Consider the following 72,089-nt stretch of genomic DNA (forward strand, 5'->3'; position numbering starts at 1 on the left):
TGAATTCATTCCCTAATTGTTTATCCCAGACTACTCTAGACCATGTAGACATATTAGTAAGAGGCAAGCCAGGCCTCAACTTTGCCCATCTGGAGTTTATGTACGGCACTGGTGTTACAAGTTTATGCATTAGACCTGGGGGGTACAATGAAAAGACGTATAATACACAGACACTGCTAAGCTTGGGAGCCTTTGCTTCAAGGGACTTAGAGCTAAGTTTGGAAAGAGAAAATACATGTACCAGTCCTGCAGCCGCCAGACCTCTTTTGTTCTGCTATATCTGACCCTCTTTGTAAAATATTTTATTTATTTATTTCTTTATTGGAAAAAGCAAGAAATCAAGAGGGTTGAGGGAGATAGAGGAGACACCTGCAGCACAGCTTCACCACTCATGAAGCTTGTGGTTGTGGACTAGGGGCCTGAATCTGGGTCCTTGTGCATGTTCACATGTGTGCTCAATCAAGTGCATCCCTTCTGGGGACCATATAACTGACCTTTTTGTTAATTTCATAGTTGGTAAATCCTGGAAGGTTGTGCAGTGGTAGAATTCTGGATTTGCTAACATGAGGTCCTGAGTTTGATGTCTAGCATGTGACAAAATGACACTCTATTCTTTTTTATCTCTTTATATCTTGTGAAATAAATACAACAACAACAACAACAGCAGCAACGACAACAACAATAATTGTTATTGTTAACCAAAGCACTGCTCAGCTCTGGCTTATAGTGGTACTCCATATTCAACTTGGAACATTGTAGCCTTAGAATCTGGCATGAAAGTGTTTTCACAGAATTATTATGCTGTTTTCCCCAGAGCAAAAGTTTTTTTTTTTGGGTAATTAAATTTTAATGAAGAAACAAAACATAACAGCACAAAAGAAAATCATAAAAATGATGAAATTTCATCAGAAAATGACGAAAAATGAGAATTATGGAATTTGATGTATGTGAATACTAGATATATTAAACTAGAAATCTTTTGGAAGGAAGAGCATCACAAGATACAGCTTTAGTACATTTTGTCAACCCTTTGCATTGTGTTGCTACACAGATTGTATGTCAATGTCAGAAAATTCAACTGACATAAATACTTTACATGCTGAAGAAGAAGTATAAAATTTAAGTGGCCCAAGATCTTTCTTTTTTAAGTGCACATTTTAACTTTTATAGTTGGGGTAGGACAAAATGTAGTTGGACATGTATGTCTCTTTGTGAACCTAAATTTTATTTGATATTTGTTGAACTCTGTGCATGTTGGACCTTCTTTGGTTCCTGGAGTTCAGGGGAACTAAAGACTTGGATGAGCAGAGGAGTTCTGACACTAAGTGGTTTCACTGCATCTGCTGTACACTTTCCTGTATAGACAAGTGACTCTGAACCACTCCTGGCAAAAAAAAAAAAAAAATGAAGCAGCCTGAGTGACTGGAGTTCAAGTAGAAGAAACATGACATAAGGACATTGAGTTCTGGGCCCGGACAAGGCAGGAAGAGGCAGTGGGCTTTCTGTCAGAAGAGATTTGGGGTGGACAGAAATCAGGTTATTCTGAGGCTATCTACTATGGAAGTATTTCCCAAACTTTGTTGTATTACAAACCAATTATTTAACATTTTTTTTTTATTGAGAGAGAGAATCTCAGAGTGAAAGAAATAGTGGGTCATTCTTGCATAAGTGATGCCAAAGATTGAACTTGACGTGCAAGTCCTGATTTCTGCCTCTGAGTCACGAAACCATTCTTCCCTATTGTCAGCATTATTGTTATTTAAAAAAAATACTCATCTATTTGCCACTTTTCGCACCAGGATTTTTACTGGGGCTTGGTACCTCCAAAATTCTTTTGTTATTAGAATTCATTTTTTCCCTTTTGATAGAGGGTGAGAGAGAGAGAGAGAGAGAGAGAGAGAGAGAGAAAGACAGAGGAGGGTAAGAGACAGAAGGAGAAAAAGAGAGGCACCTGTAGCATTACTCCACGATTGTTAAAGCTTCCCTCCTGCAGGTGAGGGCTGAGGGCTTGAACTCAGTTCCTTGTGTACAGTAGTGTTTATGTTCTGTTTGTTGTGGTATCACCTGGCCTCTATTATCATCAACACTGTTACATATATAGTAAATCTTATTTAAAGTTGATTCACGAACAGTTTCTAAGACTTTGTGAGAACTGTGACCTTTTTGGTTGGGAGGGTGGGGCCACAGAACTTTTTAAGAAAGGAGACATTAACAAAGCCGTAGGGTAGGAGGGGTACAGCTCCACACAATGCCCACCACCCAATCTCCTCATCCCATCCCCTTCTCAGCACTGGCTTATGGTGGTAGGGGGAATTGAACCTAGGACTTTGGAACCCCAGGCATGAAAGTCCCTTTGCCTAGCCATTATGCTATCTCCCCCACCCTATATTCCCACTTCTATAGTGGTAATTTGACAATTAACCTTTACAACTCACATGGAGGACAAGAGTATGCAATTCATCCATTACCACTATTGTCTTTGTCCTTGTGATGATCTTTCTATTGTGCTAAGGGGGCTAAAGACCTGCTCCTTAAAATCCCCCCAGTGTTATTTTTGTAACTACTGATTTATTACATTAATGGTCCTTTGATAGTGTAGAATATCTTCTACTTATCATTGTAAAAATATTTCCATCTCTTGTGATCCCTGTTATAGTCAATAATTTGTCCTTACCTATAAATTGATCGTTTTATAATTCAATTCTTCTTTATGATTCTTTTCACTTACACTTTATTATGGAAAAGAATATTAACACACCCCTCTATAGAAGAAAAATTTTATTTTACTACTACTTCTTAAACATTTAATTCAAACCTAATCAATTTTAAATGAGGGTTCTTTGGACAAATGAGCTCACCAATGTACCCCAGGAACCCCATCTTCCAGACCCTGACCCACTAGGGAAAGATAGAAACAGGCTGGGAGTATGGATCAACCTGCCAACACCTATGTCCAGCGGAGAGGCAATTACAGAAGTCAGACCTTCCACCTTCTGCACCCCAGAAGGACCTTGGGTCCATACTCTCAAAAGGATAAAGAATAGGAAAGCTTCCAGTGGAGAGGATGGGATGCGAAACTCTGATGGTGGAAATTGTGTAGAATTGTAACCCTCTGACTGTCCTCAGGTCTTGTTGATCATTATTAAATCAATTCTTTAAAAAAAAGAAAGAAAATGATGGCTGGTCCTCCTGTCTGTAGATATGATGGGCTTTCTACATAGACCTCATACCAAAACCGCACTGTCCCATTCCACAAGTGTTCTTTTCTCCTGTTGACACTCTGTGAATAGGGTGGCCTTCCACATCTGAGTTTCAGAGCGTACACACACTAAAAAGTAAGCCCCAGTGATTTCCTTAAGATTTAATTCAGCGTAAACTTTTCAGTAATAACATGTCACAAATAGTGTGCTTACTCCCTGTCACAACCCACACTAGACCAAGAATGTGTCTATCACTGTTGTGGTGACTTTATTCTCCAGATTATTTACAGTTGTGATGATCTTGGGGGCTTTGTTGAGGAAATAAAAAACTGTTCACTGTAAAGACCCACCCTTTCCATTCTATAACTATTAAGTCATTTCTTGAATGGTACCCTCATATCCTAAACATTTCCTCTAACAATGGAATTTCTGTAAAAAAAAAAAAAAGCAAATCATCATCACTTTCCATTCCCAAGAAAGCCAACTGTTATTTTTCTATGCTTACATTTTTACATTTATACATTTGTAATTTACTAATTTTATTCTTTATAATTATACTTACTGGTATTGTGCTATGATAAAGAACACTCTTCCTCTCTTCCTCCTCAATAAAAGCTTTGTTTACTTGACTGTGACTCCGAAATATTTTAAATCCACTGCTAGAATCCATTCTTGTCACTAAAATAACCACTGAATTGGTCTCCTGATTGCAGACTTGAGATTCCTTCTTCACAGTCTGTGTGCTAGCAACACCGGGGCCTGTTACACTCTCATCTACCTCACAGAGTGGACCTGGGAGCCTAGCACTCATTATTCTTTCCCCATCCTGTATACAAACTTTCAGAGAAATTTAGGACTTCTTAATGGAGTTATGGTAGGAAAGGTGGTATGATTTCTAGTCCATGACTCCAAGCAGACCATCTAAAAAATGAAAAGCTCCGCAGCCCTATTTCTGGCCATTATTACAGTACTCTGGAGCTTAAGTGTTCAGAGCTCATGCTCCACACACACCAAGCACACAGGCCTCGATCTGTGCTGGAGCTGCTGACCCTCTGCAAAGAGTATGGCTCTCCACATCTGAGCCTCAGACACTCAACAGCCTAAATAAAATAAAAGCCCTGCTGGGAACATTGCACAAAAGTAGTTAGTTCTGGGCACCTTGAGACACAAGTTCAGCTTTATAATTATGAATCAGGCAACTGTAATGTTTGTCTTTAAACAAATTAGGGAACTCCAGGAGCATAGCAACACATTAGTGACAGAAAAAAGTTGATCACAGGCAGAGACTCCCTATATAGCCTTGATCTGACTCCATCATCCAGGCACATCAGCAAATGAAATACGTAATTTTAAAATCAGTTTGAACCAGTTGATCCAGAACTTTGTAATATATATTTTCACAGTAACACAAGTAAGCACATCTTTAAAAAGTAATAATAAAGGAAAGGTGACATGTGGAGCAATATTTCCTATCAGCCATTTTTGATGGAAGACTTTCCAATCAGGATACAAGAACACTGAGATAAAAGCAAGAGCTAGATTTGGGAGACAGCATGATAGTTATACAAAAGACTTCCATGACTAAGGCTCTGAGGTCCCCCTGGTTTGATCCCCAGGCAGAGATGAGTAGTGGTCTGGTTTGTCTCATTATAAATAAATGCATAAAAAAATTTTAAGTGAGAAAGAAAAAAAAAAAGGATGGCGAAAAGTAAATAAGAGAGAGGGATGGAGAGGGAGAAAGAGAGAGAGAGAGAGAGAGACTTGGGCTGAGTGACTAACTGGCTCTTTGCCCTGGAGATGTGGTCTCTGTAGAGGAAAAGCACAATCTGCCCCCCACCCCAGCAACCTCCCAAAACAACACAGAATGAGGAGGCAGACATTGCCTCCAGCATTTCCCTTTTTGCCCCCACTCCCAGATACCCCCCACCCCCAGGGATTCCTCAGAGGAGTAGCCTGTTCTCAACACTGTCCTCGTGAGTGGCCAGCTCCACTGACAAGATGGTTCTTTCCCCCAGCTGGATCTCACAGTCCAGATACCCTAAAAAGGATGCTGGCATCCATCATCAAACCCCGCAGACCTCCCATGCATGTGGAGGGAGAGCTGTTCCCCCTGGCTGGCTTCCCTAGGCTGAACCCCGTCACCTACCTATGGATCTCCCTGACATATGGGGTGTGGGGGAGCTGGCCCTGCCTAGCCATGACAGTCACTTCCCATTGCTCTTCCTCCTGCCCCAACACGTCCTTAGCTGGGAGGAGGGAAAGCAGGTCACTATACTCCATGTCTGTGAAGGAGAGAAGAGACCTGAGGGTCAGAGTCTAGCTACACAGCAACCACACCTCCTTGAAGAAACTCCACCACCAGTTTCCAGCTGGGTGTCACCGAGGTGTGTCTGAGGTGTCACTGATCCTCCTGACACTCTTCCCTTCTCCTCACACCAATGTCAGAGGATGAGGCAGAGGGGAGCTGGGCTCCAGGACTGTTTCCCTGTCTCCAATGCCCCCAGCCAGGCAGCTTCCCTGCCTCCACCTCATGTTCCTACCCTCTACAGCCACCCGGGCTCCACTTTCTTCACCTCTCCATTCGTTATTTCTTTTTTTTAATTATTGATTTAATAATGACCAAGAAGACCAAGGATAAGAGAGGTATAATTCCACACTGTTCGCACCACCAGAATTCTGTATGCCAACCTCTCTATTGGAAGCTTTCCCTTTTTCCCTCTGGGAGTATGGACTCAGGATAATTATGGGGTGCAGAAGATGGAAGCCTTCTGTAAACGCTTCTCCTCTGGACATGGGTATTGACACGTTGATCCATAGCTCAATGTTGAGGGAGCACTCAGGGAAAGGAGCTCCTGAGGATTATTTTTTTCTAAGTTCACACACTTGGAACAGGGACACACCCTTATAGCATAGAGATTTGTACAAGAAAAGTGAATTTTTCATTGGTGGAGAGCTACTTTTGCACTATAGAAAGAGTGAGGAGCCAAAGAAAAGAGTGTGCCTGAGTGACGTCAGAAGGGATATAACTGGGGGACAGAAGGATGAAGAGAGGTCTTTTGTTTCCCTGCTTCTCTCACTTTGTTTTTGGGTCCATAGGCCCTTTGGGCATCCTTTTCCTGAGTCTCTTTTCTTTTTCCTAAAATCTATACTTGGCACAGCTAAATAAATGATCCAGAAATTGCACCCTTGAATTTGTGTCCTGTGAAAATTTCTATACATCGAAACTACAAAGAACCTTAGGAAGACCTTTGCAAGTGGCCACGTTGGGTCCCCAAAATATTATCCTGTCTCTCTCTTTCCCTAGTAGGGCAGGGATCCGGAGAGGTGGGGTTCCAGGACACATTGTTGAGGTCATTTGTCCTGTGAAGTCCGTTGGTGTCAATGTAGCATCTGCAACCTGGTGGCTGAAAAAGCCTTAAGATATAAAACAGAATAAATTATTTAATAATCAGGAACCTAAAGGCAAGAATAGAGCAGCTGAGATTTGGGGTCTCCATTCTGGAGAAAGTAGGTCAATTTTAGGTATATTCCAAGGGGCCCACGACTTCACTAACTTTTGCCTGAGTCCAACAGCTAACATGCAGGTGGACCAAAGATATTGTCTGAGGAGATGGTGTCAGAGTTTTAAATAGGACTAGAAAGCTCCTTTCTGTCCCAAGATTCTTTGAAGATCTGTTCTGAAGCTTGAGCTAATATTCCCCTCCTAATATATATATTATAATAGACACAGAGAAATTGAGAGGGGAGAGGGAGAGAGAGAGAGAGAGAGAGAGAGAGAGAGAGAGAGAAAGAGAGCAAGAGAGAGAGAGACTTCACTATTTGTGAAGCTGTCCCCTTGTACATAAGGATTGAGCCTTCAGTGTGGCTTCTTGAATGGAGTATTATGTTCATCAACTGAGTGGATCATTGCCTAGCCCCTACAATATTTTATTTATGTTATGTTAATGACAGAAACAGAGCACTGTTCAGTGTGGCATATCTTGGTGCTGTGTTTTAACTTGATACTTCAGAGCCTCTCATGCATGAAAGTTATTTGTATAAGCATGCTATATTCCCAGCCCTGTCTTCCTCTGTTTAAGATAAAACAAAACTCAGGCCAAGGAAGTGATTTTGTGATGGCGTGATCGCTGCCCTTCATGAGTCCTTGGGTCTGCACTAGCCCCACATGTAATAATGACAATAGCTCAGCCAGCAATATTTCATTTCTGTGTTCTTTCTTGTTGCTTTTCACAATGAAGGAGGCTCATACATCCTTGATCCCCATCTGGTGTGACACTGGCTCTCTTTCTGCTGAGCATCCCCTTGAGTTGTGAGGGCTGGAAGGGCCGTCTCTAGGTGTCCTCATGGCTTTGGAAGCAAACCCAAAAAACAGGAGGTGCTCCTCTCAGACTGCTTCTCCACCAGAACCAGAGCAGGACCTGTGGGAGGAATGGCCCAGACATGCACACCCTGAGGAGTAAAGGCCCAAGGGTTGGGATGTCCTGGAGGATTGGCTCAGGCCTGTGAACATCCTGTACCTGAGCCCTGGGTGTACAGGCAGATTCCCTGAGACACCGGAAGCTCATGCTGACCCTGAGTGTCTGCAGCAGCTCTGCTGGTTCCCCAGGACTAAGCACAGACGTGGGGTATCCTGTCCTCAGTGCCCATGCCAGACTTGAGTGACCCCTAGTCATGGTGCACCCACCAGACTCCCATTGGCCAAGGACATCACCTATTGTCCTTAGCAGCATCTGTTTTCTGGTGTCTGCAGGCTCTGGACCTTGCTAACCTACTGCTGTGTTGAGAGAACCCCGGGAACAGAGATGCGGTGGTCACAGCAGTGGGCAGCTGTTTTCAAGCTGGAGCTCAGTCTGTATCTTCCTGAGGCACAAAATTACTGTCAGTAATTTTCCACTAAGCCCTGCAGTCTGAAAATTGAACACCATATGTTTTTTTTAAAATATTTTATTAGGGAATTGATTTCTTACATTAAATATAATTATTGATACATGTGTGAAATTTCTCAATTTTCTGCAGAATGCTTTCACCTCCAGCCTAGGTCCTCCTCCAACATCATGTGCCAGGACCTGAAAGTTCCCCCCTGCCACATATCTTTTCACTTTGGTACAATACACCACCCACATAGGCTTTGTCGCCCACAATCTCTAACCTGTCTGCCCCTCCTTCCTCATCCTCAGTTCTGAGTTACTGGATCCTCAGAGGCACAAGAGCACTGTGGACCCTCAGCCATCCCTGACTCATGACTCAGATGTCCCCTGTCCTATAGCGGAGCACACTTGCAGACCACAGGTGTGAGAGGAGTCACGGGGACAGATCACAGTGCTCAGTCCACCTGGCCTTGACCACAGTGCAGCCAGTGTGCCATGAACTGAGGGACTATTAGAGCAGCATCGGTTCATACATCTGCCAACACAGCGGGTCACTGTGCCTATTCCAGGAAGCACAGCACGATTTGATTGTGAAGAGAGTGTGGGAAAGGTCTCTTAGGCCTAGACTAAAACTCACCGGCGACAGGAGATGCAGCATTTAGTAGACACATAGTATTTCAAGTAGACAAGAAGAAATAGCAGAAACATCAGCCCCCACACAGCAACTGTAGGAGTCCCGGCTGTTACACTAGAGTTAAGTTCCTGAAAGGCAGCATGTCACCCCAGTGAGGGAGCAACATGGGCAGAACAAGGGAAAGCAGGAAGCAGCAACAAGGAAACTGAGTCTCTGATGTGCAAATCTCTCCTTCACTGATTGGGTGGCCTGGTTTTCCTCCTGTAGTTTGCTTTCCATGTGTAGAAAACCTCCAGTTTCTTGTAATCCCAGTGACTTATGCCTGTTTTCATTCTCCACGCCCGGGGGTTGAGACTCCTAATACACCTTTGACATGAAGCTCTTGCAAAGTTTCACTGACATTTCTTCTATAAATTTTAGAGTTTCTGGTCTAATATTCAGATCCATTTTGATGTGACTTTGGTGTATGGTGTTAAGTGGTGCTCTAGTTTCACTATCTATGCATAACTGGTACATATCTACAAAAAAATGTAAAAATAAACCAATTTAAAAGTAGGCAAAAGATCCAAAAATAGTTTTCTAAAGAAGAGATACACATGGCCAACGGACACATGAAGAAATGCTCCACTTCAATTATCATTAGAGGCATTGAAATTAAAATTACACTGAGATACTATCTACACCTGAGAGAATGACTTTCATCAACAAATAAGGGAATGACTGATGTTGGTGATGTAGAGACAAAGGAACTCTGCTACACTGGTGTAGCCGCCTTGGAAGATATGGAGAATCCTGAAACAAATAAAAATGGGAGTGCCTTATGACCCAGTAACACCACTTTGAGGCATTTATCCAAAAGATGCTGAAACACTAATTTGAATGGATATGTGCATCCCTAAGTTCATAGCTGCATTGTTCACAATAGCCAAACTACAGAAGCAGCCTAAATGCTCATCCACAGATGCCTGGCTAAAAAAGTTATGGGACTTTTAGTCTCTGGAAGAAATTCCACAATCAAAAAAGATGATATTCTGTACTTTGGGACGAAGTAGATGGAACTGGAGGTGATTATGCTTAGTGGAATAAGTGAAGAGAGGAAAGACAACTGCCGGATGGTTTCACTCATATGTGGAATCTAGAGATCTGGCAGGCATGAACATGAAAAAAAGGAAGCAGAGGAGGAGAAGGAGAGGGACGGGGAGGAGAAGAAGAATGAAGTGGACTGTTTCTAAGTCTTGTGAGAACTATGGTGGCTGGTTATCTTTGGGAGGTGGGAGGGGCTACAGAACTTTGGTGGTGGGTGTAGTGAGGAACTATACATTGTAACCTTACAATCCTGTAAACTACTATAAATAAAAAATTTTTAATTAAAAAAGAAAACTAAGAGTTAAAGAACATGACTGAGACAGAAGATGAAAGGGGAGGAAATCGACCTTTCCTAATAGCTTACTTTCTCATACACTTTGTCTTGAAGACAAAGGCAACTAGGAGAGCCTATCACAACAGTCTGAAATGGTGGTGCCTTTCCCTGATGGCACTCTAAGCACCAGTTCTGATTTAAAGAGACAGTGCAGTGGCTTCTTGACAGCAAATCAGAAAACAAAGTGTATATGAAACTGAGTTTATTTTGATGGTTTGATTTATTTTTTAATAGATAGTGATGCGAAAGCACCATTCAGCCATGTGTCCTGTGGGGACCCAAACCCAGGGCTTCCACCCCATCTTTGCTTCCATCATTACACACATGAGGATGGAATAGAACTGTGCTCAGCCCTCTGAGGAAAAAGGTCTGTCTGGGGTCTGAACACAGGTGGACACTACTGAAGGGGTAGCTGAGGGGGGTCACATTTGGGGTGACCTTGTGGTAACCAAGTTGGCAGGCGGCCTTGTTTACCACACGCCTGGCAACTGGAACACAGGGGTCCCCCAGATTCCATGACACGTCCCACCTTCCAATTCAGTTACTTCAGGTCCAGACCCATACTGGAGCTCAGGTCCCCTGTCCCTCGTCCCTGTAGCCCTTGTCTAGAGACCGAGGTCCCCTGTTCCTCATCCCTGCTGACCCTTAGCTGTACACGGGCTCTGCTGTGACCTTGAGACCAGAAAATTGACCCTGGTATTGAGGACACTGATATCAGTTTCTGGGGAGTCATCCTGTTGTCACCAACTGTAAGTTCAGGATCCCGGTCTCCTCACTGCTTAGTTCCCATGGGACCTATGGGGATCACTTGTGTTGTTGCTTTGCTTCTTTGTTTTACTTTTGTTTTGATTTTTGTTGTTTATTTTCACCAGAAGATTGGCCATCAGGGCTCACTTTTGGCTCTATGACTCCACTACTTCTGGTGGTCTTTTATTTCCTGTAACTTTTGTTTGTGGGTTGGTTTCTAATTTTTATTAGACAAGACAGAGAGAATTTGAAAGAGGAGGGGTGACAAAGAGAGGTAGAGCAAGATAGACACCTGAAAACCTCCTTCACCGCTCGCATCCCCATGCAAGTGGGAAGCAAGGCGTCTAACCCTGTTCTCCACTTGGTAATACGTGTGTTTAATTTAACCTGGTACATCACCATAGGCCCCTGATGTCTCCTGTTTCTGACCCTCCTGTCCCAGGTTTCTCCTCCATTCCTGCTGATCCTCTGCAGTCACCATGGCAAAGTGGTTCCTGCCACTGTACGGGCCTCTGGAGGACAAGTTCCTGCTAGAGGAGGACCAGGAGCTGCAGACCCAGATGGCCCTGTGCAAGAGGGACTTCCGGGTCCTCAATGACAGGGTCCTGGGGACTGTAGCCACTGCTGGCTATCTGGACCACGTCTTGTGGAGCTATGGTGAGTCCTCAGATTCCACCACCAGAGGGTGATCATCCCTTATTCCCCCTAAAATAAGAGAAAACATTGGTTCATCCGAGTACTTAGAAAAATCATTGTGAACACATCTTAGGAAAGGTAGAAACACATGTTGATGCTCATTTATGCAGGGTAGGGAAACTGAGGCACAGTTTAGCCACAGGTCCAGGGCTACAGAGAGGTGTGTGAAGGAGGCTAGAGAGAAAACTGGAACCATGACAGCACAGAACCACCTGCTGCCCCCAGGTTCATCTCTGTCTGGGTCAGACTCTGTGTCTGTTCAAGCCAAATGCCTGCACTCCCAGTCTCCAACTAGTTCAGGCTACTAGGGAGGACCTGTGTCAGAGTGACTCTGGAGAGGTGGTGACAGCTCACTCTGGGAGAAACCAGTGGTCTTCAGGTGAAGCCTCCACATCCCCACTGTACTGAGAAGCCCAGCTCCACCCAGTGTCCATAACTCCACTGGGGAAGATCTGCCATCTGTGTTAGTGTTCACAGTTCAATGGGGACGGAGACTGTCCGGTGGGGAGAGAAAGAAGGCATGCAGAGGGTACTGGCAGAAGGACGTCATCTGCCTTCATGAGACCTGGGTTACGGGAGTCACAGTGTCCAAAAGGTGAGAGCAGGCAAGGAGGTGTGACAGGGGTGGGTGTGAAGTGGAAGCAGCCCTCAAGTCAGCCTGGATGTCCCCAACTCCAGCCTCTGTGCTCTGTCCCTAACACCAGGCAGGGGAGAGATTGGTGCCTAACTGCTACCTGTCTCCCCATCTGTGACATGCATCAAAGCCTCAGTTTATAGTAGCTGAGACGACACTGAATAAATTAGATCAGGAGAAAGCAAATCCTCAGCCTATGGGATGGGGAGAGATTCCTGATAGTGCAGGGTTTGTTTGGTGGGGAGGAAACGATCAAACTGGAGCACTGTCTACACAGGGAGTTTCTCTAGAGTCACCCAGAAGCTGCAGAGAGGGCCATGGTGTCATAGAGAGAGGTGGAGAAAAGGCTGTGGGTCTCCTGAGCAAGAAGGGGGCTTGGGGCTCCCTTGAGACAAAAATCACCTCATTTGTTGGCTCCAAGAATTTCTTTGCATTTTATGAGGTGTATTGGGCTCCCTATGTGTCTTATCAAATGTATATTTTTCTTAAATGTCTGTAAAAAGTCTGGCAATTGGACACTGGGCAGTAGTGCAACTGGTTAAGCACACATGGCACAGAGTTCAAGGACCGGCGTAAGGATCCCAGTTCAAGTCTTCCAGCTGCCCGCCTGCAGGGAGGTTGCCTCACAAGCAGTGAAGCAGGTCTTCAGGAGTCTATCTTTCTTCTTTCCCTCTGTCTTCCCCTTCTCTCTCAATTTCTCTCTGTACTATCCAACAGTGACCACAATAAGAACCACAATCAACAACAGGGGCTACAAAAGGGGAAAAATAGCATTCAAAAGTAGTAGATTCATAGTGCAGGCACCAAGGCCCAGCAATAACACTAGAGACAAAAGAAAAAATAAAAAGGTCTAACAATTTATATGCAAGGACCATGCCGTACCATTTGATATAGATCCCTTGGATCTCTGAGCAATCTACCGTAGACACTAATTCTCTGTGATTGAACACAAACCCAACAATTTTTCAGAAAAAGCCCTCTGAAATATTCTCTCACTAAAGTATATTAAGACAAAAAAATGTATATTATTCTGTGGGTTGGATACACTATTTGGGGAATTATTCACAGAGAAATCAGCTAAAATAACTGACCTCCTCTGTGTTTATTCACAGAACATCAGAATGACCAGGAAGCAGTGAGAGAACAAGAGCCAGTGGCCCCCAGGTAATTCTGAGCAGCTGTGGGTGCTGTCAGTGGGGAATCTGAGGGCTCAGACCAGGGAAAGGCAGGAAAGGGCTTACTGAGCACCAGAACCCACACAGTCACCACGGATGCTCACTGCATAGATTTCCTTTTTTTTTTTTTCCCCACTTCTGGACTTGCACTAGTCTTCCTTATCTCGTTGTCTTAAGAGCCACTGTCAACTCACCCAGGCATGAGAAGCTGGCCACAGTATGTAAGACTCAGTGCAGCTAACCTGAGAGCACACAGCACCTTAAGGGACCCTGCTGCTGGGAGTGCTGACAGTGGGAGCAGAGACCCTCCAGTCTCTTCCTCCTCCTCCTCCTCTGCCCAGAGCAATCAGCCCTGCTCTCTCTATTCTTCACCTGGGACAGACTCACTGTCCTCTGTTAGGAGGAGTTTGCCTCACATGGACCAGCCCCTTTCCTTCCCTTCTCTGTGTGTCAGACCTCCCACCAGAACCACTTAAGGGGAGAAATTGATACTTCTTGGGCTGAGCATCCTCCAGGTGCCCTAGCTCTGAGGGAGCTTCCCCGGTGCAGACAGACACCTCTGCTGGGTCTCAGTGGGGAACAGCTGTGTGGATTCTGTACCTCTTCCTCTTCCTTTTTCTAACTTCCCACTCCTCCTGCTTTTCCAGGGTGCAGATAATCATCTGCAAGGAAACCATAATATCTTTCATTCCAGACTTGTCAGGTAAGCGGCCCTCAGGCCAGGGGTTTAGGCCCCATCTAGTCTCCCAGGCAGAACCAAATCTTTGTCCCTCACATCAGGTGTGATAGAATCATGCCCGTGTATAAGTCTTGTGGAGGAGGTGACTGTCGCCTGTGGGAAAGGATGTTTGTGTGTGTGTGTGTGTCCTGCTCAGAGGTGGATGTGTCCTTTCCTTGGTCCCCCCACCTTGGTAACCTTCAGTGTAGGGGTAGGATGGTCGCTGTTCCCAGAGACTAGGCAGAACACATTGTGAGAGACCCAGCTGATCAAGAGACACCAGTGATTTAGGAAGTGTCAGGGGCTGGGCGGTATAGCACAGTGGGTAAAGTGCATATGGTGCAAAGCAAAAGGACTGGCATACAGAAGCAGGTGTCACAAGACATACCCAGAAGCCCCTCTGTATCAGTGTAAGGATCCAGTGTCACAGTGAGGGTATTTCTGTCTCTGTCCCAGTTCTGGATATTGGAGAGTAATTTACTAGGTGTCCATTTGTTTGTGTTGACTTCTTCTGTCTGAATTCATCACAGCTAAAGAAATCACTGACCAGGAGGACAAAGAACTTGAGATGATAACTACAAGGTAACTCAAGACCATGTCTGATTATCCAGTGCTATCACCCTGAACACTTCACGTCCAGATTCTCGAAAATCACAAAGACATCTATTACAGCCATTCCATTCATTCTCTGTTATCAAGAACAAATTTGGGGAGTCAGGCAGTAGCACAGCAGGTTAAGCACACATGGCACAAAGTGTAAGGACTGGCATAAGGATACTGGGTTCGAGCTCCTGGATCCCCACCTGCAGGGTAGTCATTTCACAGCAGTGAAGCAGGTCAGCAGGTGTCTATCTTGCTCTCCCACTCTCTGTCTTTCTCTCCTCTCTCCATTTCTCCCTATCAGTGCAACAATGATGACATAAACAACATCAATAATAACTACAACAATACAACAACAGCAACAAAAGGGAAAATAAATATTTTTTTAAAAACCCATATTTTAGTAGTGTTGGGTGTATTCAGTGTAGTGCAGAGTAAGCTCCTGTTTATGCCCCTCTGAGCCGGTGGCCTGCAGGTGCTGAAAGAGGAGAATGAGGCCATCAGAGAGACCCACCACCCCCCTCCTTCTGCTAAATCCAGGCACAGGCACTTGAGTATGTACTCAGCAATACAGCCACCTCTGGTTTCTCACAGAGCACTTTATACCGTGAGCCCGGAGGTAGCCCAGTGGGTTAAGCACAGGTTCTTCAAAGCAAGGATCGGCTTAAGGATCCTGGTTCAAGGCCCCCCAACCCCCAGCTCACCACATGCAGGGGAGTCATTTCACAAGTGGTGAAGCAGGTCTACAGGTGTTTATCTTTCTCTCCCCCTGTCTTCCCCGCCTCTGTCCATTTCTCTCTGTCCTATCCAACAACAATAACATCAATAATAACTACAACAATAAAACAATGGCAAAAAAGGAATAAATAAATATTTTTTAAAACCAGTTTATACCATGGGACAATCCAAAGGAGTCACCAGCAAGAGATTTGACCTCTTGTGGAGAGCACTGCCACGAGAGCCGGTGACCCTTAGCACTGAGTACAGAGCAGTGTCCTCCAAGTGCTGCTAAATCACTGGTGTCATTTGCAAGGTCCCCCAATGTCTGAGTCCCAGCCTCTGCTCCACAAGAGCTCCTGATCCTTGTTCAGAAGCTAGTTCATGGCCACAGCACTCAGTTGTCTGGTTCATTCTCAAGCCTTCTCAATGTCTTACTCTGCTCTCCAGGCCCACACACTCCTCCCTAGAAATTGGGCAGGTTTTCCTCTCCTAGGGGTCATGTCTTCCGCAGAGAATGCAGTCATGTCTCCATGAACCAGCCATGTTCTTCACCTCCCTCCTCTGACTCTGTTGTCCCTTCCCCAGGCTCGTCCTCCTACTCCCAGAACTGGCAGATCCTCATGCCCCCTGGCTTTTGCCAAATGGACGCTGCTTGACTTTTGCCTCCTTGCCTGATGTGTCTGACAACTACTGGCCCCACAGGAGCTCTGCCTTCCAGGCCTGGGAGGAAGAGGGAATCTCTCCTGCTCAGCCTGGAGCTGGTGAGTGCCCCAGAGTCAGTGTGCAGAAGCTCCCTGGACACCAAGCAGACCACATGCCCCCACCTTTCTCGGTGGGCTAAGAGTTGTGGTCCCCAGACAAACCCTGGGGAGGCACACTGATCTGCCTCAGTCTCTAGCAGAGAGTGAAGTGAAGACATGAGATGCGGATAGTGTCATGTCTTCCTCACTCTGGGTGTGTTGCACCTTGGCCCTCTGTCTAGTCACTGGACTCCAGGCAGGTGACAGAACTCAGCTCAGCTCTGCTGTCCTTGTCCCTGGTTCATATGATATGTTTCTCCTCACCACAACTGAGACAGGGAAGAGGTGATCTGACTATTTCTGGTGTCTGTATTGTTTCAGAAAACCATCCTGATTCAGAGGAGCACAAAAACTCGAGCCATCTGTCTCTCAGGTAACTCAGCACAGTCATGGGCCCTACACTTGTGTGACAATGGTCATCTCAGGCACATTATAAGCAAAAAGCTCTGAGTATTCCCCTCAACCAGCAACATTCCTCCCTCCAGGAATCTCTTTTATTTTCACTGTGTTAGTTGAGTTTACTCCTTTCCTTACTCTCCCTCATGCAGTCCATCAGTCAGCTGGTGCAGGGGTTTCTTGCCCTCTCCTCCTCACTCCTGTTTGCGAAAGCAAAGCACCAAGCACTGCTTCTGCCTCCTGGTTATGGACCGGGATTTTCTGGCAAAGATAATCTACAGAAACTCTTTCAATTTTTTCTGTATTGAGAGAAATACAACTGTGAACGCCCACAAGGTCTCTCAGCCTCAGGTCTTCAGCCTATTCATGTGAAGTTGATCTGTGCCATGCTGGAGCAGAGATTATCAGCCTTCTTTCTCAAAACCCACTCTCTCTCATCATGGCACTTCTTTCCTTCTCTTGCACATTTTCTTATCTCTATGCTGGCAGCAGCAGAGAGGGGTATCTAAGTCTCTCTTTATGGGGATGAGATCCACATACTTTCATGCCCGGTTATTAGTGACTCTGGTCAGAACAGCTGGGATCTGGTGAGTAATCCCCAGTCTAATCCCAGCCCTGCCCACCCCAGCAACATCAGCAGGGAGTCACTTGAGGGAGAAGAGGATGAGTACTCCCTGGATGAACGCTACCTGACTCCTTCCTTTGACTATGATGTGTCAGAGTGCTGCAGACCTTGCAGCCATGATGAGCAGGAGGGCTCTACTCAGGATGGAGCAGGTGAGTACAGGCCTGGAGAGAGCTCTCTCCTGTTCCCTACCAGGCTCCTCTGAGCAGGAGCTAAAAACACTCAGTAACTTCACCAACTGCATGTTGTTTTGGACATGTAAATCTGACTGGGCATTGTAAAAGTGGTCGCAAAACAGAAAAGATCTAGCCCTGTGTCTCCATGGCCTTGCACACATGGGCTGCCAGACACATTGACTTATTTATCACTCAGTGTCCCCTTGGATGGAGGAGCAAGCACAGTAAGACCAAGATAAACCAGGATCCTGTTGACTGTGGTTTTGCTTTCAGAACTGGACTCTGAGCCTTTCATTGGATGGAAGAACCCTTCCAAGCCAGAGGGTGATGCTTTTGAGAACCTGGAAAGCAGCAAGGCAGAGGGTCTAGTCAGTCATCTACCTCTGGCCTCAGGTATCCAGAGACAGAACAATACCACAAGAAGTCATCTGTTTGGCAAACGCAAAATTGCATGTCGCTTCCCTGGCCTGCAGAAGTAGGACACAGAGGTAATCCTTGGTGGCTTTGGGATGTACTTCCTCCAACTCAGACTCATACTGCTTGATCTCTCGTGTCTCCAAATGTTTTCTGTGCACCTGTTTTTCTCAATGGGGGCTTCCTACTCACTTGCCCTTTATATCCATGTCCCTGCTTGCACCTGAGCTCTGCTGTGCTCCTGCTAGTGCTTTCTTGTTCCTCTGTCTCCCTTCCATGGAGCCATGGGCAAAGCCAACACCTATATGCAGACATAAAGGTGAGAGAAAGAACTACTGCTGGGCAAGGATGTCCACTCTCAACAGCAACCTCTGTCATATGCTCTGTGGACACCGAGCACACTCTTCACAGGGATGTGTGGAAACACTGGTTTCAAACAAGAGTCAAAGTGAAGAGGTCTTTGAGGGAGGAGGGTTAGGAGTCTGGCCAAGATTATGGAATAGTGGAGGAAGATAGATTCTGGCCCCAGGCTGGGTGTAAGTTGAGGAGATATTTCCTGCCAGGAAGAGCCCACTCCCCTCAGGAAGCCTGAGGCTCTTGCTCTGCTTTCCTGCACAGAAGCTCAGCTTGCTCCAGGCTCTGTCCCTCCTCACCCTGCCCTGAGGTCAGCCTTAGTGAGACCCCAACCAGACGTGTTCTGAATCCTGTTCTCTTTCTCTTTCAGAATTCACATTTATTTATGCACTTCTAGCAAGATAATGCTGATTTTGAAACTGTCTCCCACACACACACACACACACACACAAAAACAAACCTGTTTTCCATTAATGAAGAAAACAGAGCAAATCAAGTTAAAACCAAAGAGATTTCTGGAGGGATCTGTTTGAGAATTGACATCAGAACCACAAAGCACAGTCTGCCACCTTCACTTTACTAACATCTGCACGGATTGGACAAACCCAGCACTCAACCTCCACTGTGAACCATCACTAAGAAGACCAATGCCAGATACATACACTGGGCTAGAGACTTAGCCTTGACCTCTAGATCCACCAAGCACACGGCCAGCCAGGAACACCTGGAGGAGCTGAGCTCACATTGCACATTCTTTGCCATCACACAAGCTGTGCTGGAAGCAGACATCAGGGTCTGGGCAGTGCTCTTGCTGGAGTGTTTAACCTGAGCTCAGTCAGGAGGGAATTCTCAGACAACCATAGAATTTAGACCTCATAGTGAGACACCTGACCTGTCTGTCTGCAAAGTTTTCATGTCACCACCAATAAGATGACAAAGAGGAAAGGAGCTATTTGGACATCAAGTGCACAGAAGAATTGTGTTACCTCCTTTTGCCCTTTTGAAGCCCAAATATGTCCTTCCCATTTTTGCTCCAACTTTCTGGTGATGATGTGGGTTCTCTGAGGATAGCTGGTCAGTGTCTCGCTTAGTGGTCACTTCTGATACTATGTTGTGATGTTTTCAAGACTAAACTCGGGCTGCCCCTTCAGCAAGAGCACAGCTAACGCTGTATGGACACTTCCTGCCACAGCTCACTCTGAGAACCAAGTGTGCAGCTAGTGACTGTGATTGTGACTTTTTCTTATGATAATCTCAGTCCTCTTGAGAGGACAAAGATGCTCATTATCAAACCACACTGTAATATTTCTGTTGCAATAGTGTATTATTAATTTCTGAAGGGTAGTTTAATATATTTTCTAATGATCTGTATCAAAGATATTTACCATACATTTGAGTCCCTGATATGTATATTTACTATATACCTAGTATATTATATAATTTGCTTATTATCAACTTGATAATTTGGTAATTTGAGAATTTCACACCTTACATGGAGGACAAGAATGTTCAGTCTCTCTATCACTGTTGTTATGAATTAATCCTGATGGGATATTGGCTGAGGGCACTGAAGACCTGTTCATTGAAATTTCCCAGAATGTAATTTCTATAACTGCTAACTCTTTCCTTTAGTGTTACTGTTATATTTAAGAACTTCTTCTGTTAATCACTGAAAAAAACGTTATCACCCTTTGTGATCCCTGAGACATTAATGATTCAATCTTTCGTACATTGATAATTGTATAATTCTGTTCTTGATTTCCTTCGCTGGTACTGTGTTATGGAAAAGATGAATACCGCATCCCTCCATAGAATAATTTTTATTTTAACATGTCTTCTACTAATATAAACCCATATTTAGAACCCAACCCTGTCTTTTAATAGCACCATTAGGTCTCCTGACTACAACATGAGGTGCCATCTCTGTAGCTTGTGTGCAAGGAGCACCTGGCCTGTCATGCTCTCATTCAAGACAGTCTGCACCCAGGAGGTATCCTCCTGAGCCCCATCACCCTCCCAACCCCCGTCTCCATATTTCCGCAGAAAGTCGGGGCTCTTATAGTGGGGAGGAAGGTATGACTTCAGTCCATAAGTCTGTGTAGACTATCTGCAAATGTTGAGCACAGTGAACCTGACTGCAGATCACCCACTATTGCTCTTTGGATCCTAAGCTCCCAGCATCCACACCCCACACACTGGAGCACACACAGCTGTCTCACCTCAGGCCTTCAACCCTGAGCTCACTGGGAAGCTCCCTGTGGGAGACACACACATGACTCATCACAGCCCTCAGGAGCTAGTGTCTGGCTGACACTCTGTAAACTGCATGGTTTCCAGGCCTTGATTTCAAACAGAACACACAGTCAACAGCCAAACCTCAGGATTTCCTCAGAAATAAATCCAGTTTGTCATGTGTTTGGTAACTTCATGCCTAAGTTAATTAATATCTGTCCTCACTGTGATGCATGTGGAGACAAGAAATGGACACTGTGTCCATCAGCGTCAAGGAACTTTATTCCTGGTAAGCTTTAAGCCTATGATAGTCTTGAGGAATCTATTGTCCATTATAAAGATCCTGAGTTTTATTTCTACAACTAATCAGCCATTTCTACATGGCACATTCATATTGTAAGCAATGAACCTTTTGCAAGAAAGAAATTAACATAATTTTTCCTCATTAATGCTATTGTTATTATTTTTCAAGATGTACCTTTACAATTTCTGAACTCAAATCGTTATGATTGCACTTACTGGAATAAGCTATGGAAAAAAATACTCCTTCCTCCTTCCCTATCAATAAAGGTTTTGTGTGTTTCATTGCGACTCATGAACATCTTAAATTCTAAGCTAAATTCACTCCTTCACTATGTTGCTGACAGGCCTGCCCTGACTGCAGGCCTCAGGTGCTATCTCTAGAGCACATCACATGTGTGAGGACATCAGGGCCTCTCACACTCCCACCCACAAAGAAGGCTAGACCCGGGAGGGCAGAGATCAGGATTCCTTCCCCTTTGTGTCCAAGCTTCCTGAAGTGGTTAGAGATTCTTGGTGGGACTAAGACAGAGAGAAATCATGCTGTCCATCCCAGAACTCCGTATGATCTGCAAAGGATGAGCACTGTGATCCTTATTCCAGGTCAACCACTGTGGCAGTGGCATCATGTTTAGCATCCACACTCTACACAGTATGGCACACAGAGCTGTCTGTCAGCCACCTGTTCTGTCTTCCTTAACCCAGGTTTGAGTTTGCCCCCACCACACTGGGGGAAGTTTAAGTGTTCTGGTGTCTTTACCTCTTCCTTTATTCATCAGTCTATCTTTATTTCTATTCTATCTCCATTGTTATAGACACAGCCCACACTAAGGAGGACACCAGACCCTCCTGAAGGAGCTCCTAGCTCCTCACAACCCACACCTGGATCCTCCTGCCCTTCTTTTTTCCCTTCACAGGGGAGCTGTACCCTTGGGTGGCCTCCCTCACATGTCTCTCCAGCTGTTATGGGTTCACCTGTGCAGCTCCTGCTCTCTCGGCCTCTGGAGACGCCTGCTCTGCGTCAAGCTCCAACTTTCATTTCCCCTCATTTCATCCTGTTAGTCTCTCTCTACCTAGAAGGCTCGCATTATGAGTGAGAGAGAGAGATGACCCAGGGACTAAGCTCATGGCAGCAAAGCAATACAAATCTTTATTCATCCAAGCTTCCCTGGTCGGGTGGCAGCACATCTGGTTAAGCTACGTGGTGCCAACCGCAATGGCAGGCATCAGCCTCTCTGTCTGTACTCCAGCCCTCCTCCAGGTCAGAACAGAAACAGAAGTGGCTTGACAATACCATACATGGCTAGGAGAGGGGTGGAGAAAGGTGGGAGGGTCTGGAAATGGTAGGGACCCCCTCCAGCAACTGTTGCTAGGGTCCAGAGGGCAGAAAGAAGACAGATCAAAGGAATGGAATGGTTGGGGATCTCCCAGGCAAAACAATGATTATGCAGATAGGCCATAGCATCAGGAATGCAGGGTGGAGCAGGGGGAGCTGGCTTAATGCTTTGTGAGGCTCCTCACAATTTCCCCACATCTTCCCCTTTCTTTCTATATAATAGCCATAATATCAGGAATGTAGGGTGCTTTGTGAGGCAGGGAGTCTAATAGATGGGGCAAACCTTTGGGGTTACTTCTGTCCCTCCTTGCTTAACATCTAGGTAGAGAAAGACTAACAGGATAGACTCACTCCTCAGGTCAAACCCTGCCAAGCTCAACCATATCCTCACAGTTTCCTGACACCTTATCCCTCCCCTCCTCTATTTCCCTCCTTCTGTCCTGAGGAGTCTCCCCCTAGTCCCTCAGGCAGGCCAACTCAGAGCATTTCACCTCCTGTCACCAGGCCATATGCTCACATGGCTCTACTCTGGAGGTGACACATGACATCCTGAGGAGGTGGTGCTCTTTCCACTAGAGTTCAGGGCTCTCCAGTGCTCCTCCTCAGGCCCTGTCTACCTGCTCCTCCAGAGAGCAACCGTGAAGACTTAGGTGAGGAACAGAGCTCCATGCATGGCATGCTTATAGGGTGAGGAGACAGCTATTTCTGCCTACCTCGCTGGGGACCCCCAGCCACCTAACCCTAGTATAGGTCTCTTGTCCACCCAGTGGTATAAACATTATAGTGGAGACATCATGGTGCTTTGTAGGGGCCTTCAGTGGGAATTGCATTACCCCAAACGGGGACAGACAGATGGCAGCAACCAGAAGAGAAAGTTGGGGGGGGGGATGCAACTCCAGGCAGCTCTCTGAACTCTTATAAATCACTTTTTGGGGGGTTAATGATTCATTCAGCAATTGTTACACGAGAGCAATTTCTTAGCTCCCTGTAAAAGGTGTGTGCACATCTCTCCCAACGCCAGCTCCAGTCTCACCCCATAGCTTGCTCTGTGTCCCCAGTGCCCTCTCACGACCCCACCCCTAGTTCCGGGCAATGCTGCAATAGACCACAGCTAATCTGACACTCACCCTGACTTGCTCTTCTTGTTTATTTTTTTAATTTCTTTATTGGGGAACTAATGTTCTACATTCAACAGTAAATACAATAGTTTATACATGCATAACATTTCCCACTTTTCCATATGACAGTACAACCCGCACTAGGTCCTCTGTTATTCTTTTTGGACCTGTATTCTCTCCCACCCCCACTCATCCCAGAGTCTTTTACTTTGGTGCAATAGCAAATTCCAGGTCAGGTTCTACTTCTGTTTTCTCTTCTGATCTTTTTTTTCAACTTCTGCCTGAGAGTAAAATCATCCCATATTCATCTTTCTGTTTCTGACTTATTTCACTTAACGTGATTTCTTCAAGTCTTCTGAGAGTTCTCCAGACTGTTATCCACAAAGGTTGGACCAAACTGACATTCCCACCAGCAGTGAAGGAGAGTTCCTTTGACCTCACAACCTCTCCAGCATTTGTTGCTGTTACCTTTTCTGATGTATGACATTCTCACAGGAGTGACATGGTATCTCATTTTTGTCTTTATTTGTATTTCTCTGACAATCAAACACTTGGAGCATTTTTTTTTTATGTGTTTCTCAGCCTTTGGATCTCTTATGATATTCTGTCCATGTCCTCTCCCCATTTTTGGATGGGGTTATTTCTTTTCTTGTTGTTGAGTTCTGCAAGCTCTTTTTATATTTTGGTTATTAGCCTCTTGTCTGATGTATGGCATAATAAGGTCTTCTCCCATTCTGTGAGGGGTCTCTTGGCTTGGGTAGTGGTTTCTTTTGCTGTGCAGAAGCTTGCTAATTTGATGGAGTCCCATAGGTTTATGCTTGCCTTGGTCTTCTTTGTAATTCGATTTGTTTCATTGAAGATATCTTCAAAATTTATGTGGAAAAGAGTTCTGCTATTATTTTCTTCTAAGTATCTGGTCTTCTAAGTTTATGGTCTAACATACAAGTCCTTGATTCACTTGGAATGTACCATTGTATGTACCTTTGTGTTTGGTGAAATATACTGGTTCAGTTTCATTCATCTGCATGTTTCAACCCATTTTTCCCAACAACATTTGTTGAAGAAACTCTGCTTTCCACATTTAATAGTGTGGGCACATTTGTCAAAGATTAGATGCCCATAAAAGTGGGGGCCTACTTGTGGGCTCTCAATTCTATTCCACTGTCCAGTTGGTCTATTCATGTTCCAGTACCAAGCAGTTTTGATGTCAATGGCCCTATAATACAATTTGAGATCTGGGATATTGTTTGGGAAATTCTAGGTCTTTTCTGATTCCTGATAAACACTTGTAGCATTTGTTCTATTCTCCTAAAAAATGTAGTTGGGATCTTGATGAGAATAGCATTAAATTTGTAGATGGCTCTGGATAGTATATTCATTTTGATGATGTTAATTCTTCCAACCCATGAACATAGAATATCTTTCCACTTCTTTGTGTCTTTTTCAATTTCCTTGAGTATTGACTCATAATTATCTGTATATAACTCTTTCACTTCTTTGGTTAGGGTTACTCCTAGATATTTTATTGTTTTGTTGCTATAGTAAAAGGAATAGATTTCTGGATTTCAACTTCTTCTAATGTAGTGTTTGCATAGAGGAATGCCACTGACTTTTGAATGTTACATTTGTAGCCTGACACCTTATTACTGTATTGCCTGATGATTTCCAAAGGCTTCTTGCTGGATTCCTTAGGTTTTTCTATGTTTACTATCATGTCATATGCTAATAGGGAGAGTTTGATTTCTTCTCTTCCAATCTGTATCCATGAATTCCCTGCTTCTGCCTGATTACTATGGCAACAACATCCAACACTATATTGAATATTAATGGTGATAGTTGGCAGCTCAGTCTAGTACATGATCTAAGGGGAAATGCTTCCAGTCTTTCACCATTGAGTATGATGTTGGCTGTAGTTTTGCTATATATAGACTCCACTATCTTCAAAAATTTTCCATCTATTCCCATTTTTGCAGTGTTTTGATCATAAAGAGAGGATGTATTTTGACAAAAGCTTTCTCTGAATCTATTGATATGACCATGTAGTTTTAGGTCTTGCTTTTATTGATGTGGTGAATCACTTTGATTGATTTACATATATTAAACCAAACATGCATCACTGGGATAAAACCCGCTGCATCATGTTGAAGAATCTTTTTAATATACTGCTGTATCCAGTTGGCTAGAATTTTATTCAATATTTTAGCATCTATGTTCATCAGAGATATTGGTCTACAGTTTTCTTTTTTGGTTGTGTCCCTGTCTGCTTTTGTTATCAAAGTTATGTTGGCTTCATAGAATCTGGAAGGGACTATTCCAGTGTCTTCAGTCTTCTGGAAGACTTTGAAAAGTAGAGGAATTAGTTCTTTTTTTATTATTTTTTTTATTTAAGAAAGAAGACATTAACAAAACCATAGGATAGGAGGGGTACAACTCCACACAGTTCCCACCACCCAATATCCACATCCAGGCCCCTCCCCTGATAGCTTTCCCATTCTCAAACCTTCTGGGACTATGGACCCAGGGTTTTTGTGGGTTGCAGAAGTTGGAAGGTTTGGCTTCTGTAATGGCTTCCCCTCTGAACATGGGTGTTCACTGGTCAATCCATACTCCCAGTCTGCCTCTCTCTTTCCCTAGTAGGATGGGTCTCTGGGGAAGCTGGGCTCCAGGACACATTGGTGGGGTCCTCAGTCCAGGGAATTCTGGTCAGCATCATGCTGGGATCTGGAACCTGGTGGCTGAAAAGAGCAGAATTCTTCTTTGAAGGTTTTGTAAAATTTATCTGTAAAACCATCTGGTCCAGGACTTTAATTCTTGGGATGGTTTTTGATAACTGTTTCAATTTCATAGCTGTGATGGGCCTTTTCATGTTATCTAGTTCCTCTTTACTTAATTTTGGAAGTTCATAGCTATATAGGAAATCATGCATTTCTTTCAGGTTCTGTTGCTCGGTGGCATAGAGTTGTTCATAGAAGCCTCATATGATATATTGAATATCTGCGGTGTCTGTTGTGATATCTCCTTTTTCATTTATGATCCGATTTATTTGGGTCTTCTCCCTTTTTGGTTTTGTGAGTATGGCTAAAGGTGTTTGTCCATTTTGTTCATTCTTTTGAAGAACCAATGGTTACTTTTGTTGATCTTTTGTGTGGTTTTATTATTTTCAATGTTATTTATTTATGCCCTAACTTTAGTTATTTCTGTCCTTCAGGTTGATTTAGGGTTCCTTTGTTCTACGTCTTCTACATCTTTATGATGTGCAATCAGACTGTTTATGCTTTTTCTTGTTTCCTAATATGTGCTTGTATGACTATGAACTTCCCTCTCAGTACTGCCTTAGCTGTTTCCCAAATATTTTGATAGCTTGTGTTTCATTTTCATTGAACACTCGAAACATTTTGATTTTTTCTCTTTAATTCCTCTTTGACCCAGTATTTGTTAAGTAGTGTACCGTTGAGCTTCCATATTTGGGGACTATTACTAAACTTTTGTTGACTGTTAAGTGTTAATTTAATTCCACTGTGGTCTGAGAAAATTCTTGGGATGATTGCAATGCTCTTGAATTTGCTGGCGCTCTTTGTGGCCTAACATATGGTCGATCCCTGAGAATGACCTATCTGGACTTGAGGAGAATATGTATTCCAGTCTTTGGGGATGAATGACTGAAAATATCCAATAGTTCTAGTTTATCTATCTCCTCATTTAGCTCCTTCATGTCTTTATTGATTTTATACCTGGATGATCTGTCGAGTTGAGAGAGTAGGATACTGAATTCCCCTACTATGACTCTGCTGCTGTTAATATATTGCTGTAGGTCTTTCAGTAGATGTTTGAAGTATTTAGGTGGCTGCTTTTTGGGTGCATAGATGTTAATAATTGTTAAGCCCTATTGATTGACTGATCTTCTGAGTATTAAGTAGTGTCCATTCTTATATTTTATTTTTATTTATTTTTTATCTTTTAATTTTATTTAAATTTAAGTCTATTGTGTTAGATATGTGAATAGCTGTTCCTGCCCTTTTTTTTGGGACATTGCTCCTATGATAGTTTTCCATCTTTTCACTCTGAGTCTGTGTTTGTCTTGTTGAGTTAGGTGGGTTTCCTGTAGACAGCATATTGTTGGGTTGTGTTTTCTGATTCATCTTCCTACTCTGTGCCTTTTAATAGGTGAATTCACACTGTGACATTTATTGATATGAAAGATTGAAGATATTTTAATGCCATTCTTGTAGAGATTTAGAGTATTCTGATATATGGGCTATTAATGGTGATCTGACTGTTTATAGGAGACCTTTCAGAACTTCTTTCAGGGCAGGCTTGGTGATAGTTGATTCTTTCAACTCTTGCTTGTCTGAGAAGGTTTTTATGCCTCCAAATAGTCTGTGTGACAATCTAACAAATACAGTATTCTTGGTTCAAAACCTTTTACATTGAACACTAGATAGAAATCTCACCATTCTCATCTGGCCTGTAGTGTTTGTGTCTGCTAATTTTATGGGTTTTCTTCTGTAGATGACTCTCTTTGTTATTCTTTTGCAGCCTTCAGGATCCTTTCTTTATCCTTATTCGTTCCCATACTAGATAAAATGTATCTTGATGTCTTTAAGTCTGGATTAATTCTGTTTGGGATCTTCTGGGCTTCTTGAACCTTTATGTCTTTGATGTTGTCTAGTCTAGAGAAGTTCTCAGCTATTATGTCCTGAAGAATGCTTTTTTCCCCCTCCCTCTCTTTCTTCTTCTGGTAAGCCAATAATGTGTACAGTATTTCTTTGGATGTCATCCCATAGGTTTCCGTTGTTGTTTTATGTATCTCTTAATCTCTTTTTGAGATCTTTTACTTCTTTTATAGTTGTCTCTAATTCTTCCTTGATCATGCTAACTCTGTCTTCACCCTCATTTATTCTATTCTGTCTCCCCTGTACTGTTTTCTGTAGTTCATCTGTTTTGTTACTCTGTTCTGATACTGTTTAGGCTTGTTCAGATAGTTATGTTTTTAGTTTAGCTATTTCAGCTCTCTTATAAGCTTGAGATAATTGGTGTCTTCTTCCAGAGACTCATTTGTTGTTTCCGCATTTCTGATGACAATTTTTTCAAACTCTTGATGCACTCCTGTGATTATTTCCTTAACTAGTGTTTGAATGTTGTCCTCATTATTTTGTGCTTCAACCTTTGTGGGGGCTTTTAACTGGACCCTTGTCCTGGTTCATTGCTCCGTTATTTCTTCTTGTTGGTTTAACCATTTTATATAGTATGTTATGAGGTCCCTCTCTCAGTACTTTTCAAATTACTGATCACTCTTGCCTGGATTAACTTGTGTCTAAGTAAGGTAATTAAAGGGTTCACAGTTGTGGAAATTGAAAGTTGTTTCAATATTATTTTAATCCCTGAGTTGAAGCACAGTGGCTTAAAAGCCTCTTTTGTACTTTGTCTTCCCTGTAGGCTATAGAAGCCTGAGGGTTTTTAAACCATAAGTAGGCCTCTTAACTTAATCACTGACTCCTGACCAAGAGATAGAGCAGAATGAGGCAGAGATAATCCAGTGGTTATGCAAAGGGACTCTTACAGCCCCAGAGCTAGGCTATGGAAATATAGATCTTATCCTGTGTTTCCACCTTTGTTTTCTGTCCCCTGATATCAGTACAGGGCCTCCCCAACCTGCTGCTCCAGATTCTGAGGGCAGTAGCAATGCAGACTCACAGTTGCATTTGTTGAGTCTTAGGGGAGTCCTTTCCTCCCTTCAGCTGTCTTTTCATTGGTGAAACAGACTGGAGGTGGTGTCTCAACAGGTAAACTGTTGGACTGTTACCCACCATTTAAACTCTCCCTAGGCTCCTCTCTGTTCATGAGCCACACCTGTTTGCACTCCTAGTGATTTGGTGGGTTCCTGATGTCATTCTAGTCCTGTCTTTTTGTAGTCCCAGGTGGTCTCCTTTGGTATTCCTGATTTGTTATTATGGATTTTCTGCCTGGATGACCTGTCAAGTTGAGAAAGTGGGCTATTGAAGTCCCCTACTATGACTGTGTTGCTGCTATTATATTGCAGTAGCTCTTTCAGTAGGTGTTTGAAGTATTTAGAAGGTTTCTCTGTTGACCCAGGAAAAGAGAGGAGAGTAACACAGTAGCTGCCACTCTTTTTGTTTCTTAAATTTCACATCTGGGTGAGGCCCACTTACCTCCTCTTGACCTTGGTTTGCCTTTATTCTATATTGTTATTCATTTATATTTGGTAGAGACAGAGATAAATAGAGAAAGAGGGGGTGGGCCAGATGGTGGCACATCTAGTGAAGTGTACATGTTACCACGAGCAAAGCCCCAGGGTTCATCCCCCTACTCCCCACCTGCAGTATGTTACCCCCGCTTTGGCTAAGGTGGGTCCCTCTTGGTCCTCTCTTTCTCTGGTTGCTCTGTAGAATCATGTGCTGTAGCCCAAGGCTATTAGTAAGAAACTGCTAGAAGAAACACAGTCTGTGAAAATCATCTGCTGTGATGTCCTCACACCCAGCCCTGGACCTAGAGTGAATCCAGTGAGAACAATTAGGAGACCCAGCTATACTCTGAGCTTTTCCAAGCCAGAACAGCTGCCCCTGCTCTCTGCTCCTGACCTCCCCCTCTAATGGTGGGGTTGAAGGATTGAACCCAACTCCCCGGGCATGACATTTTGTGAGCTTCCATTGCAACACCAATGGTCATGTTGATATATAAGGCTTACAAAGAAAGGATCTGAGCCTAGGAAATAGCCCTGAGTTCCAGAGGCTTCTATAGTGTTGAGTCTTGGCTCTGATAATATTATTTAGAATTGCATTTTGTAAAAAGTCCTCTCTCCATTTCAATATATTATGTGCATTTTTCTATGCTGTTGTTTGAGGTAAGGACTTATTTATTGTTATTTATTTTAATTTTTTATTAGTGACATAATAATGATTAAGAAGACTGTAAAATAACAGGGGAATAATTTCATACAGTTCCTACACCAAAGCTCCATCTCCCATCCCTTCTATTAGAGGTTTCCCTCTGAAAGCATGAACCAGAATTCTTTCTAAGGTGCAGATGTGGGAGGTCTAACTTCTGTAATTGCCTCTCCTCCAGACACAGATGTTGGAAGCTTGATCCATAACTTCAGATGCCAGACTTTTTGCATAGATAGATGGTAGATAGATAGGTAGATAGACTGATAGATAGATGACAGATAGATAGTAACTTCCTCCAATGCAATGAGAGTAAGACTCAAACCTTTGTCACACACATAACAAAGCAGGTTTACTTTGCTATTTATCTGACCCAACATTTATTTCTTTGTTTCTTTGTTTATTTGCTTATTATTTTTAATGCTGCAGGGCAGTTATCCTTTTATCTTTGAAGGAGGCACTACAAGCAGCCCTGCCACCACCTCCTGTGTGCCCACTGCCATGTGCCCACATCCTCCAGGCCAGCATAGATGTCCTCCTAAGAAGCCCCCACAGCCCTGCCTGCAGAGTGACCACCTGAGAGCACAGTCCCAGCTCCTTTATCTTGTCTCCAGGCAGTGCTGAGAGAGGGACTAACTTGCCCATCAGTTCCACTCTTGCTCTGCCTGGGGACAACACAGGATGCTGCTGAAGCCATTGAGGGCTTTATGAAGTCACTTTCTCTTTCCTGGGGACAGGGAGCATGTGGTGCCCTTAGTATCCTTAGTCCGCTGCCTTACTAGACTCAGAAGAGACAGAGACAGGACCTAGTTCAGCAAGTACAACAGGACTCCAGGCATCTTCTTTCTGTGTGTTTGTCTGTCCTTGCCTGGACTCTTGCTTCCATCATGTTTGCTTCTGTTTCTCAATAAAGCAACTTCTCATGTTGAATATGCTTCTCTGCATCTTCTTTGTCAGGCCTGTACAACTATTTAGTCTCACCAATTTTTAAAGAGATTCCCTGTTTCTCCATCCCTAGGGCTTCACTATTCTGACATGACTATTTCAGAATTAAAGACAGGGACAGAGAGAAAGAGGTAGAAACAGAGATAGAGAAAGAGAGCACCGCACTGAAGCTTCCGCCAACATGGTGGTGGCCAGGCTCAAAGCTGGGTCACTCACATGGAAAGCAGTGCACTCACTGTCCAAGTACATACTTTGCCAGCCTTTCTCAAGTGGCTTCTGAGTTCACAAACTCATAATCAAGGCCCATAGATTAACGTTAAATTTTTTTATTTAGTCTTGGTGCAGTGAAATAAATTTTAAAGCATTAAAAATATTTTAAGGAGTCATTTGTATATTTATTTATTTATTGGGTAGAGTGAGAAAAATCCAGAGGGAAGGGATAAGATGGTAGAGTGGTGGAAACCTGCAGCACTGCTCTGTGTTGGTGCTAGTGAAGCCTCCCCCTGCAGCTCTGGGCTTGGCCAGGGTACTTATGCATAGGAACAAGTGCGCTTAACTGCTTGTGCCATCACCCAGCCTATTAAATAACTTTGAACACTGAATGTGTGCTGTGTTATTTGGTTAAGTTACTTACCATTTCAGATTCATAAAACTCATCTTTCAGGGGCCAGGTGGTGGCACACTGGATTAAGCACAAATAGTAAGAAGCTCAAGGATCCTGGTTCAAACCCCTGGCTCCCCTCCTGCAGGGTGTCACTTTACAAGCAGTGAAGCAGGTCTGTAGGTGTCTATCTTTGTCTATCCCTCTCTGCCTACCCCTCCCCTCTCAATTTCTCTCTGTCTTATCCAACTTTTAAAAAATAGAAAAAGTGGCCAGAGGAGCAGTAGATTCGTAGTGCAGGCACCAAGCCCAAGCGATAACCCTGAAGGCAAAAACCAAAAACCTCATCTTTCAACTCAGATGAATATTTTCACATGCTTAAGGAATTAATAAATGTTCTCTATATTAAAACTGTGTAGCCTGTTATCATTTAAAAATAAGTCTGTCTATTCACTGTGCCTATTTACACACTCACAGGAAATAAAACCATCAGATTTTTTTCCCCTGCAGTGCTATCACCAGGGTTGGTGCCTAGACAATGACTCTAGCTTTATCATCTGTCTTATTATTTTTCCCTTCATCGCTCTTTTGATAGCATGTGAGACAGAGATAAGTGAGAGAAAGGGGAGAGGGACACCAGCAACACTGCCCAGCTGGTCATGAAGTTTTCTCCCTTACAGGTGGGAATTGGGGGTTGAAGGCAGGTCCTTGCTCATGGCAATGTGTGCACTGTCCTGTGGGAGCCACCCCCTGGCTGTGAAATAAAGCTCTATGGAGCAGAGATAGCTCAGTTGACAGACCATATGCTTTAAGCCCTGGGTTTCAGCCTAGTGTTGTGGTAGTTGCTTCTGTAAATGCTTCCTTTTGGTATGTTCATTATTTTAACTAGAAGTCAGGAGTTCAGGCAGTAAAGGAAAGCACTTTCCTCCCCTCTGTCCCCCACTCAAACACCTTGCCCAAGAAATTGCCATCCCTCTTCTTTGTCTTTCTTTCACCTACAAGGAAGTGGTTCCAGATGTCTTGAGTCCTAAATGCTAGCTCTCTCTTGTGAAGTCTTGCAAATAGGCCTGTTTCAAGATAACAGCCAGAAATCACAGGGCCAGGCAGAGGCCCTGCAGGTAGACCACACATGTACAAGTACCTGGGGTAAAGTCCATTAACCACCTGCAGGGGGAAGCTTCAGGACCTGTGAAGCAGAGCTGTAGTTATTTCTTTCTCTCTTCCTCTCTGCGTCCCCCTCTCTCCTAAATTTATCTTTGTGACAACAAGTGTAAGGGGGAGAAAAGAAAAAAAATGGCTGCCAGGAGCAGTGGGTGAGGAGCCCAATACCAGCAAAAAGCCTAGTGGCTTTATACCCACACCACCACCTCCCAGGCCATGGGGTCCTGTGGTCAGACATTGTTTCTCTGGTGCACACCTTCTGCATATGATGGGTTTAGCCAGGGGGAAGGAGGAGATGCCTGTACAGGATGCAGACAGCTCTGGTTCCTCTTCTAGGCTACCTGAGGAAGGGAAAAGGGAAGGATTTGCTTAACCAATTCAGCCATCTCTGAGCTCTTAGTCACATATGCTACCTACTGTCCTTCTAGCACCTCCTGGGCCATCATATGTGGCAGATAGGATTCTGACCCTAAGTTCCCCATAATATGATGGCAAAAAAAAAGGAGAAGGAATGGCAGAAAGATGAAAGAATGAAAGAGACAGAGACAGAGAGAGAGGAAGGAAGGGAAGAAATAAGAGGGAGGAGATACTTAAAGGTTTTTCTTTGTAACCTAGAGCTTTGCTCCATTTATTTACTGCAGTTGTTGGTGTTGCTGCTGTTGTCATTGTTACTGTTGTTATTGTGGTGTGTGTTTGTGTACACTCTAAGGCTTTTATTCAATATATTAAAATCATATCCCTTGCAATTAGCTACAGTCCTCATTCAGTGCTCAAAGCCTCACTCTTGCCTACAGTGGCAAGGATCAGAGGGATGCTTGGGAGTTGGGGCATAAAAGTGCTATGCTGGATCCCCACATGCCAACTGCACCCAGAGCCTCTCCTGAACCTGTGCTCCAGCAGGTAGACTAAGTGGCACTATGGGGGGGGGGGATAAGGGAGGGGCTGCTCTGTGTTGTCACAGGAGAGGGATCAGTCTTGGGGACCCAAAAACCACCTCTATTCACAGACTCCCTTTGTAAGAAGGTGATTCCAGGACTAGAAATTACCAAAATGTTTGAATTTATTAAAAATATAGTTCCCAGACATATATGCCACACATAGAGAAAATAACAAAATATTTATAGTGGATAGATGTAAAGTTGATATTTAAATCAGAGGGGTATTGAATAATAGATACTTTCTAATATTTCCCGAATTCTCTAAATGTTCACAATGAACTTAAAAGTATCTTTCTAATAGAGGAAGTGGCATTTTTAAAAAAATGCCTAAAAATGCCGAGGTCAAAGCACTCATTCATTTTGTTTTTAAAAAGATTTGCATTATCAAAAGAAAGAAGACGACTGCCATTTGCTTTTCTGAACACTTTTAAGCTGAGTCCTATTTCTGTTTCTTCATCACTTAGCTTCTTTTTTTTGAGCTTGCTGTTAAACCTCAAGATTTTTCATCAGTGAAAGGTGTGACTGGTTTCCACACAGGACGCTTCCTTCAGGTGAAGCAGGACCCTGCTCTGCTTGGCCTGCTTGTTTTTTTGTTTATTTTTCATGAGTTCCTCAGCTGCCAGGCCACATTTTGAATACAGAGCAGTTTACCCACCCAGCTTTTCATCTGCTTTGCCACCATCTTCATCTGGGAGCTGTTTGGGGAATTTGAAAATCATTTTGGCTGACTTCATGGCTTAAGAGCTCTGAAAAGTCCCAGAACATCAGATAAATGCCAGCAAGGACCACTGTAATCCTCCTTTTATAAAGGAGGAAGCTAAGTGCTACAGGTAAGTAGATCTCATGGAGAGTGTATCTCTCTCTCTCTAATCTAAAAATAACAATGATCAAAGGGAGAAGTAGGTGGAAGAGAAGGAGGAGTGAAGGAAAAGAAGAAGTTCAGACACTGAAACTCAGGGTACTGAGGAGGGGCTGGATGGTGGTGCACCTGGTTAAATGTGCACATTACAGTGAAAAAGGGCCTGGGTTCAAGCCCCTACTATGCACCTTAGGGAGGAAGTTTCACAAGTGGTGCAGCAGTGCTGCAGGTCTTTGTACCCACTCTCTAGGCAATAACCTCCACCCCACTGCTCCTTCCCCAAAATCCTCACCCCAAGATCTCCAGTACCTACCTACCTCTCCCCAACTTCATCCTCTTCATCTCCCTCTCCATCCACCCACACCACAGACCCCAGGGTCACCAGCAGAGCCAGGGCCAGGAGGCAACTCCACCTTCTCCAGGGAAGACAGCCTGGGGACAAAGTCTGGGGTCACACCTTTCTTGGCCAGGCTGGTGACAACAGGATAGCAGGGGAGACCACTGGATATGCAACCCTGCCTGCAGCCCCATGGTCCCCTCCAGCCTGTACCCCAGTCACCTTACATGGTGCATCTTCTGCTAGCCCTGTACCTCAGCACAGGAGCCTCCAGGCTGTGCCTGCTGGGGATGGGGGAGGGGGTGCAGCTTTGCTCTCCCCCTAGCTCCTCTCTCCCCTTCTCAGACTCCAGCTGACAGTAGCATTCCAGGAGGGAGAGGGGTGCAGGCACCTGGGACCACAAGCCCTCTGCATGTTCAGTTCCTTGGAGAGGGTGTTGGGCTGTCACAGGCCATCCTGCCCCTGCCCATCCTTCAAGGCCCAAGTCAGGTGTCCCACTCTGCATCCTCAGTTCATGTAGCAGTGACGCTGTTTCTTCCTATTTATTTACTTTTGCCTTAACCATCATCTTTGTATTAAACTCAAATTTATCACTTAGTGTTTGCATTTATTTAGACATTTACTCCTCCACATTCTTAAATTAATTTTTAAATAATCATTGACACAAAATGCAGTTTACACAGTCCTGATCATCTTGCACGGCTGTACTTCTGGGTTTTTACAAAACACAGGTCTCACACAGGTGAGCTCTCAATCCTCCCAAGTTCGCTGTTTCTTTCTTTCTTTTCTGGAGACAGACCCCAGCACCACACTGACTCCCATGGAGCCTCCTCTATGTATGGTGTGGGAGCATGGTGACAGTACTCAGACCCAGGCCTCATGCTGTGGTAATATGAGCACACAGCACAAGGTGTGGGAAGCTGCCTGCTACTCCCCTCAGGGATGACTTCATTCTCACCACCATCCTGTGAGGCAGACAGACCATCACCCTCTCCCAGAGAGGCCCCACCACTGAGAACCTTGCCCTGGTCACACAGCTGGGAGGGGGTGACACCCCACCAAAACACAAACTGCAGGCTGCTCCGGGTGAGTCTTTTAGGGTTCAGCCATCCCTACATAGCCTGCCCAGCACACAGTAGGCACTCAGGTGTCATGAGAGAGTGAGTGAGTGAGGAATAAGGAGGAGAGACTGAGAGAGTTCACTGGAGCAGGCAGTGCTCAGAGGACCCTTCAGGGAGGAGGGAATAATCTAGGGAGAGGGTCTCACTTCTTTCCCAGCACTCACCCAGCCTATGTTCCTGGAGACAGGGGTATGGTTCCTTGTGGAGACAGGAAGATTCAACCTTTTTATCAAATTCTTGAATGTCTTTACCCCTTTATACTCCTGAAGGACCCCTTGACTGATAGGAAAGAAGCTTTGTGACTGAACTGGCTGACCTCAGGTGCTCACAGGCTCAGGGATGAGCAGGGTCACACACTCAGAGCCAAGGGCCAGTGGTGTATCTGCCTGCAGCAGTCATCTGTGACCCCAACAAGCTCTGCATGTGCAGCCCATCTGGGGTTTGGGGATGACTCTGGGGCCACCAGCACTCCAGAACAGGACTCCCTAGTCCTCAGTCCTCAAGTACTTCTCCTCCCTCCTGGGACCCTGGTGTCTTACTCAGCCTCCCTGTCTTCTGGATGATGGAGAGGGGATGCACACACAGCCTCTCATTCCTGTCCTGGTGCTGCTGCAGGCTCCACCTTTGGGTCCCCTTTCTGGGCTTGCAAGTGGAGATGCAGAGAGGACACAGCCAGTCCTTTGGTGGGGACTGTGTGCTGCACCACGGAAGCCCCTCAGATGTGAGTTTCCCAGCACCCTTCAGGTCTGTCCCTCCCAGCTCTGCTCACCCATTCCCTCACCTGCCCACACCTCTAACTCACCATTCTGTACACAGATGCTCCCCAGGTGCAGGGTGTCTTTCTTCTGGCCCACAGGGCTGCTGAGCACACAGGTGAGGCAGCCTTGCTCTGGCTCTGGCTCTGGCTCTGGCTCTGGATCAGGGGCAGGCTCAGGCTTAGACTGTTGCCTCCCTGCTGCTCCAGCTCCCTGGAGAGGCCCTTGCTCTCCCAGGCCACTGCCAGGTGCTTCCTGGGCCCTGGGACTCCACACTCCAGGCTGACATTGAACCAGTCTGATGAGAGGCAGGACAAGTGAATTAGAATCTGGGGCTGGGGTGTAGGCTGTGAAACAAGAAGTAACAAAAGAGAAACTGAGCTGCAGGAGTGGAGGCCCAGACAGGTGCAGTGCCCTTCTCACCTGCCACCCACTGGAGGGAGGAGTGAGTCAGGACCTGATAAGGGTTACTCTGGGGTCCCAGAAGTTCTGACGCCAAGCCCAGAAGTAGGCTGTCCTGGCCCTTCCTACTTCAGCTCAGTCTAGACCATTAAATATCTATGACGGCTGTGATAATTATCTACATGTACATGTGATTATTCCATATATCATTACATGCATGACAAAGACAACACGCAAAGGATTCAGGATGCAGTAAAAAAGAATGTTAAAGTTCTTCATTGCACAGAAAAAAAAATATAAATTATCTTCAAATACAGAAACACAAATTTCATTTTAATAACTACTGGGTTTAAAAGACCATGTGATATAATTTCCAAACCACTGGAGTTCAGATCAATGATAATTGTGTGAGTCAACAAAATGATAAGAAAAGCAAAATAGCAAATGAAAACATGGAGTAAGAGTGAGGGGTAGATATGTGCACTTAAAAAATTCAGTACGGGTCTAGATAGTTTAATGGTTCCTCAAATGACTTTCATGCCAGAGCGGTAAAGGTCCTAGTTCAATCCCCAGCACTAACATAAACCAGAGCTAAGCAGTGCTTCTCTCTCTCTCTCTCTCTCTTTCTCTCTCTCGCTCCCTACCTACTTATCTATCTTTATTAAAATAAATAAAATATTTAAAAATTTAAGTACATTTACATCAATGCATCTCCTATAAAATAAACAAGGCACATTAAGTAAACCCATCTCTATTCCATCTATTTAACTTAATGACACAGAGAGGATATATGGAAAATAACAGAAATTAACAGCAGGTCAAAGTCATGGTCACAGACTTTGCCCCAGATCTGGAAACAACCTATGTGCCCAACAACAGATGAGGGGGTAAGAGATGGTGACATGGATACACTATGGAAAAGTACAGCTTTCAGGACAGAGGACATCTTGGCTTTTGTACAGGAGGTACAAACAGGGGGCTCATGCTAAGTCAAAAGGAGAAAGGTAAATATGGAAAGTTCTCACTCACATGTGGGGTTTAGGAAACACAGCAAGGGAACAGACAGGGTGCATCACATATAAGCACTTAGCCTCAGGCTACAGATCTGGGGTCCTAGAGAGGGAGTAGGGAAGAGGGGACCCAGTGCCCTAAACTGGGGACAGGGCACTTGGTTGGTAGCTAAATTGAGCCAGGACACATTTGGGGAGATGTGCAATTGTACCCCTGATACAGGAAGTGGCACTACAACATTTTCATCATAAAGCTTAATTGTAATAATAATAATAATGATAACAATAATGATCCATTATAGAAAGAATCATAATGGCAGCAGCTATATAAAAGTTTATTTCTGGGGGTGTATGTGTGTGTGTGGGGGGGCAGAGCACTACTCTGCCTTTTTATATGACTCCTTGGATCCAACCCAGAGCCTCACACAGGAAAGACCTGTGTGCCACTGCTGAGCCCCCTCACCTGCCCCTGGAGGGTGCCATGGAAGCAGGGAGAGACCAGAGGCAGGGAGAGAGTTAGGAGGCTCTGTGACAGCCCAAGCAGAGGTGACAGAGGGAGAGTGAGTGTGATACTTCCCAGGGGAGCAGCTGGGCAAGTGGGGCTTCAAAGGTTCTGTATCCTTTCCTCCACTGTCCTGTTCTCCTCCCTCACTCTCTGAGGAGGGCACTCTGTTCTCTGAGAAAAGGTGGGTGGGCTCCACACTGGGCTGGGGACTCAGGGGACAGGGTTGGGGATGGGGTCTCCTTCTGTGTTTTGCCTTTGGTCTACCACAGAGCTTTGTCCTGAGAACTCTAACTGCATCTCACACAGCTCATTCTAAGCTCTTGTGCTAATGAGAAGCCCTGATTGTCAGTCCCCTGCAGCTACTGCATCTGCATGAGTTCATGTCCTGTCTGGCTACTCCACGTTGGACAATTTGGATTGATATGGGGCAATGATTGAAGAATTTTAAAACCATTTTTGAATGAAGTGATCCAGAATTTTGTAATATATATTTCACAGGAATTGATTTTGCAATGTATGATGAAGAAAGTATGTTTATTTGTTCTAATTGATACCCATCCTTTTGCATATATATTTTAAATCTTTCATTAACTGTCAGCAATATTTTTTTCTCAAGACATAGATTTAAAATGCTTAGTTTTTATTTAACTAAGAGGGAATTAGGACCATTTCAAAAAATTCAATAAAAGATTTTTATACTAATTTCTCCTAGCTTATGTGCTGCTGCCTGGTTAGGGTGTGGCTCAGACCATATGATACACACAGAGTCTAAAGGCTTCCTCCTGGTTGTTTCCTCTGTTTAATTTGATTCTCACCCTGTAGAGTCCACTCATGTCCACAGTGAAATTCCTGAAGCTCAGGGAAGCCAAATCTGTCAGGCTGAATCTCTGCCTGTATGTTTTTTCAAGTTTATACCAGTCAGCATCAAGGGAATGTGGTCTCCAGGACACTAGAGCCACTGAGCATTCAGAATATTCAGGAGCCCAAACCACCTTAATTTCTTTGATGTTGGAGGACAAGGAGCAGTTCAGCTGCAGCTGGACAGAGTTCCCAACTGTCTTTCTGAAGAACCAGTAAGACCTGGCATGTCTGAGAGCCTGGGACCCTGGGGAAGGAGTAGCTAGAGTTGAGGGAAGAGGGAAGACGGTGCTGACTGCTTGCTGTCACAGCACAGGCATCTTGTATCTGTGAAAAGCATCATCTCCATGTTCACAGACAGGACACACAGCTGCAGAGAGGCCTGCTGAGACCCAGGTGTCACCCAGGACAGACAGCTCTGATTTCACCTCCTGGTGACACCTGCCCATATTCATGCTCATCCATTCCTCACAGTTAAATAGCTTCAGTTCTAACTCCAGGAAAAGAAACTGAAAATATTGAAGTTGATAAATAATCCAGTTCTCATTTGTGTGTATGTATGAGGGGACAATGGTTTTACTATTTCCATTGTATTATACACACACACACACACACACACACACACACACACACACACACACACACACACACACACACACAGTAGAACTCCTCCACAACTCTGGAAAAGCCCTATGTTAGGTCACTAGTAAACTTGAAATCATCAAACTCAGATGTCAATCTAGTCTTACAGGATCCTCTCAAAGAATTTGACTTGCTCCTGTTTCTATCTTCTCTGTAGCTCTGTTGTGCATCACCATCCTGTCCCTGTCACCTGCAGTGGTTTCATGAAAGCTCAGTGAGCTGGTGCCCTAGCGACTCTGACAACAGGGGGTGGATATGTAAAGAGCTGACCTGATATGCTCTCAAGGATGCCCCTTTAGTGAGGGAGATGCTGAAAAATATGAGAACAAGTGATGGTGGAGAGTGAGAAGAACCTGAGGACAGTGAAGGACTGAGGCCCAGTTTCCCAGCTTGATGCCCAGCTACTGAGCCCTTCTGCACATGTGGGCTCCCCCACCCAATGAAAGAGAACCCACCCACCCCCCACCTAGCAGAATGCCCCACCTGCATCTCCCAGCCTGCTCTGCAGAGAAGCAGAATGTGACCTGGGTTCATCCTATCAGAATCCCCCCCAACCCACTCACAGCAGGTGCATAAGGAGAACTGGACCCATATCTGTGCTGTGGACATGGAGAGTCACTAAATGCAAGGACAGAGGTGACCATGAGGGGAGGGAGGGGCTGGGACTGTGCTGCTCAGAGGAGGCAGCTCTCTTCTAGGCTCCCCTCCTGCGCAGTTTCCACTTGCTTGTGTGCTTCTCCATCCAGCTGGAACTGACTTTCCACACACTTGCATTCATTGTGTATGTGTATATTGTCTGTGTGTCTTCACCATTCCAGATAGAAATACAGAGATAGGGAAACAGAGACAGAGAGAAAGACACCCCAATAGGGGGCAACACAAACCTAGACCATGACAAAGCAAGTGCTGGGCCCCAGTGAGCTATGTCCCACCTCTCTCTGTTGTACTGAAACCTTCAACTGGTATCTCTCCTCTCCTCTGATGCCTAAGGCTCCCCCACCTCAAGTACTAATGAGAAATTTCAGTTATAAACTCAGCTATAAAGAAGCTTATTTTACTTGTGTTTTACATGATGTTTAAAGCAACATATATATATATCATTGATGTGTCAGAAAATGGCTGGAAGGAGCTGGGCAATGGCACAGCTGTTTGATTGCACAAGTGCAAAGGACTAGTGTAAGGATCCTGGTATTTCCCCCGTATTTCCACCTGCAGGGGATGAAGCAGATCTGCAGGTGTCTGCCTTTCTCTCCCCCTGTCTGTAATCCCCTCCTCTCTTGATTTCTTTCTGTCCTATCCAATAACAACAACAAGGATAAACAACAAAGACAACAAAATAGCCTCCAGGACCACTGGATTCATAGCCCCAATGATAACTCCGGAGGAAAAAAAAGGGGGGGGGGATGGCTGCAATAAGCATGATTGACTCAGTTTCCAAGTAGTGTCTCAGGTCAGGTAGGATTTGATCCCTCTTCCAGGTGAGCTCACTGAAGCTGAGAACAGGAGCAACACTTGCCCAGAGTCTATGTGAATGGTTCAAGATTCCATGACAAAGCCAGGGCAGAACCAGAATCTGTGACCCAAGAGACCCCACAGCAGAGCCCAGCTCCCAGTTCACCATCAGGGAGCTCTGGGATTAAGGTGACCTGGGTCACAAGGACATTGTGTGCAGCCTTCAGATAGCACAGCCCTGAGAGCCTGAACAGCCTGCTGACCACACGGGAAGGTCAGCAGACGAGGGAGGCCTGGTTCCCGCCTGCCTGCTCTGCACACAGAGCCCAGCTCAGGGTCTAGTGACCAGGCCCTGTGTATGCGCAGGGCTTGGGGAGAAGCAGACAAAGATGAGTGTCCAGCAAATAAACAGGAAGCTGCAGATACCCTGATCAAGACTGCAGGGGCCACACAGCAGGAAGAAACTAGTCTCTCAAAAGAGGCTGAGAGCCACTTTGCTGGCAGAGGTCCCTGCAAGCTGCTTGGGGAGACCCTGGTCCCCTTGTTCTCCCTCAGCCCACAGAGCCTTGGGGGAGCAGCATGATAGAGCCCTGCAGACAAACACTGCATTTCTCTGCCTCCCAGAGCTGCCTCATTCCTTCCTTCCTTTCTTCTTTTCTGTTCTTTCATTTTAGGCCACTACCCTGAAGAGATGATAATTTACAAATCTGTGGTCACAAGACAGTTTCATGTCTCCCTGTGGCAGGTGGCAGCTCACCACACCCTCCACCAACTGACCATCTTCCTCCACTGGGGACACTGGGTTCCCACCCTCCCCTTTGAACACCCCCACACTGGCCTCTCCTCCTAGAGCACTTGGATGCAGCCTGATCCCTGCTGCTACTCACAGAGGAGGAATCTGACCTTAAGCATCAGAGTGACCTTAAGCATCAGCAGCCAGTGGCTGCTGGAGGCCATGGCTGCTCAGCTGAACGGGGCTTGTCCTTGGCACTGCCCTCCCTCAGCCTCCTCTCATCCTCTGAGCACCTGAATTCTCTCTCCTGTTTCATGAGCTAAGGGACTCACACATGTTCAAAAACAACATTTTGCTTTCTGACAAGAAAAATCCATGTTGATTTTTTGATACAAGTTTAAATTTGAAAAATACAGGAATTTTTTTATGACTAAAGAACATTTGTAGTAAACCTTGCAAAGCTAACCACCAAACTTATGATAAATTCCCTTCAGTTTTATTGAGATGATGTCACAGGTATCCAAGAAGCAGGGTCTGGTGCAGGTGTGTGATGTGAGCTCTTCATGCCCCCAACACACACACACACACACACACACACACACACACACACACACACACACCCGCGCACATATGAGCTCCTCCTCACAGGAACCAAGAAACCTCCATCTGCTTCCCTGAGGCTCCACCCCCAGTGCTGCCTACACTGACCAACAAGACCAAGTCCAGGACCCTGGTCTTGACTCTCTGTGGCATCAACACTGCTGCCAGAGCCACTGTTTTAGGATGTAAGACATGGTTAGATCTTCCTCTTCAGAGGGAAATGAATAGAACAATTGTTAGTACAAAAAAAGTTGTTTTAATAATTTTTATCTATATCCACCTGGGCTCACTAGTACTGTATTCTTCAGGTTCAGATAATATGTTAACACTACTGGGCAGACTAGAGCCCTAAATAGTGTCGTTGGCCTGGGGGGTCCCCAGTGAAGCAGGCAGGGCTCAGCTGTCCCCTCACCTCATAGGGGCTCTCCTGAGTCCCTGCAGGATCAGCTCTGCATACGCCCCCTGGTCCTCCTGCTGTCCTGCACCTGCGTCATCAGAGAGAGGGGCTGGAGCCTGGACTGGAAGCCTGTATCCCACCCTGTGTGAGCCCCAAGGCCAGGGCCACCCCACCCTCTGCAGGAATGGTCCCCGAACACAGCATGCAGGACACAGGAGCAAGGGACAGTGGGGACAGGAGGGATGGGGGAGATACCTGCCTCTATGACTCTTCTCTTGTTTCTTCTTCCCTTCTCTCTTCCAGAGGAGCAGCCCAGCCACCAAGAGCAACAGCACAGCCACAATGATCCCAGGGATGACTCCTGAGTAAACAGCTCTCTCTTGCCCATAGGAACCTGTTAGCCTCACACAGACAACAGAGCAAGAGAGATACAGACATGAGGATCCCACTGCCAAGGGGACATATGATGATGATGGTGTGTGTGTGTGTGTGTGTGTGTGTGTGTGTGCGTGCGCGCGCGTGCGCACGCTCTAGATATAGAACAGGAGGAGAAGTGTGAGCCCCTGGCTCAGAATATGAGGATCCCTACAAACTCACTCACTGTGCCAGCTCCAGCCTTCCCTGGGACCAGGGACACTGAGGTGACAGGTGAGCTCCTTGTTCCTGAGATGCTCACAACCATGAGGGAGACTGAGGAAGTACTGGCATCTGCCAGCAGAAGGTGTGCTGCACAGGGAGCTCTGTTCTCAACCCAGGTCTGCAGGCTCCTCCCTGGAGCAGCAGGGAAAGGGGGCCTGAGGGGTGAACACTGGAGGAGTGGGGGGAGCACTACCCTTTGGAATCATGGGTGTCACCTTCTCCAGGATAAAGTGAGCACCTCCACAGCAGGCCCATGTAGGCCTGTTGTCTAGTGACAGGAAGATAAGATGCCCCGAGTTGGCCTCTCTGAGGGATGCAGGGGGAGAGAACTCAAGAAGGAAGGAGGAGAGGAGGGAAACTGAGAGCAGTTATGTCCAGAGGCCCAGAGAGAGCAGGAGCTGCACAGGTGAGCTCACAGTAGCTCGTGGGACATGCAAGGGAGGCTACCAGGGGTGTAGCTCCTCTCTGAAGGACAAGAGAGAAGAGGGCAGGAGAAGTCAGCAGGGTTATGTGAGGGTTATGTGAGTTCCTTCAGAAGGGACTGGGGTCCTGCTAAGTGTGGGCTGTTGTTGTGATGCAGCATACTGTCTGACCATAGAAAGCTGGACACAGCACTAGGCTGACATCAGCCTGGCGACAGAGCATACAATGATCTGCAAAAATGCACAGTGGCCTTTGGGTGTATGGATTGTACGTGATTCCAAATGGATTTAAGCACAGCCACACATAAGTCCGGCATTATGACTCCTGATTCTTCTGTTCAGATGCACCTCAGCGGAGGGTGCTCAAAGTGTCCACCGTGGCTGTCGCTCCTGGGAACTAAACCTGTGACTCAGCTAGCCAGTAAACTCCAAGACTTCTTTACAGCCATTGTTGACCCCATGGAGCTGAACTTCATGGATTTTAGGGCCTAGTGTATTTAAAACCCCAGCTGATAACTGCTTATTTTGCAGCACCTAAAACATATTTCTACTATTGGACCACACTAACAAAGCTTCGACTGTTTAAACCCATTCCCAGCTGCCCCACAGCCAATTCCATTATGTACTACAGGATGGGAAGTGCTAGACCCTCAGGCCCTCAGGGAACACTAACTGAGAACTGACTCAGGGAACTGTCCTGGCTCAGGACTCAGGTCACAGGCAGGGCTGCCTTCAGGGTGCAGAGATAAGAAGACACAGTCCATGCACAGAGCTCTGCTGTTCAGTGAAGGCTGGGGACAGGTCCTCACATGGGGCTACTAGGGGGATGGGAGTCAGAGGGCAAGGGCAGCTGTCAGAGGCTCAGAATCTACAATAGCATGTTCCTCCTGGAACTAAGCCAGCAGGCCAGGCTGAGGAGAGCAGGGAGCCAGAGCCTAGGGCAGGGATGTGAGCCCTGACTCCTGGAAGAGCCAGTCAGTACAGACCTGAGAGGACGGAGTATAGAATCAATCCCCTGCTTCTCCTGACCACTGGCTCTCAGGGAGAGAGCAAGGGGGAGAGAATAAAAGAAGCAGTCTATACTGCAGGAGAACCTGGTGAAGGAAGGGGGTGCAAATGAAATGACCATAGAGGGAGAAGCACCCAGAACTGGCAGACCCAGCTCTCCGGAGCTCCCCAGCACCTTCTTCTGTGTGGCTTTTACTCACCAAGTGAACATACCTGCCCACGGTGGTGGCCATTTTCTGGTCCACAGGGTTGCTGACCAAACAGGTGACATTGGCACTGGGCTGGCTCTGGGAAAGGCTCACAGACAGGGTCCAGGTGTGCTAGTCCAGATGTCCCTCCTGGATTCAGCTTCCTGGGGAGGCCCTTGCTCTCCCAGGTGACATTCAGGTCCCTCGTGGTCCCTGTGACCCTGCACAGCAGGGTGACATTGCACCAGTCTGTTGTAATGGATGGGGATACAACCAGGATCTGAGGAGGTGTCACTGGCTCTGGGGAGGAGGGACAGAGAAGAGCCCCATGAGCAGAGCACCTACAGTGTGTTTCTCCTCTGTCACCTTGCTGGAGCCCTGGCTCCTCCCTCTGAGGATGGTGAGTGCATTTGTCAGATACAATTTAATTTACCCTGAAAACAAGTAGAGTCACTAAGTAAGTTCTATGTTACTCACTAGGCTGGGAAACATAATAAACTCCAGTCTGAGAACAAAGCTGGCCCCACCCACAAACCTATCACTCTAAGAACTGGGTCTCTCTAGGAGAGGTGGGTCTGAGGAGAAGCAGGTGCCTGGTCCAGCACACCGGGTTTTCCTCTCAGATGAGTCTTCAGCTGCACATCCCAGGATGGAGGACACCTCTAAGAGACCAGAGAGAGAGCTCCATGCTCTCAAACAGAGACATCTGGGGAGACGCAGGGAGGAGTGACCACTGGGTGTGTGGTGAGGACGTGGTGCTGAGGTTCACCCACATTGGAGGAGCAGTGACCAATGATGAGCTGGTCTCAAAAGTTACACTAGAGCCTAATGCTGAAAAGGCCATTTTCTGCAGAGGGGTCTCTCTGTGCAGAGAGGAGTTTAGGCAAAGGCAGTGCTGGCCAGATGAATGTCTCAAGAGTGCTGCAGTCACAGATTCTCTTGAGATGATGGAGCCTCTCAGAGCTGCATTGACAGGGTCTGTCCAGTGTGGCTGCTCCAGATGGTGCTGACCAAGAGGAAAGGGAACTGGCAGGGAGATTTGGTGTAGGTTTCCAAACCATGCTGATGGCCTCACCCTAGTCTTCAGAAGCTGAGGTGCTTCATGGTGGGGTGACTAAGGCTTAAGTTAGAATAAACATTCCTAAAACGCCTACATTAAAATAGAGGGGTCTTTCCCAATTTTCTGGGTGTGATCACTGGGTCCTTTAGTGTAGAATGAATCTGAAGAATTCAGAGAGATATAATGTGAGGACCCAACCCACAGTTGCCAGCTTTGCAGGTGGAGGGGACAGAACAAAAGGTGGCAAAGGAGGCAAATGCATTCTCCCCAGTACCTACCAGACCCTCTGCCAGCACCTTGACTTTGACCTCAGGACACACTTGAATGACTTGTGACCTCCTGGGATATGTGAGAGTTCACTTAGTGGCTTCAACCCACTCAGTTTGCAGTGTTTTGTTATAGAACCTAAAGAAACCCGACTCACACAGGAAGTGAACTTAGATCTATGAAGAAAAGCAAATCCAAGCTCATGGTGGTTTTATCATCTGAAAACAGGAGTGTGTGAAGAATCCTGCCAAATGGGGCTCATGTGACACTGCTAGGGAAGTGAAGGAGGGAAGTTAGAGGAGGAGCCACATACCATAGACAGTGAGGAGGAAAACCTGGTCAAATGTAGTTCCACTAGATAGCAGGACGTGAGCCCGGTACTGCCCACTGTCCTCCCAGGTCAGCCTCTCAATCCTCAGGGATGTGATACTGGGCATGTGGACCGTCTGCCTGTACTTGTCCTGGAGGCTGAACCAGGTGGGAGCATCCTCTGCCCCTGGCTGGATTCGCAGCAGGAGGCTGTAGCTTGAATTATCCCTGAAGAATCATGAAATCTCCTTCAGCTGGGCTTCTTGTTCCAGGACTACTTGAAACCACACAGACCCTCCCTGAATCCCAGTCAAAGGAGTGTAAGGAATCCACAATTTAGAATCCTTCAGTCCAGCACCAGGCACTCCAGAACTCTGGGCTCCAGTGCTGCAGGTACCTAGGATATCAGGAACAGGAGGCATGAGTGTTTTCATGGATAATATGTGAGAGAGCAATAAACCCAGATTTCTTTTTAAGATTTTTTTTTCTCTTTTCCTTTTCCTTATTTTATTGGGGGTTAACAGTTTGCATTTAACACATAGACACAACTTCTCATCGTCCCTTGCGTCTAGGAGACACACCAAGACCCAAGTGTCCCCTCATACCGTCCCTTCCCCTTCTTCCCCAGAGCTCTTTGCTTTGGTGTGAGACACCACACCGAGTCCAATTTTCACCTCATGTTTTCTCTTACTGTCCTTTATTCTTAAGTTCCATAGGTGAGATCATTTGTTATTGGTCTTTCTCTTTCTAGAAATAAGAAGTCTATTCACTGTCTTTTAAAAACTGGCCAGATAAAGAACTTTGGTGGAAATAAATACTTTAAATTAATTACAATTTGAGGAGCCATGGTGAAGAAATAGCATAAAAATTTGACACAAAATATAAACAGGTTCAGGAAGGAGCATGTATGTCTTCATAATAGTTTAAGGCCTGGCTGTATAGGTGGGTGTAACCCTAGTGGAAGTGCCTGCAGGCAAAATCCTTATTCTTCCAGACCCAGTTCAAATCATCCTCTTTGAATCCTTTCTCTGAGGTATGGTGTGAAATTCTTATTCTTAGATTCACTGAGTACTTGCTGCATTACCTTAATAACTCCAGTGTTACTGTGTTGTAGTTATCTTTCTCCCTCACTAAATTATGTAATCTTTGAAATTAGGGTATTATCTTGTTTTACTTTTGATTCTTCAATGTCTAATATGATAATAGGTCTTTTGTTACATTTTATGTGACTTTATATTTTTATTAATTTTTATTTGTAAAAAGGAAACACTCACAAAAACCATAGGATAAGAGGGGTACAATTCCCAAAACCTAGTTAAAGACCAGATCCCATTAGATAGGGCATATGTACACATGTGTCCATAAATTAGGGCAAAATATATACTTGAAAGCAAAAGTGAAAAAAAAAAAAAGCTAAAGTGCACAATAGTCTGCAGTGAGTCAATATGCAGCAAGCAAGGAGAAAGATCTAAAAAGACACCATAAATGCCCAATGAAATAGTTTCTACTTAGACTTAGATACCCTCACCTATTCCTCACCTACTTCCTATGACACTTCCTTCACTCACTCCAAAGCTAACTTTATCAAAATAAGGAATGCAAAACCTGGATAAGGGAAAGAGACTAGCATACTTTAATGATGACTCTTTAGTCACTATCAGGCCATCCCATCATCTGGGACCCATCATCTGCCAATAGACACTAAGTGTCTAGACCTCAAATAAATCTCTTTCTCTCTCTCCATTGTTACTGGTCATCTCCATCAGGAACAACACAATAGACCCCTCTGTGGGCCCCTATAGGACCTTGCCCTCAACTTGGATCAACAACGGCAGAGAATGTTCCATTCTCCAAAGGAGAACATACTCTACATCCTGAGGAAGATGGGTTCTGAAACTGGGGCAGCTTGGAACATTCCTACTCATGACCACCAAATGCAAGCTCAGATCTACAGGGATACAGAGGTCACATAGGCTCCTAAGCTGAATATGGGCCCAAATCACATCAAATTGATGGGGCTTACAAACAACAGTATTTATAAGCCTTTCCCATATTTGGGAGCTACTCTTTTCCCTGATCCAGCTTCCTAGCCCTTTTTTCAGCAATGACATCATCTCCCCAGAAAATAACTTGGGTTTATCTGCATATCAGATGTCAGGCTCAGAAAAACAAAGAAAATAGTATAGTCACAGGCCCTTTGGAATATAACTAAAATAGGCCTACTATCTATCTACAAAACAGAGACCCCTGAATCTTCATCTGAAATACCCCAAAATTTGTTTGGCTTTATATGTTCACTCTTTTTTTTTTCAGCCACCAGATTCCAGATGCTACCATGATGATAACCTGTCTACCCTGGGCAGATGACCCCACCAATGTGTCCTGGAGCCCTGCTTCCCCATAGCCCCACTCCACTAGGGAAAGTGAGAGACAGGCTCTGGGGGTATAGATTGTCCTGCCAATGCCTATGTTCAGTGGGGAAGCAATTACAGAAGCCAGACCTTCCACCTCCTTCCACCCTGGGTCCATACTCCCAGAGGGATAGAGAATAGGAAAGCTCTCAGGGGAGGGGATGGGATGGGATACGGAGTTCTGGTGGTGGAAATTGTGTGGAAATTCAGCTTTCTAGGAAACCCATCCTATATTCTCTCTAGACTCATGAAGACAGTCTAGTGCAATGAACTGAAGGCATTCTGGGTCCATGTTCAGGTGTAGTAGAGTGTGACCTGGTTAGTTAAACTTGCTCACCTGAACTTCCTTCCCGGCATCATAGTGGTTTCCGCTAAGTGAGCCCATGGACCCAAAGTTCCAGATGGTTTTTAGGCTCACACTATGTCCGTATATGTAGGGGGCTTCAATCTCTCTCCCTCCCTCTCTCTCTCTCTCTCTCTCTCTCTCTCTCTCAGTGTAAAATAGACATCACAATGTGTGATTTCATTGTCACAAGTTACTTTTTTCATTCAGGTAGAGTGGCAGAAAGAGAGAAAAAGACAGAGAGAGGGAGAGACACCACAGCAACAGAGCTTTCTCCACTGCCATAGCACCTCCCATCTGTGCCTGGTCATGAACCTGGGTCCTGTGCTTGACAGTGCCGCTGGTCTACCCAGTGACACCCAGGGAGCTATCCCTCTGAGTCCTCGAGCTACTTCTAAGTGGCTCCAAAGACCACTCCCTCCTCCAGCTCACACTCTAGTATGGTCCCCTCTGCTGGGTGGCCTGCACCTGTGACTTGCTTCTAAGGACAAAATAGAGCAAAGGTGAGAGGTGTCACCTAGTGACACAGATCAACAGAACTGGGGTCTCTCTCTCTCTCTCTCTTTCTCTCTCTCTCTTTATCACACACACACACACACACACACACACACACACACACACACACACACACACACAGTCTCTCTTTCTTTTTCTCTCTCTTTCCCTTTCTCTTGGGCCCTCTGATGAAGCTGTCTGCCATGTTGTTAACTGCTTGGTCCATCAGTCATAGATTCACACCCTTCAGCCAGAGCACCCGCAAGCTTGGAAGTGGACCCTGGAGCTGATTGCAGCGACAGAAAAACCTTAATATCAGCCTGAATCAGGGGACTCAGTAGGTGGTGACTTGTTTTCTGACCCACAGAAACTTGGGGATTGTGCATAGCGCTGTTTGTAAGGCATTGAGTTTGGAGCAACAGGCCACAATACAGCAAGAACTAGTACAATAGTGAAGGCTGCTTCCCTCTATATCCAAACCAGCGGGAAGTCAGGATGGAGAGGCTGCACTGCTGTAACGCATGACACAAACCTCAAGGTCAGAACAATAAGAGGGCAGTATTCTTTTTTTTTTTTTTGCATATATGTTTATTTTGTTTTTCATTGGTAATTTAATATTGATTTACAAAATCAAAAGACAGTGCCATTCTCATGATCAGAGTGTTGTATCCCCATCCCTTCTCTTGCAAACAGCAGTTCTCTAAAATCACAGATATTGATTGAATATTTCTCCAAAATCACAGATATTGGTTGAATATATACATACGTATTTTCTCATATTTTCTATGGCACAGCCTCTCTTCCTTTTTAAGTCACACCTTTTAAGGACTCCCCTGAGACTCACCAAATGTAACTTTGAGTCTCCATTGCTACTGCCCTCTATCTATGGAGCAGGGGAGGCCCTGTATTGACACTAGGGGACAGAGAACTAACTAGGAAACTCAGGAGAAGATCTATACCTCCTTGGCCTGGCAGTGGGGTGGTGAAAGTCTCTTTGCATAACCATTGGATTATCTCTGCCCCACCCTGCTTGATCTCTTGGTCAGGAGTCAGTGATTAAGCTAAGAAGCCTACTTACAGCTTAAAAGGGTTCTGGATCTCATAGACCACAGGGAAGAAAAAGAACAAAAGAGGCTTTTAAACCAGTGTGCTCTAACTCAGGGATTAAAATAATATAGAAACAACTGTCAATATCCACAAGAGTGAACCCTTTAATTACCTAACTTAGACACAAGTCAATCCAGGCAAGAGTGATCAGTAATTTGAAAACTACTGAGTGATAACAAGTAACAAGTAATAGTTGAAAGAATCAACTATCACCAAGCCTGACTTGAAACAAGTTCTGAAAGGTCTCCCATAATCAGTCAGACCACCATAAAATTGCCATATCAGAAGACTCTAAAACTATACAAGAATGGTGTTAAAATATCTTCGTTCTTTGATATCAATAAATGTCACAACCTGAATTCACCCATTATAAAGCACAGAGTAGGAGGATGGATCAGAAAACACTACCCAATAATGTGCTGTCTACGGAAAACCCACCTAACTCAACAAGACAAACACAGACTCACAGTGAATGCTCAGAAGATCAGTCAATCAAGAGGATATAACAATTGTTAACATTTATGCACCCAATGAGAAGCCATCTAATTACATCAAACATCTACTGAAAGAGCTACAGCAATATATCAACAGCAATGCAGTCATAGTAGGGGACTTCAACATCCTACTCTCTCAATGTGACAGATCATCCAGGCAGAAAAGTCAATAAAGACATGAGAGAGCTACATGAGGATACAGATAAACTAGAACTAATGGACATTTTCATAGTCATTCATCCCAAGAAACTGGAATACACATTTTACTCAAGTCCACATGAGTAATTCTCAAGGATGGACCAAATGTGAGGCCACAAAGACAGCATGTGAAATTCAATAGCATTGAAATCATCCCAAACATCTTCTCAGACCACAGTGGAATTAATCTAGCACTTAACAATCAACAAAAGATTAGTAATAGCCCCAAAATGTGGAAACTCAACAGTACACTACTTAATAACTACTGGGTCAAAGAGGAAATAAAGGAAGAAATCAAAATGTTTTGAGAGTTCATTGAAAATGAAGACACAAGCTACCAAATATTTGGGACACACCTAAGGCAGTACTGAGAGGGAAGGTCATAGCCATACAAACACATATTAGCAAACAAGAAAAAGCACAAATAAACAGCCTGACTGCACAACTTTAAGACCTAGAAGAAGAATAACAAAAGAACCCTAATGCAACCAGAAGGGCAGAAATCACTAAAGTTAGTGCAGAAATAAATAAAGTTAAGAATAAGAAAACCATACAAAAGATCAATGAAAGTAAAAGTTGGTTCTTTGAAAGAGTGAACAAAATTGACAAACCTTTAGCCAGACTCACAATGCAAAAAAGGGAGAAGACCCAAATAAATCAGATCATAAATCAAAGAGGAGATATCACAACAGACAACACAGAAACTCAGCACATCATGCAAGGCTTCTGTGAAACCTTCTATGAAACCTATATGCCACCAAGCTAGAGAACCTGGAAGAAGTAGATGAGTTCCTGGATACCTACAAACTTCCAAAATTAAGAAAAGAGGAACTAGGTAGTATGAACAGGCCAGCCATCACAGCTAAAGAAATTGAAACAGTTATCAATAAACTTCCCAAGAACAGAAGTCAGGAACCAGATGGTTTTACAAATAAATTCTACAAAAACTTCAAAGAAGACCTAATATTTCTACTTTTAAAAGTCTTCCAGAAGATTGAAGACACTGGAATACTCCCTTCCAGTTTCTATGAATCCAACATCACTCTGATAACAGAAGCAGACAAGGACACAACCAAAAAAGAAAACTACAGACCAATATCTCTGATGAACATAGATGCTAAAATAATGAACAATATCCTAGACAACTGGATATAGTAGTATAATAAAAGATTGTTCATGATGACCAAGTGGGGTTTATCCCAGGCATGCAAGGTTGTTTTCATAGATGTAAATCAATCAATATGATCCACCACATCAATAAATGCAATGGCAAAAGCCACATGGATATATCAATAGATTCAGAGAAAACCTTTGACAAAATACAACATCACTTTATGAACAAAATACTACAAAAATGGGAAAAGATGGAAATTCCTGAAGATAGTGGAGTCTATCTATAGCAAACCCACAGCCAACATCATACTCAATGGTGAGAAACTGGAAGCATTTCACCTCAGATAAGGTACTAGACAGGGCTTTCCACTATCATCATTACTATTCAACAAAGTGTTGGAAGTTCTTGCCATAGCAGTCAGGCAAGAGCAAGGAATTAAAGGCATACAGATTGGAAGAGGAGAAGTCAAAGTATCTGTATTTGCAAATGACATGATAGTATACATAGAAAAACCTAAGGAATCCAGCAAGAAGCTTTGGATATCATCAGGCAATACAGTAATAAGGCGTTACAAAATTAACATTCAAAAGTCAGAGGCATTCCTCTATGCAAACACTAAGTTAGAAGAACTATTCAATTCTTTTTTCCTATAGCAACAAACACAATGAACTATCTAGGAATAAACCTAACCATAGAAGGGAAAGACTTGCATAGTGAAAACTATGAGTCACTACTCAAGGAAACTGAAAAAGACACAAAAAAGTGGAAAGATATGTTCATGGGTTGGAAGAATTAACATCATCAAAATGAATACACTATCCAGAGCCATCTACAAACCTAATGCTATCCCCATCAAGATCCCAAACACAATTTTTTCGGAGAATAGAACAAATGCTACAAATCTTTATCTGGAATCAGAAAAGACCTAGAATTGCCAAAACAATCTTGAGAAGAAAGAACAGGACTGGAGGCATCACACTCCCAGATCTCAAATTGTATTATAGGGCCACTGTCATCAAAACTGTTTGGTCCTGGAACATGAAAAGACACACTGACCAGTGGAATAGAATTGAGAGCCCAGAAGTAAGCCCCCACACATATGGACATCTAATCTTTGACAAAGGTGCCCAGACTATTAAATGGGGAAAGATGAGTCTCTTCAACAAATGGTGTTGGGAAAAATGGGTTGAAGCATGCACAAGAATGAAACTTTACCACTATATTTCACCAAACACAAAAGTAAATTCCAAGTGAGTTAAGGACTTGAATTTTAGACCAGAAACCATCAGACACTTAGAGGAAAATATTGGCAGAACTGTTTTCTGCATAAATTTTAAAGACATCTTCAATGAAGTGAATCCAATTACAAAGAAGACTAAGGCAAGCATAAACTTATGGGACTGCATCACATTAAAAAGTTTCTGCATAGTAAAGGAAACCAATACCCAAACAAAGAGACCTCTCACAGAATGGAAGATCTTTACATGCCATACATCAGACAAGAGTCTAATAACCAGGCTCCTAAGCTGAATATGGGCCCCAGATCAAATCAAGTAGATGAGGTTTACAGTCAACAATATTTATACACCTTTCTCATAACAAGAAGCTACTCTCTTCCATGATCCAGCTTTCTGTTCCTTTTCCAGCCACGACATCATCTCCCCAGACAGTAACTCAGATTCACCTGCATATCAGATTTCATGCTCAGAGGGATAAAAGCTAGTATAGCCATAGGCCCTTTGGAATATAACTAAAATATGCCTACTGGCTATCTACAAAATGGAGTACCCCTCCTACTGTTCATCTGCACTATTCCAAGCCTTTAAGTTCATGATTGATCGACATTTGTTTGGCTTTGTATGTTAACTCTCTTTTTAGCCACCAGATTCCATATGCTAGCAGGATGCCGACCAGACTTCCCTGGACAAACAGCCCCACAGTTGTGTCCTGGAGCTCTGCTTCCCCAGAGGCCCACCCTATTAGGGAAAGAGAGATGCAGGCTGGGAGTATGGATCGAACTGCCAATGCCCATGTTCAGTGGGTAAGCAGTTACAGAAGAAGCCAGACCTCCCACCTTCTGCATCCCACAATGACCTTGTTCGCATACTCCCAGAGGGTTAAAGAATAGGAATGCTATCAGGGTATGGGATAGGATACAAAGTTCTGGTGATAGGAAGTGTGTGGAGTTGTACCCTTCTTGTCTTATTTTTCTGTCAGTGTTTCCTTTTTATAAAGAAAGAAAGAAAGAAAGAAAGAAAGAAAGAAAACCCAATGAATCCAGCAGGATGCTACTGGCAATTATCAGGCAACATACTAAGGTGTCAGGCAACAAAATTAACATGCAAAAGTGGATTGTGTTCCTTTACATAAACACTAAATCAGAAGACTCTTCTTCAGTTGCTTTTACTATAGCAACAAAACAGCAAAATATCTAGGAATAAACCTAACAAAAGTAGTGAAATACTTGTACAATGAAAACTATACATCACTATTCAAGGAAATAGAAAAAGACACAAAGAAGTGGATAGATATTCTATGTTCATGGATCAGAAGAATTAACATCAATAAAATGAAAATTATACCTAGAGCCATATACAAATTTAATGTAATCCCCCTCAAGGCCCTATTCAGCTAATGAGAAAAGAACAGAAGCTACAAATGTTTATGTGGAACAAGAAAATACTTACAATTGCCAAAACAATCTTGAGACTAGAGAATAAAACTAGTAGCACCACACTCCCAGATCTCAAATTTTATTAGAGGGCCACTATAATCAAAACTGCCTTCTACTGGAAAAAAAATTAAACACATTGACCAATGGAATAGAATTGAGAGCCCAGAAATTAGCCCTCACTCCTATGGACATGGAATTCTAAAAAGGTGCCCAGACAACTAACTGGGGGAGGAGAGTCTCTTTAACAAATGGTGTTGAAAACCTTGGGTTGATAACATGCAGAAGAATGAAACTTAACCACTACACTTCATCAGACACAAAATTAAATTCCAAATGAATCAAGGACTTGGCTATTAGACCAGAAACTATCAAATATTTAGAGGGAAATATAGTCACAACTCTTTTTCTTATAAATTTTTTTAAATATAACTTTTTTTAAGAAGCTTTTTAAAAATTTTTTTAAATTTTATTTATTCCCTTTTGTAGCCCTTGTTTTTTATTGTTGTAGTTATTATTGTTGTTGTAGTCATTGTTGGATAGGACAGAGAGAAACGGAGAGAGGAGGGGAAGACAGAGAGGGGGAGAGAAAGATAGACACCTGCAGACCTGCTTCACCGCCTGTGAAGCGACTCCCCTTCCGGTTGGGGAGCCAGGGTTCGAACCGGCATCCTTATGCCGGTCCTTGTGCTTTGAGCCACCTGCGCTTAACCCGCTGCGCTACAGCCCGACTCCCTTTCTTATAAATTTTAAAAGCATCTACAATGATATCAATCAAATTGCATGGAGGAATAAAATGAAAACAAGCCATTGGGACTATACCAAATAAAATAAAAAATAAAATAAGCCAATGGAACTATACCAAATTTAAAAGCTTTCCCATAGCAAAGGAAACCACCATCCAAACAAAGAAGTCACTTATGAGAGACAGAGCCAAGATGGCGACTTTGGAGCCACAGTTACTGAGAGCTCTAAGAGGCAACAGCTTGCAACCCAGAATCTGTTGGATCTGGTAGAATATTGGGCTGTCTGAGGAGGGTGAACATGGGCTGGTCAGAGTTATACCAAAATACAGTCCCACAACTCTTTCTTGGGCTGACAAATGGAGGTCAGGAGAACAAAGGAAAATCCTTTGATTATTTCTGAGCTCACCCCCCAACCCCACTACCAGACTGCAGGGGCAGCTATTTACTTTACCAAGATTCCTGGCTCATCAGGGGTGTCATTCCAACCCTCTAGCTTTAAATTCTTCTTTTTTTTAGGTGGCTGGAGCTCTATTTGAGTGACAAAATGCCTGACTATTCAGAGCCTCAACCCTGCCTGGGAAAGACTACCTGGAGGGTTTTTTTATTTTTATTTTTTGGATTCTTCTCACTATTGGCTGTCTTTGCTCAGGTTGCCTGCAGCCAATCTAGTAGTCCAAGCTGCAGAATGATTGCTGTGGGTTATCTACTCTATTTTATTTTATTTTATTACTAATATTAATATATATAACAACATTGACAATAAGAGAATAATATAAAAGATTAATGAAGTCAAATGTTGGTTCTTTGAAAAATTAAGCAAGATTGACAAACCCCTAGCCAGACTCTCTAAAAAAAAATGGAGATGACCCAAATAAACAGAATTGTAAACAATAGAGGAGATGTCACAACTGACATCACAGAAATCCAGACAATCATGTGAGACTTCTACAAAGAACCATATGCCACCAAGCTAGATAATCTGGAAGAAATGGAAGAATTCCTTGAAACATATGCCCTTCCAAAACTGAGAACTACAAAACCTAATGTACTAGTCACAGACAAAGAAATCGAAACAGTTATTAAGAATCATCCCAACAACAAAAGTCCTGGACCAGATGGTTTCACAAGCAAATTCTATAAAACTTTCAGGAAACAGTTAATACCTATACTTCTACAGCACTTCCACAAGATTTAAGAAACAAGAATACTCAATTCCAACTTTTAGGAAACCAACATCACTCTGATACCAAAAGCATATAGGGACACAAATAAAGGAAAACTACTGACCAGTATCTCTGATGAACATAGATGCCAAAATATTAAACAAGATCCTGGCCAACCATATACAGCAGTATATCAGAAAGATTGCTCTTTACAACCAAGTGGGATTTATCCCAGGAATGAAAGGCTGGTTCAACATATGTAAGTCAGTCAATGTCATTCACCACATCAATAAATGCAAAACCAAAAACCACACGATTATCTCAACAGATGCAGAGAAAACCTTTGACAAAAACCCAACACCCATTCTTGCTCAAAACAGAACAAATAATGGAAATAGATGGGAAATTCCTCAAGATAGAGGAATCCATATATAGCAAACCTACAGCCAACATCATACTCAATGGACAGAAGCTGAAAGCATTCCCCCTTAGATCAGGGACTAGACAGGGCTGTCCACTATCATCATTACTCTTCAACATAGTATAAACGTCTTCAGCATAGACATTTTTGCCATAACAATTAGGCAAGAGAAAGAAATCAAAGGAATATATATTGGAAAGGAAGACGTCAAGGTCTCACTATTTGCAGATGATATGATATTATACATAGAAAAACCTAAAGAATCCAGCAGAAAACTACTGGAAGTTATTAGGTAACACAGCAAGATGTCAGACTACAAAGTCAGTGTACAAAAATCAGTGGCATTTCTTCATGCAAACACTAAATCTGAAGAAGAAGACATCCAGAAATTACTCCCACTTACTGCTGCAGCAAAATCAATAAAATACCTAGGAATAATGCTGACCAAAGAAGTGAAAGTCTTGTATACTGAAAACTATGAGTCATGGTTCAAGGAAATACAAAATGATACCAAGAAATGGAAAGACATCCCATACTCATGGATGGAAGAATTAAGATCATCAAAATGGATATTCTCCCCAGAGCCATATACAAATTTAACACAATACCCATCAAAGTTCCACCAAACTTCTTTAAGAGAATAGAACATAAACTACATTTATCTGGAACCAGAAAACTCCCAGAATTGCCAAAACAATCCTGAGTAAAAGAAACAGAAATGGAGGCATCACACTCCCAGATCTCAAACTATATTATAAGGCCATCATCATCAAAACAGCCTGGTACTGGAACAAAAATCGACACACAGACCAGTGGAACAGAATTGAAGGACCAGAACTAAAACCCCACACCTATGGATACCTAATCTTTGATAAGGGGACCAAATTATTAAATGGAGGAAGGAGGCTCTCTTCAATAAATGGTGCTGGGAAAATGGGTTGAAACATGCAGAAGAATGAAACTGCACCTACTTATCTCACCGGAAACAAAAATGAACTCCAAATGGATCAAGGACCTGGATGTTAGACCAGAAACTAACAAATACTTAGAGGAAGACATTGGTGGAACATTTTCCCATCTAAACCTCAAGGAAATCCTTGATGATACAAACCCAATTGCAAGGAAGACTAAAGCAGAAATCAATGGGTCTACCTCAAATTGAAAAGCTTCTGCACAGCTAAAGAAACTATCACACAAACAAAGAGACCCCTCACAGAAGGGGAGAAGATCGTCACATGCTGTACATCAGACAAGAAACTAATCATCAAAATATACAAAGAGCTCAGCAAACTTAGCACCAAAAAAGCAAATGACCCCATCCAAAAATGGGCAGAGGATATGAACAGAACATTCACTACAGAAGAGATCCAAAGGGCTAGCAAACACCTGAAAAATTGCTCCAGGTCGCTGATTGTCAGAGAAATGCAAATAAAGACAATATTGAGATTCCACCTCACCCCTGTGAGAATGGCATACATCAAAAATGATAGCAGCAACAAATGCTGGAGAGGCTGTGGGGACAGAGGAACCCTGCGGCACTGCTGGTGGGAATGTAAACTGCTTCCGCCTCTGTGGAGAGCAGTCTGAAGAACTCTCACAAAGGTAGACATGGACCTTCCATATGACCCAGTAATTCCTCTCCTGGGGATATACCCCAAGGACTCCATAACACCCAACCAAAAAGATATTTGTATACCTATGTTTATAACAGCACAATTCACAATAGCTAAAACTTAGAAGCAACTCAGGTGCTAAACAACAGATGAGTGGCAGAGAAAGTTGTGGTCTATATACACAATGGAATACTATTCAGTTATTCTTCTTCTTCTAGCATTTGCCATTCAGTTATTAAGAACAATGAACCCACCTTCTCTAACCCATCTTGGACAGAGCTAGAAGGAATTATGGTAAGTGTACTAAGTCAGAAAGATAAAAATGAGTATAGGATGATCCCACTCATCAACAGAAGCTGAGAAAGAAGAACAGAAAGGGAAACTAAAAGCAGGATTTGACTAAATCTAGAGTAGGGCACCAAAGTAAAAACCCTGGGGTGAGGTTCAGGGTGGTTATTCGGCTTCCTGGGATGGTGGGGTGGGGATGGGTGTATTTACACTCTTATTAATTTGTAGTCATATAAATCACTATTTAATTATTATGAAAGGGGAAAATTGACTGTATGTCTCAAACTTTTTAAAGCACACTGTCTTTTTAATACATAGGCTGAGTCATTGACATGCTGACTCTCTCAGAAGCCTAGACTAGGAAGAACTGAAGCAACTGGTGGCACAGCTCTATACAAATAATGTCAAAGGACATAAATTATGGTGATGTTGGGTATTATACAGCAAATCCTAACAAAGGGACTTTTCAAAGTAAACCCAACTATCAAATAATGTGATGATAATAATAACTTTCTATTGTCTTCTTGAACCCTAAGACAGCAGGAAACTCACATTTACACTATAGAGCCTGTACTTCCCCAGTCCTGGAACCTTAGGGTGGGACACACTTTCCTGGATGCTTCTCTCAATTCATACCAAACAAGACTGCATCCGCTGATCCCAACCTTACCAATAGAACTATTACCACCTCAGCATGCTTCACCTCAGACTGTGTCCAGAGACTTCAGGTGTGGAATGACAACCCTTCAGCTTCATTACTCAGGTGAGACCTTTCCTTTCATAGTATTCTCTAATTCCATCCCAGGTGGTTCACTTCCTAACAAAGTCCCAAAACCTACTATAGAGCAAGTCCCCTGAGATAGAGCATATGTTCACACGTATCCATAAACTAGGGCAAAATATATACCTGAAAGCAAAAGTACACAATAGTCTGCAGTGAGTATCCCCCAACACTTCACCTGCACTATTCCAGCCTTCAGGTCCATGATTGTTCAACAATTTGCTTGACTTTGTATGTTAACTCTCTTTTCAGCCACCGGGTTCCAGATGCCAGCATGATGCCAACCAGACTTGCCTGGACAGAGGAACTCACCAATGTGTCCTGGAGCTCTGCTTTCCCAGAGCCCCACCCTACTAAGGGAGAGAGAGAGGTAGGCTGGGAGTATGGATCGACCTGTCAATGCCCATATTCAGTGGGGAAGAAATTAAAGAAGCTAGACCTTCCACCTTCTGCATCCCACAATGACCTTGAGTCCAAACTCCCAGAGGGATAAAGAATAGGAAAGCTATCAGGGGAGGGGATATATACGGAGATCTGGTGGTGGAAATTGTTTGGAGTTGTGCCCCTCTTATCCTATGGTTTTGTTAATGTCTCTTTTTTAAAAAATAAATAAATAAAAAATAAAAAAGTAAGAAACCACTTACAAAGTAGTAGAATTTTATATGCCCTACATCAGATAAGACAAACAGTTTAAAGAGCTCACCAAAATCATAAACAAACAAAAAATCCAAATGACTCCATATAGGAAATGGGGAGAGAATATGAGCAGATTATTCATCAGAGAAGAGCTCCCAAAGGTCAACAAATATATGAAAATACGTTCCAAGTCATTGACGGAGAAATGCAAATTCAAACAATAATGAGATAACACTTCACTTCTGTGAGAATGTCAGACATCAGAGATGACAGCAATAACAAATGCTGAAGAGGTTGTGGGAGCAAAAGAACCCTCCTGCACTGCTGCTGGGAATGTCAGTTGGTCCAACCCCAGTGGAGGGCAGATGGAGAACTCTTAGAAGGCTAGAAGTGGACCTACAACATGGCCCTGCAATTCCTCTTCCGGGGACATATTCTTATTTATTAATTTACCTATATATATTTTATTTATTTATTTATTTATTTATTTATTTATTTATTTATTTCCTTTTGTTGCCCTTGTTGTTTTCTGATTGTAGTTATTGTTGTTGTAGTCGTTGTTGGATAGGACAGAGAGAAATGGAAAGAGGAGGGGAAGACAGAGAGGGAGAGATAAAGATAGACACCTGCAGACCTGCTTCACCACTTGGAAGGGACTGCCCTGCACATGGGATTCTGGGGGCTTGAACTGGGATCCTTATGCCTGTCCTGGTGCTTTGCAGCAATTGCGCTTAATCTGCTGCACTACTGCCCGAATCCCTGGGGATATATTCTAAGGAACCAAACATACCCATCCAAAAATATTTGTGTATTTCTTTGTTCATATGAGCACAATTTGTAATAGCCAAAACTTGGAAGCAATCTAGGTGTTCAACAACAGATAAATGGCTGAGTTAGTTGCAGTATATATATGCAATGGAAAGTATTAAAAACAGTGAATTCACCTTCACCTCATCTTAGATGGAACTTCAAGGAATTATTTTAAGTGCAGGGGCAGGGTGGTGGCCCACCTCGTTAAGAGCACATAGTACAAAGCACAAGGACCCATGCAAAGATCCCAGTTTGAAGCCCTAAGTCCCCACTTGCAGGGGGGTCGTTTTGTAAGCAGTGAAGCAGGTCTGCTGGTATCTTTCTTTCTCTCTCCCTCTCCATCTCCTCCTCCACGCTCAATTTCTCTCTTTCCTATCCAAGGAGAAAATGACCAGCAGGAGCATTCATAGTTCCAGCACTGAGCCCCAGCGATAATTATGTAGGAAAAAAAAAACAATTATGTTACATGATATAAGCCATAAAAAGAAGGAAAATATGGGATGACCCCACTCATAGATAGAAGCTGAAAAATAAGAATAGAAAGCAAAACACAGAGCAGAACTTGGACAGAATTTGGTGTATTTTACCAAAGTAAAAGACTCTGGAATGTCCAGGACCTGGAACATGATGGCAGAGGAGAACCTAGGTGAAGGGTTTAGAGTGTTATGTGTAAAACTGAGAAATGTATCAACTATTGTACTTATATTCAACTATAAACCATTAATCCCCCCAACTCCTCTCACCTGGTGAGATCTTTCCTAACACATGGACTACCACAGATGGCACCTTCTCTAACAAAGTTACAGATACTAGGTACAAACTAGGGCTTAGGGTACTGGGTATAGGTATACATGTACCCACAAGCAAGGGGCAATTCAATAACTCAGAGTGAAAGTGCTTAATAGCCCTCCTTGATGATACTTAGATCTGATAAGCCTGGGATCCTAGTAGAAGTGCCTCAAGAAAGCATCTTAAATTCTCGAATTGATCAGACTTAGACCAAGTAAGCTTGGCAATCTAGTGGAAAGGCCCAAAGAAGACAGACCCCATAAACCTATATCATTTGGATACAACAGATGATGCTCTAACAATTGGGAGACAGTCTAAGCCTTTTAGATAAAGAAAGGACTATTAAAGTTGTATAAGAGCAAGAGACAGGCTCACTTAAAATGTTCTTTGGGTCAATACCAAACCATACCATCATCTGGGACTCTAGTTAATGAATCCTTGGATTTCCACATAGACATGAGGGGCCTAGACCTCTAACAGATCCTTCACTCCACCATCACTGGTCACGCCCATCAGGAACACCAGCATAAGCCTTCTGGTCGGCTTCTCTAGGACTATGCCCTCAAGATAAAATAGCAATGCTAAGGATTGTCTCATCATTTTCCAAAGAAAATCTGGGTTATGCTACTCTGTCACCACAGGATGACTGGTCCTGAAATGAGCGTAGACTAGAATGTTCCCAGCTGTGACCATGAGCTGTGAGCTCAGACCGACAGGGACTCTGAGGTTACACAGGCTCCTCTACTAAATAGGAATATATATGGTTCCTGGGTCAGGTGAAAGGGGTTAACAGTTAATTTTATTCATAGATTTTCTTCAAGATTGGGAGTTACTTTTTGCCCTAATCCACCTCTCTAGTTCTATTCTCAACTCTAACACCATCTTCTCAGACAATATTTTTGTACAAACCCATGACCTATCAAACTCAAAAACCATGATAGACAGGCCCCTAGAAACATACCTTAAAAAGACTTCTTCACTTCTTTCCACCTTAATATCCCTTTTCTCAAGTATTCTATTCCTACTTTTTGGTTCCTTTTCATTAATCATTTTGTCCTGCTTTATGTCCTACTGCCTTTAAGCCATCAAGGTACAGATGCCAACGTGTTTCCATTCTGACTTCTAGGCAGATGACCTTACTCGTGCGTCCTGGAACCTCACCTCTCCAGAGTCATACCCCACGAGGGAAAGACAGAAACAGTCTGGGGCTATGGATTGACCTACCAATGCCCAAGTCCAACAGAGAAGCAATGATAGAAGCCAGCACTCCCTCCTCTGCAGGTCAAAATAATTTGGTTCGTACTCCCAGAGAAGAGGGTAAGTGTTAGGGTAAGATGACCAGAGAGCTCTGAACTCCAACTCCATCAGGAACCAGACAAAAAGAAGAGAAAAAAAGGGAGGGATATTCAGAAATAGTAGTAGGTGTCGGTGTGACTTGGAAAGGAAGAGAAGGTGGAACCATGGGAAAATAATGAGCAGATATATACAAACATGGGCCGAGAGTTATAGAAATAAAAGTTAACACATATCTGGAAGCTTGGGAGAACTACTGAAGTTTCCAATGAAAGGAATGGGGAAACAGAACTCTGGTGGTGGGAATGATGTGGATTTATACCCATTATCTTATAATTTTGTACATGAATATTAAAACACTTAGAAAATTAAAATTAAAGAAGAATCAAAGAAGAAAAAGTTAACTGTTCTTGCTATAGAGAGTTCTCTGACAGCTATCTGAACATTTAAAATAAATCACTAGTAGTTCCTTGTGTATTCATAGCATAAATAAAGCTTATATGAACAATGTCAGGCCTAGAAAGGGGAATTGGGAATATATTACTATAGTTTCTTCGTACACTTATAAAACATTTTGTTACTGTTTGAAAGTAGACTTGAATAGTTTTTTAAATATATTTAAAAAATAGCCTGATTATTATCGTAGTGAAGGATGGAAATAAAAAAAAAAGAAGACATATCAAATACTTATCAAGGAACACCAGACTTCAGACAGACTGAAAACAATGAAGAAAACTTTTAGCAGGACGTTGGTGTCCAGGTCACATGGTGGGCTGGCAGTGGTCACCGACGCTGGCTCAGCCTTCCCAGGCTGGGATCCAGGTTTCCTATATTGTCTGCATCTCAGCTCCCTCCTCTGTCCATATGCTCCTGTGACACGACCTCCTCCTCTGAGTTGCTGCACCGAATCCATTGAGTGAATGTGCACAGCTCCCAGAACATGTCCTGGTGCAAAGACAACACCTTATTTTCTTTCACTGACATTTCTCATTTAGCACAATGCCCTGAAGGTTCAACTAAGTCTTACAAACAGCTACATCTCACTCTTGAAGGGCCAAATAATCTACTTGGGATACTATGGTGGCTCAGCTATTAAGCAATAATGCCAAGAGTGGTTCTGCAATACATGTTCAGGTCTGAGGCTCCAATCTCCCAGGTTCAATTCCCAGCCTCACCATAAGCAAGTAAAGCTGAACATTGCTTTGGTTTGTCTCTCTTTCTCTTTCTCTCTCTTCCTCTTTCTCTCTGTCCTCTCTCTCCAGTTAAAAACTAACAATAATAAAATAATTCTGCAATAAAATGCATGTATATTTCTTCTGGAGTTAGAGTTTCCATTTTCTTTGGAGAAGTAAGAAGTGGTTCTTGCAACAGTTCTCAGTATACATTTTGTAGGAGCCTCTTAGAGTAACTGAAGGCTCCCTGCCCTATAGTCGCTGTTCAAAAACTAAGTTCCTTGCATGTTTTTAGTATTATATTTCTTTATTTTTGGATGTAGATAGAGGGAATTTGTGAGGGAAGGAGAGAGACAGATGGAGAGAGAAAGAGATACCTGCAGCACTGTGTGACCACACATGAAGCTCCCTCACCAGGGCAGGTAGGGGCCAGGGGCTTGAACCTAGGTCCTAGTACATTACAACGTGTGTGCTCTACAGGCTGTGCAATTCACTGTCTGACTTTGCATTTTTTTAACTACACCATTACCAGCTAATCAGAAATAAGCTTTGTCCCCAGGTGCCTGTTTCATGGTGTCCCTGTGTGAGGTTTTGTGGCCAGTCACTGCAGCCTTTCCTGCAGACAGGGGACCAGGCCTAGCTCAATCCTCAAGACCTCACCATCTTTCCATCTCCTTTCTGCTTCAACACCACCTCCACCTCCTCTGACATGGTCCACAGGCTGGTTGGGCTCTGAGACTGGCCTCTATCAGGCTTTTCCTGCAGCTCCTGCAAAGGGTTTCAGCCCATAGCTCAGCTGTTGCCCTTCCTTCTCCCTGTGGGAGCAAGTCCCCGCAGGCCCTGAACTCAGGGGCCCTCTGTCAGTTCAACTGCCAGGGCTCATGCCAATCACAGTCCCCGCCTCTTCAAGGAGAGACAAGCTCTGCCTTCCCCTTGAGGTCTGCAGGTCTTACAGCACCTTTGCCCTGCCTGGGGGGCCCCCTGACTCCCTCCCGCTGCCCCTGTGTCACCTGGTCACCACAGGGGCTGCTGCAGAGAGCGCTTCTGTCCCTCCTGGGGTCAGATCCCAGGTGCTGAAGGGCTGCTGGGCCCAGAGCGCCTCCCCACAGGCTCCAAGTGGGACATAAAGTGACAGTTGATGTGCGTTTCTCCACCTCTGGATGTGGAGTTGGGATAATGTCCATTCAATGCTCTGTCCATATTTTAACCAGACTTACTTAATATTGAATGGCATAAGTTAGATACATAAATTCATATTTTGAACATTCAATTTTTAGGAGACATAATTTGCCCATATTACTCTCATTTTGTGGGACTCATCCATTTTCTGTATGGTCTCATTGGTTGTGCCCTAGGTGTCTCCTCCCTTTTTTTTTTTTTTTTGTTCTCAATTTTTTAAATTTATTTTTGGCTTTTGCTGTCTCTGTACGTGGGGTAATTTTTTTAAATAGTTTTCTTGATGTGGATTTTACTGCCTACAATTCATTTTGGGATGACATGTATTCAGGTCACTAGCTCATCTTCAATTTTTACTTTTTTGTATGCTGTGTAGGAAGAGTGTCCAGTCTGATTCTTTTGCAGGTGAGTCTCTGTTATTCTCAACACAGATAACTGAAGAGTTTTCGTTTTTCTAGCTTATGTCCACTATCACTTGAGTTTCAGATAAACTGACAGTGTGTGCTGTACTATTTCTCACCTTCTCTCTTCTGGTCTTTTGATCTGTTTTCTTGCTTCCATACTAATACCCCACACAGAGTAGATGAGTACAGATTATATATATGTATATATAATCTGCATTATTGATGGAGCATGCTGCCTCCAGATTTGTTCTTCTCTCTCAATTAACTGTTTATTTGTTTTTCAGGGAGGGCCTTTTATGTTTCATATAAATTTGATAATTTGATTTTCTCTATCCTTTGTGGAAGTTCCCATTGAATTCTGACAGTGATTTCACTGAATATGTAGTTAGTATCAGGCATTAGAGCAATAATAATGGGGTTGTCAAAGCAACTGACAACAATAAAATTTAAGCCTTAATAATAAAGTAATTATAACATATTTAATATCATATATACTATTTTACATATAACTTTTATATGATGTATATAACTATTTTAGATGATATAAAATACAACAGCCTCTGAGCACAGGGCATCCTCCCATTTCTATGTGTCAACTTTGATGTTTTTTATCAGTCCCATAATTTTCAGAGCACAGACCTTGATCCAGCTTAATTAAAATTATTCATAACGATTTGATTCTCTTTTATGATAGTGTAAGACTGCTCATCTCTATCTTGTATTTTGTGATGTAGAAATACTTCAGATTTGTATACAATGATTTTGTTATTATGACCTTTACCATTGTTCAATTACTATAACAAAATTGATCTTTGTTTGAATCTTTAGTGCTTGCTGCTTCATCATGACTTCTAGAAGCAATGAGAAGTTAACTTCCTCATCTCTGACTGGTTTTATTCATTTTTTTGATGCTCAGTTTCTCAAATCAGATCTTAATACCACATTACTACCAAAAGGTGAGATTGGATATCCTTGTGACTTCTGATCTTAAGGAAAAAAACTGTTGAACATTTAACATGTGTTGTTAATTTGCATATACCACAAAGTATTAGTATATTGAGGAGCATTCATCCTGAATCTATTTTGGTGAGAGTTGTTCTCATAAGAAATGTTGAATTCTGCTGAAAGTATCTACTTTGGGACACTGGCTAGCAGATGTCTTCAGCAAGCTCAGTGAGTGAACAAGAGGCAGCGGCCCCCAGGTGGTCTGAGCAGCTGTGGGTGCTGTGTCAGTGGGGAACCTGAGAGCTCAGACCAGGGAAAGCAGGAAGGGGGTCACTGAGCAGCAGTACCCAAACAGTCAGCACTGAGAGAGAGTCCTCCAAGTCCCCTCAGTTCAGAGACAGCTGCCCAGTGTAGACAGACACCTCTGTTGAGTCTCGGTGTGTGAATGCCATGTGGATTCTGCATTTCTTCCTAAACTTCTCATTGCTTCTGCTTTCCCACAGTGCAGATAATCTGCTAGAAAACTATAATACCTTTCATCCCATGGCTATCAGCCGAGCACCCCAAAGCCATCCATCAGCTCCATCTCATCTCCCAGATGAACCCCAAATATTTCTTTGCCCCTCACCTAATGATGGGCCTGTGATGTACAAATATCTTCTCCCACTTACTGGGTGGCCTGGTGAGCCTTGCGTAGTTTGCTGTCCACATGTAGACGGTCTCTAGTTCTATGTAAGCCCATTTACTTACAGACAGGACATGAATGTCCTGTCTGTAAGTTTTTAGTTTTTGTAAGGTTTTTAGTTTTTGTAAGGTTTTTTAGTTTTTGTAAGGTTTTTAGTTTTTGCCTCCAGGGTTATTGCTTGGGCTTGGTGCCTGCACCACGAATCTACTGCACCTCTGGCCATTTTTTCCATTTTTAAAAAATTGGATAAGACAGAGAGAAATTGAGAGAGGAGGGGGTAGGCAGAGAGGGATAGACAAAGATAGACACCTACAGACCTGCTTCACTGCTTGTGAAGTGACACAGCAGGAGGGGAGCCAGGGGCTTGAACCAGGATCCTTGAGCTTCTTACTATTTGTGCTTAATCCAGTGTGCCACCACCTGGCCCCTGAAAGATGAGTTTTATAAATCTGAAATGGTAAGTAACTTAACCAAAATAACACAGCACACATTCAGTGTTCAAAGTTATTTAATATGCTGGTTGATGGCACAAGCAGTTAAGCTCACTTGTTCTTATGCATAAGGACCCTGGCCAAGCCCAGAGCTGCAGGGGGAGGCTTCACTAGCACCAACACAGAGCAGTGCTGCAGGTTTCCACCACTCTACCATCTTCTCCCTTCCCTCTGGATTTTTCTCACTCTACCCAATAAATAAATAAATATACAAATGACTCATTAAAATATTTTTTTTAATGCTTTAAAATTTATTTCACTGCACCAACACTAAGTAAAAAGATTTAACCTTAATCTATGGGCCTTGATTATGAGTTTGTGAACTCAGAAGCCACTTGAGAAAGGCTGGCAAAGTATGTACTTGGACAGTGAGTGCACTGCTTTCCATGTGAGTGACCCAGCTTTGAGCCTGGCCACCACCATGTTGGCGGAAGCTTCAGTGCGGTGCTCTCTTTCTCTATCTCTGTTTCTACCTCTTTCTCTCTGTCCCTGTCTTTAATTCTGAAATAGTCATGTCAGAATAGTGAAGCCCTAGGGATGGAGAAACAGGGAATCTCTTTAAAAATTGGTGAGACTAAATAGTTGTACAGGCCTGACAAAGAAGATGCAGAGAAGCATATTCAACATGAGAAGTTACTTTATTGAGAAACAGAAGCAAACATGATGGAACAAGAGTCCAGGCAAGGACAGACAAACACACAGAAAGAAGATGCCTGGAGTCCTGTTGTACTTGCTGAACTAGGTCCTGTCTCTGTCTCTTCTGAGTCTAGTAAGGCAGCGGACTAAGGATACTAAGGGCACCACGTGCTCCCTGTCCCCAGGAAAGAGAAAGTGACTTCATAAAGCCCTCAATGGCTTCAGCAGCATCCTGTGTTGTCCCCAGGCAGAGCAAGAGTGGAACTGATGGGCAAGTTAGTCCCTCTCTCAGCACTGCCTGGAGACAAGATAAAGGAGCTGGGACTGTGCTCTCAGGTGGTCACTCTGCAGGCAGGGCTGTGGGGGTTTCTTAGGAGGACATCTATGCTGGCCTGGAGGATGTGGGCACATGGCAGTGGGCACACAGGAGGTGGTGGCAGGGCTGCTTGTATTGCCTCCTTCAAAGATAAAAGGATAAGTGCCCTGCAGCATTAAAAATAATAAACAAATAAACAAAGAAATAAATGTTGGGTCAGAAAAATAGCAAAGTAAACCTGCTTTGTTATGTGTGTGACAAAGGTTTGAGTCTTACTCTCATTGCATTGGAGGAAGTTACTATCTATCTATCTATCATCTATCTATCAGTCTATCTATCTATCTATCTATCTATCTATCTACCATCTATCTATGCAAAAAGTCTGGCATCTGGTGTTATGGATCAAGCTTCCAACATCTGTGCCTGGAGGAGAGGCAATTACAGAAGTTAGACCTCCCACATCTGCACCTTAGAAAGAATTCTGGTTCATGCTTTCAGAGGGATAATGTATAGGGAAACCTCTAATAGAAGAGATGGGAGATGGAGCTTTGGTATAGGAACTTTATTAAATTATTCCCCTGTTATTTTACAGTCTTCTTAATCATTATTATGTCACTAATAAAAAATTAAAATAAATAACAATAGAGAAGTCCTAGCCTCAAACAACAGCATAGAAAAATGCACATAATATATTGAAATGTAGAGAGGACATTTTACAAAATGCAATTCTAAATAATATTATCAGAGCCAAGACTCAACAGTATAGAAGCCTCTGGAACTCAGGGCTATTTCCTAGGCTCAGATCCTTTCTTTGCAAGCCTTATATATCAACATAACCATTGGTGTTGCAATGGAAGCTCCCACAATGTCATGCCCAGGGAGTTGGGTTCAATCCTTCAACCCCACCGTTAGAGGGGGAGGTCAGGAGCAGAGAGCAGGGGCAGCTGTTCTGGCTTGGAAAAGCTCAGAGCATAGCTGGGTCTCCTAATTGTTCTCACTGGATTCACTCTAGGTCCAGGGCTGGTGTGAGGACATCACAGCAGATGATTTTTACAGACTGTGTTTCTTCTAGCAGTTTCTTACTAATAACCTTGGGCTGCAGCACATGATTCTACAGAGCAACCAGAGAAAGAGAGGACCAAGAGGGACCCACCTTAGCCAAAGCTGGGGTAACACACTGCAGGTGGGGAGTAGCGGCTGAACCCTGGGGCTTTGCTCATGGTAACATGTACACTTCACTAGATGTGCCACCATCTGGCCCACCCCCTCTTTCTCTATTTATCTCTGTCTCTACCAAAAATAAATGAATAACAATACAGAATAAAGGCAAACCAAGGTCAAGAGGAAGTAAGTGGGCCATACCCAGATGTGAAATTTAAGAAACAAAAAGAGTGGCAGCTACTGTGTTACTCTCCTCTCTTCTCCCGGGTCAACAGAGAAACCTTCTAAATACTTCAAACACCTACTGAAAGAGCTACTGCAATATAATAGCAGCAACACAGTCATAGTAGAGGATTTCAATAGCCCACTTTCTCAACTTCACAGGTCATCCAGGCAGAAAATCCATAATAACAAATCAGGAATACCAAAGGAGACCACCTGGGACCACAACAAGAC

The 72,089-nt window shown here is 43.8% G+C and overlaps 1 protein-coding gene across 1 annotated transcript; it reads left to right on the forward strand.

The window, feature by feature from the left end:
* The first annotated feature begins 10,600 nt into the window (after positions 1–10,600).
* Positions 10,601–44,843, forward strand: LOC132541456 (neuroblastoma breakpoint family member 6-like). The gene is made up of 10 exons (XM_060202359.1): positions 10,601–10,871; positions 11,312–11,526; positions 13,312–13,363; positions 14,022–14,077; positions 14,623–14,674; positions 15,998–16,173; positions 16,534–16,585; positions 17,237–17,385; positions 17,683–17,802; positions 44,785–44,843. The coding sequence occupies exons 2-10, from the start codon at positions 11,349–11,351 to the stop codon at positions 44,841–44,843; spliced, it is 894 nt and encodes a 297-aa protein (XP_060058342.1). The 5' UTR covers positions 10,601–10,871; positions 11,312–11,348.
* The last annotated feature ends 27,246 nt before the right edge of the window (positions 44,844–72,089 follow it).

The sequence above is a fragment of the Erinaceus europaeus genome, chromosome 11 (assembly GCF_950295315.1).
Source record: "Erinaceus europaeus chromosome 11, mEriEur2.1, whole genome shotgun sequence".
Taxonomy (NCBI): Eukaryota; Metazoa; Chordata; class Mammalia; order Eulipotyphla; family Erinaceidae; genus Erinaceus; species Erinaceus europaeus.

Bases quoted from the DNA above. Each gene is read 5' to 3' on its own strand.
- LOC132541456 (XM_060202359.1), top strand. From the start codon at position 11,349: ATGGCAAAGTGGTTCCTGCCACTGTACGGGCCTCTGGAGGACAAGTTC. The intron at 11,527-13,311 runs GTGAGTCCTCAG...GTTTATTCACAG, and splicing joins CCACGTCTTGTGGAGCTATG to AACATCAGAATGACCAGGAA. The intron at 16,174-16,533 runs GTGAGTGCCCCA...GTATTGTTTCAG, and splicing joins TCCTGCTCAGCCTGGAGCTG to AAAACCATCCTGATTCAGAG.